The 72,089-nt window shown below is 42.5% G+C and overlaps 1 protein-coding gene across 1 annotated transcript; it reads left to right on the top strand.

Moving 5' to 3' along the window:
- The first annotated feature begins 48,340 nt into the window (after positions 1-48,340).
- LOC144785038 (olfactory receptor 1f45-like) lies at positions 48,341-54,116 on the top strand. Its single transcript, XM_078664159.1, has 2 exons — positions 48,341-48,352; positions 53,184-54,116. The coding sequence occupies exons 1-2, from the start codon at positions 48,341-48,343 to the stop codon at positions 54,114-54,116; spliced, it is 945 nt and encodes a 314-aa protein (XP_078520285.1).
- The last annotated feature ends 17,973 nt before the right edge of the window (positions 54,117-72,089 follow it).

Genomic DNA, 72,089 nt, shown 5'->3' with positions numbered 1-72,089 from the left:
AAGATAATAAAAGCAAGGGAAAGAATGTAAGAGATACATGCAAGATGGTAAAGGACTTCAGTGCAATAATACAAAACAGCATAAGTACAACAACACAAAACAGCAATGCTGCTGCATGCATTAGCCCCACTTATCCCGTTCCTAACACAAAAAAATAATATAACAAATCCAAACTGCCTACCATAAGTTACACTGCATTAAGATATGGAACATTTCCACAAACTATTAGCCCAATTAAAATTGCAATTAACTACATTGAAATGATATAGAACACTGTACTAATGACACCCAGTCTACACATATTTAAATGTAATAGGTGACATCCTTCAATATAAAACATACTTGTGCTGCACTGTCTCATTAGAAATCATTAAACCTTTTAGGCAACACCACAGGTCTTCCAGCACTAGTAGACACCCTTTCACCACTAAACTTATTTGTGCTAGCAATAGTAATGCGAGTAGTGACAGTCCTTCTTGTTAAAGTAGTTGAATTAGGCATCCAGTCAACAGTACCCAAATTATCCTTACAATATTCCTACACCCAGTCATTAGTATGAGGAGTGCTCCAACACATTTCTTTGTTGTGCTACCAATTCAAAACTTTGATCCACCTCAATATTTTTCTAAAATACCAAACTTTTTTGTTGCTCAACAAGGCAGATTTTGCATAAACATCTTCAATTTATAGGAGTTCTAGAAATTAGCTGCTCCACTTCTTGGTTTTGTAGCCCAATTTTACTGTCACCCAATCACTAGGTACTAAGTATACATTCTTAACTCCATTCTTCTCTGTTTTAATACTCTTTGTACAACTTCTGCATCTTTAGTAAAGCACTTTTCACCATGGAGTAAGACCATTTGCTGCACAGTTTCATCCAGGCGGTATTGGCTTCATAAAAAGTTCTCTCCCCCTTAAAATCCTTAATGGACTTTATCCCGTTAACTTTGGTGATATCCTGTAAGCCTAGAGCATACTTCCTAACTCTTCCTCCCAATCTTGACCTGTATTAATGGCTGCTTGCATACTGCCCATTATCACCCTGTTAAAGAGTTCTACAACTCTGTTTCCTGCAGGATGATACACTGGAGTCTTTTTCCCCTTGATTCCTTTCCTGGCTAAGAATTGTACATACTTTTTCAGTGTATATTTGGCCCATTGTCTCTAAGGATGGATCTAGGAATGCCTTCTCTTAAAAAGATTTTTTTCCAGGAAGTAAATTATCATAATGGCATAAACCATTTCGAATACTTCAACTTCTGGCCATTTGTAATAATGGTCAATGACAATAATTACATGTTTAGGTACCCCCCTTTCATCAAAAATGGGTCAAAAAATGTCTACACTTAAATCTTCTTATAGGTTCTCTGGACATTCAGATCACCAAGTAATCGTCAAAACACAGATTGCTATTTATCTGAGCTGGCACAAAACTGACAATTCCTCACAAATCTCTCCATGTCCACATCAATGCCACGCCACTAATAAGATGACTTGACTTTTCTTTTAATCTTAACTATAGCAAGATGTCCTTCATGGTTTATTTCTAATATTTTCTGCCACTACCCTTTAGGAGGTACCAACCTGTCACCCCTAAAAATGTAACCAGCATTGCTAAGGGAGAATTTATCCTTGATTTACCAGTTTTTTTTGCCTTCTTCATGTAGTTTGCTTTTGTCTGTCCAACCATTGGTAATAAACTGCTTTATCATCACCAGCATTTCATCTGTCTCATAACTTGCCACCAATTTGTCACCTAATAATGCCAAATTGCCTTCGTTGATCTTGGTGCACTGTATTTTCCCATCCAATGTTAACATGCTCACATAAAGGCAAAGGCTAATGGCTCAAATATTCTGCCACCTTATTCTTTTTCCAAACAACTACTCAACATAATATACAAATTTTAACAATCTTAGCATTATTCCTATAATGTGCGGCATAACGCTAACTACTCCATTAGATGTAACATCTTTCACAAGCGGTTTATGGTCAGTTTGCAGTTTGAATTTTGATCCCACAAATACTGCCTAAGGTTTTCCGTGGCCCATACTAATATCACCCAGAGTCCCCTGATCTATCCACCCAAGACTGAAGGGTCTTTTTCTACTGTGTATAGCTTCCCTTAAATTTAAATGTGACAGCTCCATACCAAACCATGGGGATCTTCTCATCCGTAAAAATAGCAGGGTGTACATCTGTAGGATTTAACTGGTCACCTAAAACCTTTGCAATCTTGTGCTCCCATACAGAGCGCTGCACAATAGTATAAGGCGACCCATAGTCTGCCACTGTCTGTATGTTTACCCCACCAATTGCCATGTTGCTCATTAGCCTCTACCTGGACATGGCCTTCACTTCCAGCATTGCATCCTCAATGCTTAGGATGCCTTTATTACTCAATGATTCATTCTCCCAATCCTGTTCTTCCTCATTATTACCCATTACACACTTTATAAGTCTTTTGTCCCTTTGCTTTTTCCTGCAGACGTTGGCAAAAAGGCCAATAATCTAGCAATATGCACATTTAAATTTCATGGCAAGAACATTTTTATCTATGGCCAGATGGCCTTTGTTGCCACATCTAAAACATATTGACCTGCCTGTCATTCATGTCAGGTTTACTCTTATCATTCTGCTTCCACACAATGCTTTTTCTACCCCTTCTCAATCGTCCTTTCATTCTCTTTCTCATTGGTTACTTTACACACAGATTCAACTCTGCCAGCATTTTTCAACACTGCTTTGGCACACCTTTTTGACAATTCAGCCTTTGTTACAAAGGCTATAATTTCATAAAGTGGCACATCACCACACACCCAGAATTTTTCTTGGATACCTGCGTTGTTAGAATGCATGATGATCTGGCTTCTTATAAGGTTGTCATGAAAGGCAACAAATTTACACAATATTGCTAACTTCTTGGGGCAGCCGCATAGTCTTTTACTGACTTGGTTGTTGACGGTTTCATGTGGGAAAAGGTATAACTGTGTATGGCTGCACACACTGTATGTTGGTAGTGGGCTTCCAAATCCTCAAGGGTGTCCTTAAACAAGTCTTTGCTTGCAGGAGGTCTTAGTTTTTGTCCATCTGGCTATAGACACGTAAGCCCTCATGACCAAGGCTAAGTAGCATTATATTTTTCTTCCTTTTGGATGTGCAAACTTCACCATTTTCCACCTCAATGGCGATATGTAATTAATACAATATTCCTTCCAGTCAGGCCATTTCATCTGGGGTTCACCAGCATGTGGAAGAAATGGCACGGGTGGAGTATGGCCAAACTGTAGCATACTCATATTCTATGCTTTATGTATCACCCAACAACTTTTACATATGAGCCAATCTTCCTTGATTCACAGAAACACCCTCTAAAAAGTCTACATGTCAATAGTGAGTACCACCACTGTACCTAAGATGTCCACGATAAGGAGATAGAGTTAATACAAAGTGAGCTGTAACTACAAAATGTGCGTTGCTATATGGGATAGAATATCAAATGTGTGCGTCTCATCACAGATGCACACTATACACAGCTGATACATGCTGTGCCTGTCACCGCAGATGCACACCACACACAGCATAAAAATTGCTAAGGAGTATGAATCATAGCACACCAAGCTTGCCAATCACTGAATAGCAGGTTTGATAAGGTGGACGAGTCAAAGCAGCCAGGCACAATACTTTGTTGCCATAAGGTGTGCAAATAACCCTTGACACATACCATATGCAGTCCCAATTTGCTAAGGTGTGCGAATCATCATAGACTCATTCAATACATTATTGCCACAAGTGCAAGTGCAAATGCACCCCACATCACTTACTTGCAGGCCTGGATGGGGTTCGCGGAGTTCCACTACACGGAACTCTGCGAAGTGACGAAAAAACTCCGCCATGATACGCAGTGTTCCACAATCGATGAAGTGCATTTGTTCACGCCATTTGGTATTGATAATCAGCACCGGGTGACTGTCCGGGCTGTAAAATCAGCATGAACAGCACCAAGCACAGAGCAAGAGTACACTATTTCTTTTCTGATGCTCGAGTAGATTTTCTAGTTGAGCTGCAGCCTTCTTAATGCGAAAGGAAGGTTTCTCAACACGAGCGGTCTCAACCATCTCCGAACGCCCGCGTTCAGAAATACAACCACCCACATTGAGAAATCTCACCAGGAGAAGAATTTTCCTCTCTCGCGCTCGCCAACATCAAACTCCACTCCACTGAGATTTTTGGAACTCCGCATGCTCCACGGAGTACAGAAAACTCCTCAAACTCTGCGAACAGAGCGCAGATTATCACTCAGGCCTACTAACTTGTATACCCCTAGTAGTTTGGACATATGCACCAATGTTCTGGTGTAGGCGTACGTGAATAGCACCCTTCTGCGCAGCGCCCCTCCTGTCGCCTGGTAGTGACACTATTGGCAACAAAATGACATCAGCGTATGATATGTTGTCATTACGATTGGTCCTCTCATGCAGACTCCAGCAGGCTTACACATAATCAAATGGTGTCAAACAGGTATGGACACTCACAACGCATGAGCACCTTGACGTCACAGCAAACCAGCACTCTCCTACATGCTCATACTCCCATGCGCCAACATCACAGTCGAACATACACACATACACCACTTCACCTCTACTTGACAGGCTCTTAGGGTGCGAGGCCTAGCGCGACCAGTTGCCAGCTACAATGCCCAAATGTTACCTGTAATACATCACAGCCCCTGTTGAGGCTGTCCCCGAGTGTATTCCTGTAGATTGCTTTATTAGTCAATAAAAACCATAAACATGTAAAATTCACAGATGAAGGCACAATAATAACCAAAAATTGGTAGACGAATAATCAATCATTTGCAATAAGTATGCAAGAGTGCTATTTGGCTGGTTCTAATGTTACCAGCATGTGTAAAATAGTGCCTAAACTGTGTAGAACTTTTTTCCCTATCCAGAAACTAAGGTCCAATAGCCCAAAGTCTATGTAGCATCACATGGCGACCTGCGCTAATACAGAAATGGCGGAGGCCTTTGCAATGTGCAAAATTATGCAGATAGAGCAGAAATACTAATATTTGACATGGGAAGCTGGCAGAAGCCAAGGCAATGTGCAAAACATGCCACAATGCTAACATTTGATCATAGGAACTGGGGGAGTAAAGTTGGGCTGATATCCAACCTGGCGGTGTAGGGAACCAACAAGGTTAGATTGGGCCTAGCAGCCCGCCATAATGTAAGTGGGTTTCAGGGGTTCTTATCATCAGAAGTGCTACTCCTTGGTAAAAACACCAGCCATTGGAATGAACACTGGTGGCCGTCTTCCTTAGGCACCATACCACCTCCCAAATCCCTAGTTAAAAATCTAGGAGTGTGGATGGATGCCTCACTTAACTATCAGACCCACACCAAAAAAGTCGCTGGCACGTGCATCGGGTTGCTGAGGAATCTCAGACACATACTAGGTTTTTTTGATACCAAAGTCCGCCAGCTTATCATCCAAGCAACCATCCTCTCGCGTTTGGACTACGCCAATGTTCTCCTCTTGGGCGCTAACAAAGGAGAGATAGCACGGCTTCAACGTGTACAAAACTCAGCGGCAAGAGCCCTGGTCGGCCTTCCTCGTAGATGTTCGGCCAGAGCTACTATCCGCAAACTACATTGGCTACCTGTTGACTCCAGAATTAGATTCAAAACCCTCATCATGACTTTTAAAATCCTTAAACTTGACAGTCCTGCACTGCTGCGACCGCTTCTCACCCCTTATGTTCCATCACGCAATCTGCGATCTTCTAACCAACATCTTTTATGCGTCCCTCGCACAAAACTCTGCCGCATGGGCGGCCGCTCCTTTAGGGTTTTGGGAGCCAAGCTATGGAACGATCTACCTCTTAATATTCGCTCTATAGAAAGCTTATCCACTTTCCGAAAAGCTATTAAAACCTACCTATTCCCCTCCCCTTAACTCCCTCACCTTTGCGCCTATAGGTTAGGGCTGTGACTTCTTCAGCGCCGGGACGCCTCATTGCTGGGGCAGCTGTTTTGCGCTTTACCAAATAAAGAATAGAATAGAATAGAATAGGGACCTTCTTAACTGTCCATCTTGACCCCTGCCTGAAGCACTGCACCTAACAACATATATGTAGGGGTTTCATCAAATGTGTTATCATTATACAAGCTGCAGTCGCCTAGAATGACTTGGGCCTGATTACGAGCTAAGGCGTTATGTATCCCCCCTTATAAATAACAATACCACAGGGTACATTATTTATTGGGTGTAATAACACCTATTATGAGGTCATAGGGAATAACATGCAGATTTTGCTCTTTGTAGGCAATTCCGCATGTGTACAGTAAATAGATACAGTATATGTTCTACTGTTAAATTTCTGTAGGTTTGACCTGCCAAAATTTAAGGAAGGTTGAGTTATATAATGGGTCTGATAATTATACTATGCGCTAAATAACTTCAAATTCGCAATTCTGACCCATGCGCAAATCTGAGTTTGCACATCAGCCAGAATATTACGAGGAACTCGTAATCATATCACAAGGAACTCATAAGCAGCAGCCTCCATCAGGGAGTTTGTAAAATCCCTCACCAGCCCTGGGGGTCTGTATAATAGAATGCATTCAATTGCAATAGATTCAGCAAGGCTCAATGTCAAGGCCATCTTGCAGGAATAGAATAACTAGTAATATTAAAGTTGTGCTAATAAATTCAGACAACTCCATCTCCTCATTTATAGGGACAGTTAGCATAGGCAATACAAACGCTTGACGGCGTAGCCTGCTCTTCTTTTGACATGGACCATTGTTGGATAACTTCCAGCTTGGAGTCTAGAATTGGGTCATGTAATTCTGCACAGTATTTTACTAAATAACATGCATTTAAAACGTTGCATTTGATAATAACCAGTTTGTTTACCTGGTGGTGAGTATTACCTGACATTCCTTGACATAAGATGCTTGCAGGCATGTAGCTTTAGGCAAGGCAGCTCATCAACGAGTTCCACAAGCTGGCTTGTTTGAATGGTCTTTGAATTGCAGGGAGTAGATATTCTTTCTGACCACTTTGAAGGTCTTGTTGTGAGTTTTGTGGCCCTGGGTCTGGTACATGAAGGCAATGATGCAAACAGGCATGCCTTTAGTTTGGCGCTTGCCATTAAACATTAAATGCCTGACAGGGTCTAAGAACAGAACTGCATGATTCAGAATATAAGACTAGCCCAAAGATGGCATAATAAATGGGAAAAAGCAGTATCAGCGAAAGGGCTCTGGAAATCAACCTCCCAAACCTAATCACCCAAGCAGTTAAAAAAGACTGAAGTTTTGCGCCACTTTGGGACATCTGGTAGTGCTTGACCAAGACAAAGTCAAAGTTTGAGAACAACCCCACAGGAGGCCTTGTCGTACACACTGAGTGGGAAGCCTCGGTCAAAATTTTACTTTCTCACATAGTTGTTTTTCTGGAGCTTTTTCCCACAATGCTGAGGAATATACCTCGTCAGGCTGGATTTGGTGCGGGTTCGTCGGCTTGACTTTCTGCGAGGCCCTGACCAAATCCTGGAGGTCTAGAGATCTGGAGCCTTTAGCAGGACACACCTAAACTCCAGGCCAGGTTGTGGTTGAAGACAGCGGGCTTTAATCTCGACGTCGAGTTGGTCATCTTATGGAGCTTTTTCCAAAAGTTGATTTAAACTTCTGGAACTTCTTCCTGAAGTTCCTCTTGGGGTTCAACGTGTCCAAAACACAAGTCTAAGGGTCTGGAATCTTCTAGATTGTCCTTGGGATGTCGGCTACGGATTCCCACAATACACCCAGCAAAATCCTTAAAAGTCCACTGGACGCACTCCAGGTTGGGGACTCTTGGTGGAGATGATGCAGGTGGGCTCTATTAACCTGTAGCTTGCAGGGAGTCCATTCCACGACTTTCAGGAACAGGCAAATTCCTTCTGGTGCTGAGTTCCATTGTGTGCAGCAGGTGCAGTCCTGGTTAGTGCAGTCCTCTTGGTGCAGGTTAAGAAGTCAGCAGGGCAGTTTTTCTTCTTGTCTCTTCAGGCAGCAGATCTGAGTAGCTATGCAGCTCACCCATATTTATCCATGGTTTCTGGGCATCAAACAAGGGGCTCCCCTGACCCATGGGATGCAGGGTGCCACTCAGGTGTATGACCACTCCTCCCAAAAAGCATAACTCTCTAAAAATCCAGCATGGAGGAATTTTCTCCAGAGGAGCTGGACCAGGCTAAGCCAACCTACTGATGTGTCTAATTTTCCTAAACACTCTCTTTCCAACCCTCACTCTCATCTAATTACAGAGGCTCCTGTATGGCTGAAAAAGCAGGATGTGGGGGTGAGCCTGTGCTGTCCTAAAGTGACATTCTCCCTTTGAAGACCGGTTTGACTACCCTTCACCCCCTTCTTGCCATCTGCTCTGCAGTGTTTACATCTGCTCCCACAGGAAACCTATTGTGTCCTCTGACAGGACACCTCACATCTCAGCAGGCAGCACTGGCACAGCGTGGGAGCAGGATGGCCAATCAGGAGAAAGCAACTGGAAAGCTTGATTTTGGCTCGCACAACAGAGAGTTTCATATCTCTTTTTCCTGTAATACTTATTACAGTGGCAAGTTATTGGATTATCTCAACTATTAATTTGATACCTTGAAGTATATTTTGTATGGCTCCCAACAATATCTATACTTCAATAAAATATTGCAATGTTAGCCTATGGAGCTATTCACTATAATGTGGAAAAACTAAATCAACACCTTTTCCATCACCAGGTCTAATAAAACATACTTTTAATGTCCCTGCTTGTACTTACAAGACACCCTAACCCTGGGCACCTAGGGGAGACTGTAGGGCTGACTTACATGTAAAAATAAGGTGGATTAATACTTTTGAAGTACCTTTAAATCCAAAGACGAATTTGAAAATAATTAAAATTTAAAAGCAGCCTGCAAGGTAGGATTGGATTTTAAAAAGAAAGCAGGCACCACAGTAGCTCAAGCTCCAGTCCAGGAAATCTACTGGGCCTCGAAACCTCCAAGCCCTAATATATACTAGGGACTTAAGGGTAGTTTGAGTTCCCCTTGTCTTATTATATACTAGGGACTTACAGGAGTCTTTCATTGCCGATTGTAATTATACCAAATGACCATGTACTTTTTACACGGAGCTCAGGCCCTTGGTCTGGTTAGCAGAGCCCTGAGCACAGCCAGAGTCAAATAACCAGCATTTAGTGGTCAAAATGGGTGGAAAAAGTGGGGGGACACAGCAAGCACGTCCTGATTTCTCACACAAGTGATCAGTTTATTTAGGTATTTGCCATTACGGCCATCAGGACAGCATCATCAGCGTATAGCAGGACTGGAATAGTTGTGGAACATCTTAAGTTACTTACATTACTGCCCACTTCTGCTCAGGGCAGGGAGCATATTTTAAAGTTCTAGTTTAATATGCAAAAATGAAACATGGTTTTCACTTCTCTGCTCTGTTTTTCTAGATGAAAACTAATAATCATAAATATATGTTCACAAAAACATGTTTATTTTTTGCATTCTCTAAGTAATTATATACAAATAGAATCGCTCTTCATGCTTCCACACATTCTATGCAAAACAACAATTGATGGACAGAATGCAGAACAATGTCATACATTCACCCCAGTACAGAGATCTGGGCCTAAACCCATCATTTTTTTGCACTCCACACCACCCCAGTTCAGACATGGCCATATGCAAATCAGCCTTGACCCTGTGCCTCATGGGAATAGTCCAGCTCGAACTGCCAAGCCATGTCTTTCCTGGACCGGAATCAAGCATCCTAGGACCGGTTTCTGGCTATCAGCCGTCTTCAGCCAGGATAGCTTGACTCCAGTGGTGTGGAGAGCATGGGACTCACGTCTGAGCATACCCATCCCACTCGGGGTGACAAATGCAAAACAACAGTTGATGGACAGAATGCAGAACAATGTCATACATTCACCCCAGTACAGAGATGTGGGCTTAAATCCGTCATTTTTTTGCACTCCACAACCACCCCAGTGTTTTGCTGTTCACCCTATGTGGGTAGGGTATTCCCAGACGTGGGTCCTGTGCTCACAAAGCCACTGGAGTCAAGCTATCCTGGCTGAAGACGGCTGATAGCCAGAAACCGGTCCTAGGATGCTTGATTCTGGTCCAGGGAAGACATGGCTTGGCAGTTCGGGCTGGACTGTTCCCACGAGGCACAGGGCCAAGACTGATTTGCATATGGCCATGTCTGAAATGGGGTGGCTTGGTGAGCAAAATAACAATGGATTAAACCCAGATCTGTGACTGGGGGTGAATGTTTTGCCATTGTGCAACATTCCGTCCATCATCTTGTGTGTTTTGCTGTCCACACATTCTATAGCATTGTTTTAAGTCTGACATGTATTAAAGTGATTCCAAAAGCATTTTGCAAAAAAATATCGAACTGCTCTTTTGGAGTATTTAACTTTGCACAAGGGATTCGTTTTTTTTTTATTTATTTATTTTTTAAAATATTTTTTATTGACAACACATTAGGATATTTTTTGCATACATTCGAAACATAAATCAAAACAAATAATGATAGCTGTCATCATTAAAGTACATTCAATAAATCCGAGTAGATAAATCTAATCACAGTCAAAGCTAGCATAATTGGTCATCTTTTATTCTTCATTTTTGTAAGCATAATCTTTTTCATATGAAAGAGCAATACACCAAGGATGTCATTCGTGTTTGGGAAAGGTGATGGTGTGACCATGTATTAAAAGGAATAAAGTACCCCCTGCCATCCATTATAAGGACATTGCAGGTCACCTGAGGGTTCCATGACCATGTAACGTTCCTTCTGCTTCATCCCTCTGAAAGGTCACAAAATGCCTTGGTACTTGCAGACATCCTTTATTCAATATAGCATGTGATATGAGGCATGCAATTGATATTGTGGTTATAAAGGGGTGCTCCAAGAAAAACTCTAGATCCCACACGCTGACAGCCCCTGATCGATTAAGACCCTGGTCACATAATTGGTGTATAATGATGCAAACCTCAACAAAAAATATACTTTAAGTGCATTTTATGGTCTAGTACTAAAATAATAAAATGTACAATGAAAAGGCATTCCGAACTGCAACCATGCTTAAGACCAATATGGCTTTTTTAAACAAAGGTTAGTTGATACTTTGAATAAATTAATTTCATGTTTACTTTATTTCCATGTTAGTATAATGTTTGTGCTCGCCAATAGTACTGGTAAGTTTCTAGCAATTATGTTTCATACTGAGATGGGAATACATAAACGAAAGCATTATTATTTGCTTTGAGGCTGATGCAATGTCAAAATGCCCCTGAGAGGCTCAGCCACTGGAGGCCAAACACCACAGTCTATAATAGTCTTGTTGGCTCTTCAATGGGCTTTACCTTCCTAATGCTGCAAACTGAACAGAAGTTGAAATGTGCTCCATCATTTGCATCGTTTGGCTGTGAAGTTCTTCAGTTTGTGGTTTGTAAAACTCTGACCATGGAGGTGTGTATCCTAAGATAACCCATTCTTTATTTTCATAGTAGTTTTAGCTGCAGAAGCACTGTTGAGCTGGTGCCATATAGTGCCACGCTGCAGAGCATGGATCAGTTGAAACCTACAAATGGTTGACAGCATAGCAAAGTAAACTAATTAATGATTTACCAGGGAATGTCTTATAATATGATAAAGTGTTCACTGTTACTGGAAAAATATTATATTTTCAGGAAAAAAATACAAAATTTGGAGGACAGTCTACTGCCTGAATGCCCTCAACCACAGAGACTTTATTATGGTGGAGGAAATGTAGAGCTTGATTAGATTGTGATGCATGGTAACACCTTCGCAGATGTGAGGGTATCCTGTCCACATTACAAGTGCATTACATCATATGGCACTTGTAATAAGGCGAATGCAACTTAGTTGTATTTCTGACAGAGTACCCTGCCCTTCAAATTCAAAATTGGGCCATTAGTCTACTGATTCTCTTCCAATCTATTCTGTTTTCATTACCTCGAAATAAGACAAAGAGTGGCCTCAGGGGAAGAGTATCTATGGGGTATCCTCTGGATTGGTTACTTATATCATGGTTTGTACAATATTATCTTTTAATGTAGTCTACATATCTCTAGCTCTGCTTGCAACTTTTGCAGATCAGACACCAAGTAGGACCTATATGTGTTAGGGCCACATTAACATAAAATTAACACAAATCCATTCAGAACATTTTCCTTAAGATGCCATTGTTCTACTCAGGTGACATTAACCTGCTAGTCATTTTTTTAACCTCCAGAAACCTTTGATTCACTAAAAAACTTGTAATGCAATATGTAAATCCCATTTTCAGAAACAATACATTTTATTATGATCTTAGACGGATATCTTTTTGTGAGTTCAAAGTATATAATTGGAATATAAAGATAATTTAGAAACAATGCAAAAAAAGAATGAATATATGGATAAATAGGCATATAATTGCAAGGCATAACCATATTAATATATACCTGTTACCAATTGGCGTTATGACCAGTGAAGTAAAATGATTTACAGAATAGTTTGAAAAAGTCTGTAAAGGATTATCATCCAAATGTCCAGTATCATATATATATATTCTTAATTATTTAAGGCATATTGATTTTTCTTAAAGTTTATGAAGTGCTGAACAATCACCTTTTCAATAATCCAAGCCTATCATGTGTGCACTGAAAGTAATTTGGCATGTTTACAGATGGACAGAATGTCTTTAATGGCGGAATGAATAAAATACATTCTTGGGGATATCTTTCTAGTTAACCAAATATGCTTAACAAAATATTGTCACTTTTAGCATGACTTTCCATGCGGCAATGTCAGATAACATTGTATGTACCTTATGCTAATTGGGCACATGTGTACCCCGAAAAAAGTGGTTTAGGACCAAGCATGATGCACTCTGCACTAAGATCCACTGAAATAATCTGACAATCAAAAGCTAAATAGACCACCTCTGTCTTCAATTCATTACTCTTGTGTAAGAAACATGAGCTAGGTGTGGTGGTGTTGCAATGCCATAGAACTATAGTTGTTTACCTGTTGTGCATGGACCCTTAAGGGTCTGCGACGCCTGCTCAGGGAGTCTGGGATGGTTTAGAAAATTAAATATTAGCAGATTCATTAATACATACAAAAGCAAAAATGAAAACTTTAAAATGTTCTGTAAGTGTGAAGGAATTCGAAATAGAAGGCTAAAATTATGTTGGTATGCTCATCTTGATTCGTGGGAGCCAGGCAAGTACAGCACAAAGAATCTAGGATAGACCATTGGTGTCCCTATTTCAAGCACAGGCACACTTCAACAAAAATAGAGCGTTTATTTGAAGCAAAAAGACAAAATGATATTCCAGAAACCAGTGTTTCATTTTGCGTTTTAGAACTAAAACCAAATTGTGAAATGCCCCAACCTTCAGATTAAAATTAAAATTTCGTTTTTTGCATTTTTTAGTGTGGATCAAATAAAATATTTGATACATTGTGTATTTGTTTGACTTGTTTCTGTATTTTCTGTGTGGTGTTTTAAAGTTCACATCATAGAAATAGCTTAAGTGGGAACTCTAACTGCAAGTATCATTCATTAGAGGTCCAGAGAATACAAAATTTTCCCAACCGCAGCCATTGAAAGTGGTTAGTGGTTTTTGAGCACTACACATATGTTAGTTAGTATGTCTGGTCACTAACAGTGAAATAATTAATGCTGAACCCACCTTGTTTCAGAAAAAGGTTGACTGCCAATCGCCCCTGGACAATGAAAGAGCAACATCACTTCTTGGCATCACATTGCACATTAACCAGGCTGAGACATCTTTCCCGTATATGGTGAATTACAGTTGTCCCAGCCTTTAGTGCGTTATTGCTTTTCAATGCTGTTGAACACGGCCTCTGCAGAGAGCCTGCACTTGTCTACATTTTTAGAGACATTATAAAACCTACGCTTGTTCTTGGATGCAAAATGTCTTTCTCTACGGCTGTCTACTTTTATGCATTTCGTTTCCCTTCGGTCTCTTTTTTGTGCAGAAAGCATTCTTCATGGCCCTGGTTTGATTTCTATTTTTGCTATAGACACGCTTTTCTGCAGAACCTAATTTCTAAGCTTTGCTTTGCATGTTTTGCTGCATATGGTGTGCCGTTGCTGGAGCATTTTGTCTGGAATTCACCTGGCAAGTGATTTGTGGTATCAGAGCAGTTTTTCTCATAATTTTCTTTTTTTTGTTTTTGTTGCGGTTTTATATAGTCCGAACTCGACCCGAGGGTATTGCGGCGCTTTACATGAACACCAGTTGCATTACACAAGGACAGATTCATTTTTGGTAGGCAGGAGGAAATGAAGTAATTTGCCCAGAATCACAGGATGTTGAGCCCAGGCTGAGCTAAGATCCTGGTTCCCCAGCTCCAAAGTCAGCAGCTCTGCCTTTTAAGACACATCCTCTCCTTGCAGTTCTGTAGAACACTGCTGTCACTAGGGTGGCCACGTGGGCCTGCTGCCTTCACCCAGTAAGACATGCAGAACAGAGGAGTGTTGGAGGAGGCAGGTAGTTGGCGTGTATGTGAACTGAAGAAATGGCCAGACTGGCCGTAGCGGGCACTGCGCGTTTCCCCAAGAGGCTGGAATGGTGAGGGCCGGTTTTTCAGCAACAGAGGCTGGTTTTGTTCCTGGGGGCCAGTTTTGCAGCAGTGCTGCAATGTAGGGCCCCTGTAACAAAAGCAGCAGTGCCCACTTACGCAAGCACCAACAAAACTGCCAGGGCTGTTTTGGGTTCCCAGTCCAGCCGTGACGGAAGAGCTGCTCTGATCATGCCACAGCATCCCAGATCAGACATTGTGGGACAAGAAGGGATGGGATGAGGTGTTGAGAAGCGCTTAAGCAGGTGAGTTTGAAGAACAAGTACGTTTGCGTGGGGATCTGGTAGTGCTTGAGTACTGGTGAGTGGATGTGGGTGCGAAGTGTATGTGTAGTGCTATTCACAAGGGTCCGATATATACTATCACAGTCTCACAAGACCTGCAGTTAGGCCGGGGCATAGAACGGGACCTCCCTGAAACAGGGCATATTTGGGGATGCTCCTGCCTGGAACGCCTTGACACAAGAATGAAAGCAAGAACATGAGAGTTCCAGTATTTGCAGTTCCATGTGAACGAGTTGAGGCAAGTAGTAACCCAATCTAGGTGGATGACGCATGATAAACTCATGAATGGACGGAAGTGCTCCTTTCATGAGGAATTGTGGCGCATGGCGAAAGAGTAATTCATAATACATTATGCCTAATTGAACAGAAGATAATCTGGCCTCATTGTCAAGGTGAGTTAAAGTGTGTGGTTTTCACCAGTGGTAGACAGTCACAAGGATGCTTCCTGAGTGTTCAATGGCTTACAAGACTGAGAGAGTGCAGGCAGCATCAGGAAGTCTGCCTGTGTCAGCCAGGAGCACAGTCTGTGATGCAGGCTCCATCTGGGATCGGTTGATGCTACTCCACGGTCTGCGTGGATCACACAGTTGGTGGCTGTTATATCTCAAGGTTGTGTGCATGTAGGTAATGTCTGTTGTCAAGATACCACAGTTCATCAGCGTCTGGAGTGGGAAGCAATTCCCTTCAGCACTGCCTCCTGTTGGAGGTCAATATTCATTTGTTTATTCTATGGTCGACACATCATTATTTTGTTTTAGTGCTGATTGCATAGAAAGCACAATTGTGGCCGGTCTGTTTGCACAAAAGAGCATGATGATAAGATGTCTCCATCGCATGAAAGATACAAGGTCACCTTTGCACAACATTAATAACAAAAGGAAAACACAACACACAGATGCCCATAGCTTAGCCCCATACATAACTATAGCATAATGAAAGTGATGTATAACCTTAAATGTGGCCCCTCCCAGCCATGCTGGTCCCAACACACTGTACAGTCCCCAACAATAGGATAACTCGAACAGTCCCTTGTTGTGCACTTTGGGTCTGACTCACACTGTAAAGAAGCATTTCTTTGGTAAGTGTTGATAGCATCTGGTGCTATAAGCATTCTCTCAATAATTGAGGATGAGTCAGAACATTCTTTACTTGTCAGTTTTGAACATTTATCAGTTTCATGTTCTGCTTAGTCACCACCCTTGTCTTGACGAATAAGCACTCTGACGTGTTTAATTGAAGTTGTCTGTCTCTTTAAATATGGTTACTTATGATTTTTTACATCACAAACGCTTTGATGTGCCCCTGCGTCATCATACACTGACTTTCCAAATTGTGTACTTTGATTGTGTGTGTTGTACGTCACATTACAATGAACCTGTTTTGCGTTGGACACTTGTGGAAGTCATCGCTTGAAACATGTACACCCTTATATACCCTCGGATGTTTTTTCCAGTGTATGTTTTATTCTCATTATATGCAAAAACATTTTGGAGACCTAGCAGCAAAGTTGCAGGCAGAAGTATTCCAGTGACGTCACTGCATGGTAGATTTGAGGAACATTTCTGTTTGGGTGGAAAAAAAGCTAAGGAGTCACAAAGATGACAAGCAAACAAGGTAAGACCATTCTGGGAACAGGGATTTTTACATCACATGAGAGTTAGAGTGGTGTGCCTTTTCAGTGGAGGTGCACATAGAAATAAGGTTCTGTGGTAGTTATGATGAGAGCATGCATTCAATGCTTGTCGGAAGAGACATCATCACGTAGTAAGAAGAACTCTTATTTGGTTGTTTCCAAGTGCTGTGTTCTGGTGCAATCTCAGCTTTACTGCCCTTATAAACCTGGGATTGTGTCAAAATCCATGGGTGGATGCATGGGACCGGGCAGGCTCCACCCAACCCCCTTCCCAACTCAAAGTAATGCAGGGCAACCATTTATTTATTTCTTTATTTTTTATATATAAAGTTTTATATAGCGCAAACTTGACCCAAGAGGGTAGCAGAGCGCTTTACATTTAGGATTGTTGCGTTAAAAGTTACATCAGTTTCAAGAGCATAGTAAGGTACAGTACACATAAACAATGTTGCAAGAGATCGTAGGAGGGAGGGAGGGGAGGAAGGAGTAATAGCGGGGAGAAGAGGAGGAACTGTGCCCAATGTATGGCTGGGAGGTGACGGTCAAGGGGGAAACCAGGGCCAATCTCCTCATTAGCAGTCTAGCAGCTCCATCGGGCATCAGCCATATTGCTCAGGTCTCTCCCATTTGCACACACTCCATTACTCTGGATTTTATAAGCCACACAGAATAATGCAAGGTGACTTTGTGTGGCTTAGTAAATCTCACTAAAGGGCTTGCGTTGCCTTGCGTCCAATTGTGTGATGCAAGGGCAAAGTAAGCTCTTTGTAAATCAGTGTCCTGGTCTCCACTGTAGCATTTTGCAGGCAGCAGCATGGCCGGCTCAAAGGGAGTCCCACACTTGCCGTACTCAATGTCCAAATCTGTCTTTCGCAACCAGCAGGCGATTAGGCAGGGGGGCCTTCTTCATGGTCCTCCATGAATGCTGTGGAAATATACTTTTCTCAAACTGCCAGATAGTTGATGACTGGGCTCTAGATGTCTTTGCGGTGGGATTTACTGGGCACGAGTTTCCAGTAGTGTTCAAGCTGTTTGTGGCAGTACACTATGATCTTTTGCCAGTCCAGTATCTGGGGGGGGTATCCTGCAGCCCCAGTGCATCCCAACCTAATGCTTAGCCAGTATGAGTAGCATGGCCGTAAGGTGCCTAAACCTGGCCTGCATGTCTTCAGATCAGCCTACGTGTTTAACCAATGGTGATCTCGGTATTCTATTGTGAGAAATATAGTAGGCAGTTTTGAATACAGATGACCAGTGCTCAGAGTACTCAGTGATACGTGGGCAGTCCCATGCTAAATGCATGTCATGGCATCCAGGGCACAACAGTGTGTGCAGCGGGTATTATTGCCCATACTGAACCTGAACCCAGGGGCTCATGGTGGGAAACACCCATGACATCGATGTAAATACATCGAGGTGCTATCGCACCGCGACTTTTACATCGCATTGCCGTTGGCATCGCAGCCTTTTAGTGCGCATGCTACAACGGCGCAATGGCATTAACATCGCATGCAATTACAACGCATTCGATGTTAAAAATCCATTACTACGCAAGAAAAATATATTTTATATACACAATGGGAACGGAAAATGGGATATCATTACAAGCGTGCTAAACGGAAACAGTTACAAAATGGGCTAACATAGATTTTAAATATAAAAAAACGGGATTCGGGCTAAACGGAAACAGTTACATGTCCTTTTACTAAAAACGGGCTAACATATATTATATTTTTATTACTGTATTACGGATAGATGCCAAACTTCAAAGTGCAGCACTACATTACCTTTTTAGGACTGTATTATGGATGGATGCATGGATAGGTGCTGAATGGATGCATGGATGGGTGTATGGATGGATGGATGGGTGCTTGAATGCATGACGGATGGATGGATGCATGGCGGATGGATGGATGCATGCATGGATGGATGCATGGATGGGTGGATGAATGGATGGCGGATGGATGGATGCATGATGGATGGATGCATGGATGGATGCATGGATGGGTGGATGAATGGATGGCGGAAGGATCGATGCATGGGTGTATGCATGGATGGGTGGATGACTGTATGGATGGATGCATGGATGTTCCTTCTGCTGCTCCCCCTGGTGCTGCTCTCCTAATTGTTTTTTACTAGTCCCTAACAACATTCCCTACCCAATCAACACCATTCAGGGGTGAGACAAAGCAGAAGGACACAAAAAACGATTGCAACAGAGGGCAGAAGGACACAAAAAACGAGGGATACGGAGGGCAGAAGGACACAAAAAACGAGGGATACAGAGGGCAGAAGGACACAAAAAACGAGGGATACAGAGGGCAGAAGGACACAAAAACGAGGGATACAGAGGGCAGAAGGACAAGGACACAAAATACGAGGGACACAAAGGGCAGAAGGACACAAAAAACGAGGGATACAGAGGGCAGAAGGACACAAAAACGAGGGAAACAAAGGGCAGAAGGACACAAAAACGATTGAAACAGAGGGCAGAAGGACAAAAAACGAGGGATACAAAGGGCAGGAGGGCACGAAAAAGAAGGGGAAAACGAGGGAGACAGAGGGCAGAAGGACCCAAAAAACGATTGAAACTGAGGGCAGAAGGACACAAAAAACGAGGGATACAAAGGGCAGAAGGACACAAAAAACGAGGGATACAAAGGGCAGAAGGACACAAAAAACGAGGGATACAAAGGGCAGAAGGACACAAAAAACGATTGAAAAACACTGATAATAAAAAAAAGAAGGAGGCAAAAAAACCACTGATAGGGGAAAGTATGATGATCTACAGGTTTGAGGATTCATGGGAAGAAAAAGGGGCAAGGGAGAGGCAACATGAAAAAAGAAAACGAGTAATGAAAGGAAAGGAAACAATACATTATTGACTATACGACAATAGTAGTGACGCCTCAAGCCAGCTCTTAATCCATCAATTTTATTATGATAACAACTTGGTTAGTTCTGGCTTTCCAAACTATTTAAAGGAGGTCACTTGGCCCTCTCATCGGTACGTCCTCACTAGGTTAAAATTAGGTATTGTACACGATCTGGTGGCCTTCCCCTGTATAAAAAAACATCCCTCTGTTTTCTGCCCATGTGATGGGAGGACGAAGCAAAGTACTGTGCACTTTCTGTTTATTTGCCCTCTGTACTTGTACTTTCGTGTTGCTTATCTTAAACCACTTTTTTTTTTAAATACTCTGTGAGGCTGCTATTTGCACTTGATGAACCTGATGTGTGTTTTCTTACAGCTGTATATATCCTGAAATCTGTGGCTGCTAGGAAAAGCATGGTCTTTTCTTTTAATTAACCAATGGTCTTTGCCCATGATTGATGTCCCCCTATTTTATTGTCATGTTAAACCTGTTGTGTTTTTACGTGTTTTTATGATTGTTTTTAATGATCGAATGAAGCTTTCAAACTGAAACTGAAACTGATTATACAACAATGACAAGAGAGAGATGTAGAGTCAGTTTCAAACTGAATAATAGACCAAGGAAGGGAAAGTAATGTGAATTGAAAAGGTTGGAAGGAAAAAGGAGTACAATTAAAAGAGCCACAAAAAAGGTAAAAAGAGTAGAAGCGAAGGACAGAGTTAAGCAGATAGAGTTAAGCAGATATGGTGGCTGCGGAAGGAAAGCGGTGACTAGTAAAGACAGAATTTAATTCAGAAGTGGGGAGACTTTGTTAGGCTCAAGAGAGAGTCAGAAGGAGAAGAAGAGAGGTATAAAAACAATAAAGAGGTACTCAAATGCGTTAGGACAAAAATTGAGGAGAAGGATGCAGTTTCAGAAAGCAAAATATCTAGGAACGCATGGAATGCTCTCAGTGGGTAAACTTGTCCATGCATTCGTGTCGTGCTTATTTTGATTTTGGTACCAATTATATTTGCAATGAACGTAACAGGATTGCAAATGTCAAATTACTTTACAGTTATTCTAGGCTAGAAAGAGGATATTTGTTGGAATATATGTTTTGTTTTTGTCTAACTGGTGAATCATGTCTTTTGTGTTACAGAATATGTTTTGAAATTTTTGTTCCTCCTTTGTAAATGTTTCTTTAAGCTAGCTGCTTTTTGCTGCAGTGGGATTATACGACTGCATGACATCAAACCTGAATCAAGTAACTAACCATGACCTATCTTAAATTAATTAATGTTTCTATTAACATCATCCTTTTCCTTTGTCATAGGGTACATTCCAAAACAATTGTAGGTGAAGTGACACTAAGAGCTTCAAGAAAATGTTTATTACAAGAACAAACCCATTGGCTGAAAATATTTTTACAGTGTGGCCTCAAACATCGCGTTGTCATGTCGCGCGATGTTAAATCGCCGATGTGACGTGCAATCCAATTACATTGCGGCATTTGCATTGCAACTACGTGCGATGAGATAATTCCAGGTGTGACGGCCTTTGCAATGAAATTGCCGCGATTGAAAGTGCCACGATAACATTGTGTGCGACGGATCGTCATACAACCCTCAGGGTTCGATTCCCGGTGCCGGCGGCAGATCAGCCCAGCACTATGTGATTCTGGTCGATAGCGTGCTTAATCTTCCTGAGGGCCCCCAGCTCCTTGACACCTTCGGGTAATTGTTTACAAATACTGGACATTTACATTTATTAGTCACAACCTGTCTTTGGGTGAAACAACATCTGTCTGAGAGCAACAGCACCACCATTGTTTCTCCATAGGAGAAGGATCTAGGTCTTTCAGTCATTGAGATCTTGACTTTGGGGGTGCAGGCAGGTGTGCTGTCTTGCATGGTGGTTGAGTCGAGTGATTGGCTTCCTAGGAAAGGAGGATCCCAGAAGCTCATCAAGAGGATCCAGAGATGCAGGAGCAGTGGGGAATGTGCTATGTAGTGCTTTGCAGGTGGCTTGAAGTCGGTGATACAGGAATATGCCTAAAGACATGCAACAGGTGTCTTACCACAGGGACTGTAGAATGATAAATGTGTCACCTGGGTAAAGGTCGCCCAGTGAGTTCACTCACAATTGGCTCATTTGGAGGCTGACTCCTCAGTCTATTGTAAGTGGGGTGCTTAGACAGACTATCAGAACCAAAAGTACAGTGGGACAAAATATTGTATCAAGAATATTGAGTACCAAAATATTGTGAATTTAAGTTTCTTTAGGTAAGTAAAGGTGTACTATATATAACTCCACATATGTGTACCATTACTATATATATATATCTACAAGGTATGTAAATGTGGAGTTAAGAATAGTAAATATGTACTTACCTATTTGCACAAACCCTCTGAATATTTTGGTCCTCGACAATTTTGACACAGTTTTCTGTCTACACAATATTTTTAGCTCTGATATTATGTCAGTGATTCGTAAGTGGCAATGCTGGGTTATAAAGTTCAGGGATGTTATCTACAAATAGGCAGTCTAGTTTTGCATGTTGTCTAGAGCAGCTTCAGGGACAAGCAGTGCATTTTGTTGTATCATTTGGAATGCCCTACTAGTGAACAAAGAATAGTGTTCAGTGGGCCTGGGTGGTATCAATAGTGCTCAAACTGCGCTTGGACGCAGTTGTAGTATACCACACAGAAAACTCCCTGTTGACATGGTAATGTGAGCCATGCTTATTAGATTGGCGCAGATACAGAGGAAGAAATACCTTATGAGTAAGACCAGTACTTTAACAAAGAGGTAGAGAAACTTGAGAGGACTACTATTTTGGCAATGCCAATGCTTCCAGCCATTGACACAGGCAATTTGGGCCAAATAGGCCCATGCTACTCGAGCCAATTACCCTGAAATATTTCTCATAGCAAATCTCATCTGGGTCCCTTCTTTTGCCCAGGTCTTTGACCTCTGTGTCAGACCATTTCAGCGGAAATTCAGGAGGGATTTTTTTTGTGATGATGTTGAGAAAGGGGAGGGCTGACTTAGACCAATTAATGGTTATTACTGTGAAGCAGCCTAATTTCATAAAATCTATAAATATCAAAGAGGCGTTGGATGCAGGGTCTTTGACATACAATGTAAGATCATCCACACACAAATTGACAAATAATCACCTGTTTGCATAATTTAGGGGCATATTACCAACAATTAGCGATAATTATCGCTATGTTGGTTTAGCGGCGATATTTTTATCGCCGAGCTGCGGCGATTTTTATCGCTTAGGAACCTTGCTATTATCAAGGTATTTCTCCTAAGCGATAAAAATCGGCCGAAATGCATGAATATCGCTGAAAAGTCAGCGATATTCATGCATTACTGAGCTAATGCTCTTAGCCATGTTATCCACCTCCCATTGGATAACATGGCTAAGAACTGCTCAGGGCAGGTGTTAGCTTTTGGAGATATTCACGCTTAGCGCGAATATCTCCAAAAGTTGGTAATAGGAGATAGCGATGTTAGCGACTGTTTCCAGTCGCAAACATCTTGGCACGCCCACTTTGCTGGTCATTAGTGATAAATATCACTTACATGCAATGCGGGGCCCAAGATGGTCGCTATCTCCTACTAGCTGTCGCTAACTGGTGTTAGCGACAGCTAGGTAATAGGGAGATAATTTTATCTCCGCTTTCTTGGCTTTTAAAGCCAAAAAAGCGGAGATAAACCCCCTTGATAATATGCCCCTTAGTCCTCTATCTGAGTAGTTTTGACACATATTAGATGCCAGGGCTTCCATGGCTATCATAAATAGGATTGGCAATTGGGGTCAGCCCTGTCTGGTTCCCATGGCAGTTGGAAGTGGTAGTTACTGCACCATTAAACCATGGCAAATGGTGGGTTGTTCATAGAGTAGCCTAATCCATTTAGGAAATCAGTGGGCCAGGGCAATCCTCTCCACTAACATGAAGAGGTATTTATATTCGAGTGTGTCAAACGCTTTAGTTGCATCTAAACAAATGGCAGAATCATTTACCTGCGGATTCAGAGTGTGCAGCAATGTGAATATGGTTTGCAAAATATGGTACTTAGGGCATTGTGGTATGACATTTAATTAATCAGGCTACAGAATGTCAGGCAGTAGTAGGATTCGTCTATTTGCGATCTGTTTGCTCAGTATCTTTTTATCGATGTTTATCATTGGCAGGGGCCCCTATGATTTGCAGCTTTCAGGCAAATTATCAGGTTTCAGTATGGTAACAATTGGGGGCTCCCAGAGAGAAGGGGGTAGGCTTCCCCCTTTTCCAGCCTCCTCATATACATTTACTTGGTGCAGTGCAAGGATTTGTGAATATTATTTATAGAAAAGGGCAGCCAGGCCATCTGAGCTTGGAGACTTCTTTAGTGTCATCAACAATGATGGGAGCGTCAAATTACTTCCTATAAGTATTGTCCAACCAAAGGAGTTCTATGGAGCTCAAGTGTTCTATAATGTGATCTGAGTCAGCGTGGGTCTTGGCCCAGTATAGATGTGTTCAGCAGGGGTTGTGTGATGGTGTCAGTGATAGTTTGGGTCTTGCCATTGCTATCTACAAGCTTAGGAAAGTGCGAACTGGCTTGGCCTTATGAAGGAGTCTAGCAAGAGTTTTCTCGCAGTCACGCTCTTCTAGGTACCCGAGGAGGAGGTTCTAGCCATTCCAACAGTTGCATCCCTTCTTCTCAGCATGAGATTGGGAAAACTTTCTGCAAGACGTTTTCTGCAAGGATGGTGGCTACTCGAGCATGCCGAAAGGCTGTGATAGTCTTAGTTATTGACACATGAAGATGGATGGATTGATGTTTAGCCTATCAGTGCTGCAAAAGCAACTTGGAGGCAGACCAGATCCAATTTACTACCTGTTTGCATTTCTAGGAGGTAAAATGTGTGAAGTAATTATCTCCACCTTTACTTTGTTTGAATAATGCCTCAAACTCTTTAAAGAGAATAATGATCTGGACCTCTGAAAGTTTTTGTTATAATTGCCCTAAACCTACTTAGATGAGATAGGGGACTGTCTCCATGTTCAATTAATATATTCAAAGTACTGACACAATCACCTGGCTAAATCAGTTTTGCACTCTGTCACATGCGGTGGGAGTGAGAGATGCTGATGGAGTTAAGGCTGGCTACTTTGAATGCTTAGCGGCAGATTTACAAGTACTGGTGCATCTCTGCATATTTACAGAGATACGCCAGTTCATTTGTGTGATGGAAAAATAGCCTTGGGCCACCATGGATGCGCCTCATTTACAATGCAGTGCACCATGGAGCAAGGAGGCATCTTTTGTCGGAAAGGCAACGCAATGCTGGAGTCATCTCGTAAGCATGACGCAACTCCAGCAATAGTCAGAAATTCCTATTCTGACCAAGTGGCATCACCCTTTATGCCTGCTTCAAGCGGGTGCATGGTTTTTATGCGGTAGCATCGTCAAAGTCAGTCAGTGAAATTCACTTTTACGAGGCTTCCTTGTGACGGAGCGCCCACCCTGTATACATTATACCTGACACAGGTATAATGTATCACAGGGCTTTTCAACGTTATACACCGCCCTAGAAGCGTCACATTGTAAATATGTCAGATTGTGGCACATTGTTTACGATGCCGTTGTGTCACGTCTGTGTAAAGTTGACGCAAGGGGCTTATAAATCTGCCCCTTAATGTCTTAAAAAATAGACGCAGCCAATGCAGAACTTAGTCATATACAAAGTGCTATTAGATTGGCAGGAGCTCGTGGCACAGTCTTCTATGTGGCTTAACCAAAAAGGATGCAGTAAATGTAACTTAAAGGGGCATTTGGCTATGGGTTGTACAGAACCGTTCTGCACAACATGTGGAAATCTTGGCCATGAATTAGAAGATTGTATGCCTAAGAAAACATGCGATCTTTGTGGCTCAGCTCAACATGAGTTTACAAACGTCCCCTCTTCCTACGCCTTTAAAATAAAACTGCATGGATGGAGGAACCCTCCCTCCCCACCAAAGAAGTGGGACGTCAAGGGTAGATTTTGAGGCAGAACTGAACTAAAAGAAATAATCAGACTTAGTTTGGATGAGGAACATCCTCTTAGTTTATCTCTATCTGATAAAAAGGTGCATATCATTCTGGAACAAGTAACCTCAGGGAAATAAACTTTGTTTTGTGGAAGGAGAACAAACAGGCATACTTAATAAGGCTGAGAGAACATTGAGCCCAATGAAGTAGCTTCATCAGGTGCTCCTGAAAAAACAATCATAGCTCCAACACCTGATGTGGATGTGTCTGTCCAATCAGAGCAAACACTTTCCAAAGCCACTAGGGGGGAGTATTGGAAAGCAGCAACCACAATATCCTCTAAGAACTCTTGTGCTGAGATACACCATAGATGCAAAGCCAAGGAACAGTCATCTTTTTCTGACTCTGTAATTGCTGGCATTGTCTTCGAGGTTGAAACAGCCATGGACATTTCAACCTCATTAACAGGAAGGAGAAAGAGGGTGATGATGCTGAAGAGACTGGATTTGAGAGCAATGACTCAAGAGACTTGTGTGCACAGGATAAAAAAGATAAACTTAAAGAGGGTAAAGAGAAAGATGCTTCCACCCCTGTGATAAAGAGAAAAGCCCAAAAAAAGAGATAGTTAATTGGACACTGATCAAATATGGCAATGTCTATATTATATGAATTAATGTTTCCTGATGCTTCTCTTGGGGAATATCAATGTTAGGTGTTTGCGCAATGATGCTAAATGTTCAGTGATTTTTAAGCTTTTGAAACAACAAAAAAACAGATGTAAGTTCTTTTTACAGGAATGTGCTATGCCAGAACTCTCAAAAGACAAAAAAGTACATGAAATGTGGACCTGTGACCCTTCAATCTGGTCAGGCTGTAATTCTGACAGGAATACAGTAATATGCATTTAATTTTTGGATACAATAAGTAGTGAAAACAGATGACTATACTTGGATGGTATATGACTTTGACATGAAATTTGCCTTAATAAGGTGTTTTGCCCTACCTCATTATCATGCACGAACAATCTTTTGAGTTAATCACCACTTCTCCTTTTATGCAACAGAAATGTTTTTGGAGAGGGATTTTAACTTTTTGCTGGATGACAGAAAGATTTGTTGGTATACCTTGATAGCAGTTCCAAATCATTGCAGAATATCATTGCAGATTTTCATTTACAGGTTCCTTACAAAGTGTTACACCTTAATAATCAAGGAGGTGGGGGGACATTAAGATTCCTATATGTTCTTTCTTTATTTTGTGAGGGAAATAGGGTCACCATTAATAGGCACAGAGGGACAGAGGATCTAGTATGGCTATTGTAGGGTGTCATCTGGTGTCCATAGAGCAAGTGATTCCCAATACATTCCACCAGGTTGTAGTAGCAGACAACTGGCAGAGCCACTACACCGTGGCTCTGATTCCCTGTGAATGAGAAGGGGTCTCAGGTCTTCTGAAAGTTGCTGTGAGCCAAGCCATGCCTTTTAGACTGTTTTTCTTGACTGGAGCTCAGGCCACTCCTGGATGTGTTGGTGTTGCTTGAGTGTGTCTGTGCGACCACCATGTCCATGGCTGACCAGCAGAGTAGTGGAGGAGATCTGGAGCCTAGAGAAATGGCTCAGTAAGCTACCAAGAGAAGGTCAGGGAGTTTGGGAAACCAGCCTCCGAATGTCCCATGGTGGATGGGGCACAGGAAGGGATCCACCCAAAATCCGATGGGGAAGACATTACCTCCCTTAGTGTCCTGCCAGAGATTGCTGGAGGGCAGTCAGAAGGGGGACCCACTAGGACAGAAGGAGGGCCCAAGACTGGATGGCATAAGGTGGCAAGATGAAGTAGAGGGCAGCTTGTGATACCTCTGGTAATCATCTCATATGCTGGGAGAATGAACTCCTGTATAGTAGCCTAAGGTACTTGTGCATGGTGCATCATGTTTCTTGGTAGTCCACAATTGCTACAGGTCCTTTCTCCTGGGGCTGGCTAATGAGATAACCCTGACATGACATCTGGAAAACTACAAGAAGTTTGTCAGTATTGTCTCTCACATCTATTGGCCCCAGATGGCGTCAGATGAGGGTCTCCTCAGATGCATTTTGTAGGACTTGCCTAGCTTGCTAGGCCAGTGGGAAGACAGGAGAAAAATTAATCTGAAAGCCCCCTTGAATCACTTACCTGTCATGGGTGCCCCCTTTGAAAGGGTTGGCTCAAACACTGTAGGGCCCATGTGCCCGACACAGCCTTGGCAACAGTTTTATCCTCGTCTTGGTGGACCATGCCACTAGATACTCAGAGGCCATGCCTCTGAGGACTGTAACTGCACCTGCAGTGGCTAGGACTTTGATGGGGATTTTCACCTGTATTGCTTCCCTAAAGTAGTTGTGTCTGACAGGGGCATCAACTTCATGTCGGCAGACATGAAGTCAATGTGGGAGGAGTGTTGAGTAACCTACATGTTCTCCACACCCTACCATCCACAAAAAAATGGGCTTGTTGAAAGATTGAAAAATGGCATGACTATGGGTCTACTGAGCCCAAGAGGTGTAAGTTACACGTCTTCTTGCCATGCGTGCCTTTTGCCTACAGGGAGGTGCCACAGAAGGGTGTCAGATTCGGCCCCTTTGACATTCTCTATGGACACCTTGTTAGGGGACCTCTCAGTCTGGTCAAGAAGGAGTGGAAACAAGAACCCCAGAATCCCACCCTCACCAGCGATGTGGTTACCTACGTGCTAGTTATCATGAACCAGATGGCCAAGTTCTGGACGAAAGTTTCTGAGAACTTGGAAGCAAGCCAGGAAGTTATGAAGCAGTGGTATGACCAAATGGCTACCCAGGCAGAATTTCAACCTGTGTAGAAGGTGGGGGTAATGGAAATAGTGGAGCCCTTGCTCCCCAAGACCGTTGGACCGGGTTTTATGAGGTAGATTAGAGTAAGGGGAAGTGAAATACCTGGTGGATATCAAGACCACAAAACACCCTCTGGGGTGCTCCATATCAGCTACCTCAAACCAAACTATGAGAGGTCCGGGGTTACCATGCTGCTGGTGACAGATGATGGAGAGAAGGAGGAGGGTGATCCTCTCCCTGACCTCTTGTCATCAAAAGAAAAAGCTGGGTCAGTTGAGGGAGTTAAACTCTCCCCTTTAACCTCTTCCCTACCCTGACCCCAGACCAGCAGAGGGACTGTCACCAGTTATTGGGACAGTTTGCCTCTCTGTTTTTCCTCACTCCTGGGCTTACACATCTATTTTTCCATGACATTGACACCGTAGACAGCCCCCCCCCTTTCACAGAGAAAATATACAGGATGTCTGATAAATTGAAGGCCTGCATAAAAGAGGCGGTCTCTAAGGGATTAGAACTAGTGGTGAATGAGCACTTAAGCATTCCCTGGTCTAGCCCAGTGGTGCCGGTACCAAATGTTGCCCCACCAGGTGCTATACCAGAACTCCAGTTCTGCGTGGGTTACAGGGGATTAAACTCAGTCACTTAGACTGATGCTCATCCCATTCCCAGAGCTGATAAGCTCATTGACTAGTTAGCTTGCCAAGTTCCTGAGTAGTAGTAGGGTCTGGCAGAATGCTCTTACTGAAGGGGCGAAAGAGAGGTGAGCCTTCTCCACATCATAGGGTAACTGTTAACCTTTAGTTTAAAGTGCTTGCTTGCCTTTGGGCTAAACATGCCCCTACCACCTTCCAGTGGCTGGTGAACCAAGTCTTGGCTGACATGGAGGCCTTCAGTGCTGCTTAGTTGGATAACATAGCTGTCTTCAGTAGCAGCTAGGAGAACCACCCGCAGGAAGTGCTTCAGGCCCTGCAATGGACAAGCTTCACTACCAAGGCCAGGAAGTGCCAGATAGGGCAGGGTTCTGTGGTGTACTTGGGAAATCTCATTGGCAGAAGTAAGGTGCTGCCCCTCCATGCCAAGATAGAAACAAATCCAGCCTACAAGCTCCCAAAATTCAGACTAAGGTGAGGTCCTCTCTGGACCTTGCAGGATATTACATGAGGTTTGTCAATGGGTATGACACCAGTGTAGCCCCTTGAATGAGCTGACATCTAAGAATCAGCCCAAGAAGGTGACTTGGACGTAGGTTTGCCAGAAAGTCTTTGACTCCCCCAACAGGTCATGTGCACACCCCTGTGATCAAAGTCACTGACTTTCAAAAGAGTTCATGGTCCAAAGCCCCTGTGATCAAAGCCCCTGACTTTCAAAAGAGTTCATAGTCCAAACCAATGCCTCAAAGCATGGAACAGGACAGTTCCATCACAGCTCAATGAGGAGGGCCTAGACCAATCAGCATCAATCATCTCTAGGAGGCTAGGGAACGGAAGTGGAGTGCTATTGAAAGAGAAGCCTTTGCTGTAGTCTGGGCACTGAAGAAGGTTAGACCATACTTGTTTGTGACTCACTTTTGGGGTTCAGACAGACCATAGGCCCATCAGGTGGCTAATGCAAAGGAGGGGTGGGGATCCAAATCATTGAGCTGTTCCATCTTCCTACAGGGAATTGAGTTTACGGTGGAACACCGTCCTGGGACTCCAATGCTGATGGTCTATTCAGTTTCTTCTACCGTAGTAATGGAAACTCCCATGAGGTTGGGTAATTCTTCTCAATTCCGGCTGGGAGAGACACATGCTAGACCAGTCAGCCTTGGGGTGGTCTTCCCCCAAATGTTTTGTCAGCTTACTTTCATTTTTAGAGCTGAAACTCATTTTATTGGACTTAGGATTTTGTGCAGGTAGAAACTGCTAACAAGTGCTATAGTGTATCTCTCACTACTATGAAAATGGGTTGATTGGCTTACACCTGATTACCATATTTACTTTACTTACAAGTCTTTTGTAGAGTGGTTTAACATATACCCAGGGCCTGTAAATTAAATGCTACTGATTAGTTGTGTGTTTTGCTGTGCACCCTATGTGGGAAGGGTATTCCCAGACATGGGCCCCTTGCTCACTAAGCCACTGGAGTCAAGCTATCCTGGCTGAAGATGGCTGATAGCCAGAAACCGGTCCTAGGATGCTTGATTCCGGTCCAGGAAAGACATGGCTTGGCAGTTCGGGTTGGACTGTTCCCATGAAGCACAGGGTCAAGACTGATTTGCATATGGCCATGTCTGAACTGGGGTGGCTTGGTGAGCAAAATAACAATGGATGAAACCCAGATCTGTGACTGGGGTTGAATGTTTTGCCATTGTGCAACATTCCGTCCATCATCTTGTGTGTTTTGCTGTTCACCCTATGTGGGAAGGGTATGCCCAGATGTGGGTCCCTTGCTCACTAAGCCACTGGAGTCACGCTATCCTGGCTGAAGATGGCTGATAGCCTGAACCCGGGCCTAGGATGCTTGGTTCCGGTCCAGGAAAGACATGGCTTGGCAGTTCGGGATGGACTGTTCCCATGAGGCACAGGGTCAAGACTGATTTGCATATGGCCATGTCTGAACTGGGGTGGCTTGGTGAGCAAAATAATGATGGATCAAACCCAGATCTGTGACTGGGGGTGAATGTTTTGCCATTATGCAATTCCGTCCCTCATCTTTTGTGTTTTGCTGTTCACCCTAGGTGGGAAGGGTAAGCCCAGATGTGGATCCCTTGCTCACTAAACCACTGGAGTCACGCTATCCTGGCTGAAAATGGCTGATAGCCTGAACCCGGTCCTAGGATGCATGGTTCCGGTCCAGGAAAGACATGGCTTGGCAGTTCGGGATGGACTGTTCCCATGAGGCACAGGGTCAAGACTGATTTGCATATGGCCATGTCTGAACTGGGGTGGCTTTGGTGAGCAAATTAACGATGGATTAAACCCAGATCTGTGACTGGGGGTGAATGTTTTGCCATTGTGCAACATTCCGTCCATCATCTTGTGTGTTTTGTTGTTCACCCTATGTAGGAAGGGTATGCCCAGACGTGGGTCCCTTGCTCACTAAGCAACTTGAGTCAAGCTATTGTGGCTGAAGACGGCTGATAGCCAGAACCCGATCCTTGGATGCTTGATTCCGGTCCAGGAAAGACATGGCTTGGCAGTTCGGCTGGTCTGTTCCCATGAGGCACAGGGTCAAGACTGATTTGCATATAGCCATGTCTGAACTGGGGTGGCTTGATGAGCAAAATAATGATGGATTAAACCCAGATCTGTGACTGACGGTGAATGTTTTGCCATTGTGCAACATTCCGTCCATCATCTTGTGTGTTTTGCTGTTAATCCTATGTGGGAAGGGGATGCCCAGACGTGGGTCCCTTACTCACTAAGCCACTGGAGTCAGGATATCCTGGCTGAAAACGGCCGATAGCCAGAAACCGGTCCTAGGATGCTTGATACCGGTCCAGGAAAGACATGGCTTGGCAGTTCGGCATAGACAGTTCCCATGAGGCACAGGGTCAAGACTGATTTGCATATGGCCACGTCTGGACTGGGGTGACTTGGTGAGCAAAATAACGATGGATTAAACCCAGATCTGTGACTGGGGGTGAATGTTTTGCCATTGTGCAACATTCCGTCCATCATCTTGTGTGTTTTGATGTTCACCCTATGTGGGAAGGGTATGCCCAGACCTGGGTCCCTTGCTCACTAAGCCACTGGAATCAAGCTATCCTGGCTGAAGACGGCTGATAGCCAGAAACCGGTCCTAGGATGCTTGATTCCGGTCCAGGAAAGACATGGATTGGCAGTTCGGGCTGGACTGTTCCCATGAGGCACAGTGTCAAGACTGATTTGCATATGGCCATGTCTGAACTGGGGTGGCTTGGTGAGCACAATAATGATGTATCAAACCCAGATCTGTGACTGGGGGTGAATGTTTTGACATTGTGCAACATTCCGTCGATCATCTTGTGTGTTTTGCTGTTCACCCTATGTGGGAAGGGTATGCCCTGACGTGGGTCCCTTGCTCACTAAGCCACTGGAGTCAAGCTATTGTAATGTGGCTGAAGACGACTGATAGCCAGAAACTGGTCTGAGGATGCTTGATTCTGGTCCAGGAAAGACATGGCTTGGCAGTTCGGGCTGGACTGTTCCCATCAGGCACAGGGTAAAGACTGACTTGCATATAGCCATGTCTGAACTGGGGTGGCTTGATGAGCAAAATAACGATGGATTAAACCAAGATCTGTGACTGAGGGTGAATGTTTTGCCATTGTGCAACATTCTGTCCATCATCTTGTGTGTTTTGCTGTTCATCTATGTGGGAAGGGGATGATCAGACGTGGGTCCCTTGCTCACTAAGCCACTGGAGTCAGGATATCCTGGCTGAAGACGGCTGATAGCCAGAAACCGGTCCTAGGATGCTTGATACCGGTCCAGGAAAGACATGGCTTGGCAGTTCGGGCTGGACTGTTCCCTTGAGGCACAGGGTCAAGACTGATTTGCATATGGCCATGTCTGAACTGGGATGGCTTGGTGAGCAAAATAACGAGTGTTAAACCTATGGTTTTTTCAGTGAATTTCAAAGGTTTTTTTAAATGCTAATTCCTAACTATAACGTTTGTGAAACCTATGGTTTTTTCAGTGAATATATATATATATATATATATATATATATATTCACTGAAAAACCATAGGTTACACACACGTTATAGTTAAAAATGAGCATTTAAAAAACCTTAGAAATTCGCTCAAAAACCATAGGTTTCACACATGTTATGGTTAGCTGGACATTTCACTCATACAAAACCATTGAAATTCCCCGTTATAGTTAACTATAACTTGCATGCCGGCAATGCACTGCTGATGAGGTCACATATTACATCACTCATGACATGGTCAGTGACATCACTCATGACATCACTGATTACATCTCAAATGACATCACTGATGACATCATCCAGTCAATATGTATATCTAAAGGTCGATGGAAGAATAAATGTGTAAATAAGTGTCTAAATGGATTTTTTGGGGGGAAAATGATTGTATAACTGAATTATTAAGTGTATCTTAGTGAATACATGTATTAGCGAGTAATGTTTAATATATGTAAATATCTGTATCAGTGTCTCACTTTGTGGCCGATTCCGATCCTGGAAAAACGCTGTACAAATTGTGGTATGGAGCGTTTTCCCCATACAACTCGTACTTGTAAGGACGCCCCTACAACCTAGGAAGTACGATCCGTACAAATAGACGCACTCCATACAAATTGTAAAAAAGACCATACAACTCGTATATACAAGCGATTCCAATTCGGATTGCTCTGTACGGGACGTTCCCATGTATTCCCATCAGCAGTTTACAACCCAGCAAGTACGATTCGTACAAACGGCACTCCGCACGGCTCTTTTTTTACAAGAGCCAAAAAGTGCCGGAAAAACCTTGTACGCCCTGAAAACATTACGGGACAGACCCCCCCCCATGTACGCGTCATACACCCCATGAATACAGGGGTACTGTGCGTATGAGCGGTGCGTACGGATGACACGGAAAGTGGGGTACGGTGCGTACATACGCGATGAAGGGGTACTGGTCTTGTACGCACTGTACAAGCACCGTACCCCAAAATCGCGTATGTACGCACCGTACCCCAAAATCGCGTATGTACGCACTGTACCCTAAAATCGCGTACGTACGGTGCGTACATGCGCGATGTTGGGGTACGCACCATACACACGCCTCACATGTGAGGGGACCCCTCTACGCCTCATACCCCTATATGACCCGTGGCCCGGTATGAGTCGTACCCCCAGAACGAGTCATACCAGGGTATGAGGCATCTAGGGGTTCGCTTCGTTGGCCGGTACGAGTCATTCCCCGTATACAGGCCATTTTCCATACAAATCATATGCTGACAACCCGGTACGAATCGTACTTGACGGGTTGGACAGCCTTTTTACAAATTGTATGGTCTTTTTTACAAGTCCGTGTCGTACAGCTTTTCCCGATCCGATTTGTAAGGATCGGGCCGATTTGTATGTATTTTTCCCATACGAATCGTACTACACGGGTTGGAAGGGACTTTTACAATTTGTATGGAAAAAAATACAAATCCTATTTGTATGGAAAATAAAAATCTAGGATCAGAATCGGCCCCAAAGTGTATAAGTGGCTGCATGGGTTGGTGACTAGCTACATGAGTGTCGATATGGGTTATTAGTTGGTATTTAGAGTATCAGTATGAGTGTCTGTGTGGTTTGGTGGGGGTATTACTTACCGCATAGATGCATGAATGGGTGACTCACTGTTTGTATGTGTTTTGAAGACAGCATGTGTGCAGAACTGTATGGGTGGATGAGTGTGTGTATGGGTGTGTTAGTGAGTGAAACACTGTCTCAATAGTATCTTTATGAGTAACTACATATGTTTTAAACTAGTATATGTGAGTATTTATGTATATAAGTGATGTATATAAGTGAGTATATGTGAGAGCGAGAGATTGTAAGAGATCCTGTATAAATAAGTATGTGTTTCTATAACTGATTGTTTAAGAGAGTAAGTATGTGTACGATTCTGTAGAAGTAAGTGTATTGGTCGGTGTATAGCTGTATATTTAAATAAAAGGATGTTTGAGTTTGTGTGTGAGTAACTCTATAGATGAGTGTCGGTGTGTAATAAGATGTATAGGTGTATGAGTACATATGTTGAGTGAGTGCATGTATGAGTGCCTATATAGAACTGTTAGTGAAAGACTGGATGTGTATGTAGATTTTAGAATTACTGAATAGGTTGTTCTAACTGGAATTGGTATTTCCATTTTTTTTGAAAATTTTAGTTTCTATTTTTGAATGTGTGTATCAAGGGTTATATTACGCTATTACGCTGAGAGGAGGTCTGTCACTCTTTTACAAGGATGATGTCATCAGTGATGTCATTTGAGATGTCATCAGTGATGTCATGAGTGAAGTCACTGACCATGTCATGAGTGATGTAATATGTGACATCATCAGCAGTGCATTGCGGGCACGCAAGTTATAGTTAACTATAACGGGGGAATTTCAATGGTTTTGTGGGAGTGAAATGTCCATCTAACTATAACATGTGTGAAACCTATGGTTTTTCAGTGAATTTCTAAGGATTTTTAAATGCTAATTTTTAACTATTACGTGTGTGAAACCTATTGTTTTTTCAGTGAATTTCTAAGGTTTTTTAAATGCTAATTTTTAACTATAACACGGGTGAAATCTATGGTTTTTTCAGTGAATTTCTAAGGTTTTATAAATGCTGATTTTTAACTATAACGTGGCTGAAACCTATGATCTTTTCAGTGAATTTCAAAGGTTTTGTAAATGATCATTTTTAAATGTATTAATTGTAATATTTTGTTATACTGTTTTACTACATTATTTGAAAATTTATTTTTAAATATTTTATTTTTTAAATTACATTACATATTTTTTATATACATTGAAAATAAATGTTTTTAAAAATATTGAAATTGTAATATTTTTATTTTTTTTATATTTTTTTAATTTATATATATTTTATATAGCAGGCAATGATATCCTATGGAAGAAAATTCAAGTTACTGCTAAGTACAGTTAAATTTACTTTTCAGGAACAGTAGTGAGCTGAAAGATGCATCACTGAGGTCTCTCCTGAAAACAGGTGAGTAAATCGGAATTCGTAGTTCGGCTGATTTTAGAGGAAGTTTTTTAAAGTTCCAAAACTCCACACTTAGAAAAATTTCCAAGTGAAACTAGTCAATGTTAGCCTATGGAAGGAAATTCAAGTTACTGTAAGTAGGGTTACAATTACTTTTCAGGATCAGTAGTGGGCTGAAAGATGCAGCAATGAGGTCTCTCCTGATAACTGGTGAGTAAATCGGAATTCGTAGTTCGGCTGATTTTAGAGGAATTTTTTAAAGTTCCAAAACACCACACTTGGAAAAATTTCCAAGGAAAACCAGTCAATGTTAGCCTATGGAAGGAAATTCAAGTTACTGTAAGTATGGTTAGAATTACTTTTCAGGATCAGTAGTGCGCTCAAAGATGCAGTACTGACAGCTCTTGTGATAACAGGTGAGTAAATCGGAATTCGTAGTTCGGCTGATTTTACAGGAATATTTTGCTCAATAGTGAAGTAGGGGGCGGGGCCTGAGGTAACATGCTTGCAAACACACCCTGTGGCGCGTTTTAGGTTGGGGAATTAATTCCTCTTCAATTCTGAGGTCCCGTGTGAGCCAACTAGCCCAGGGGGCTCCCTTGCAGAGACGTGTAAAGAGGCCACATCCCTTTTTACACCGCTCTGCAACGCAACCCGCTGGCACTTTTTCAGAGGGGGAAATAATTCCCCTTGCATACTGGGGGTCCCTGGGGGCCAACTAGTCCACCAGAAACCTCCAGTATGCACCAGGGGGGTGCGATGCAGAGAGGTGTAATGAGGCCCAGCCCCTTTTTACACCTCTCTGCAACGCAGCCCCCTGGTGCTTTTTCAGAAGGGGAACTAATTCCCCTTGAATACTGGGGGTCCCTGGGGGTCAATTAGCCCACCAGCAACATCCATTATGCGCCAGGGGGCTCCGTTGCAGAGAGGTGTAAAAAGGGGTGTGGCCTCTTTACACGTCTCTGCAAGGGAGCCCCCTGGCCCATACTGGAGGCTCCTGGTGGGCTAGTTGGCCCCTAGGGACCCCCAGTATGCGAGGGGAATTTCTTCCCCCTCTGAAAACGCGCTAGGGGGTGCATTTGCAGAAAGGTGTAGGGAGGGAGCATGGCCTCCGCCCGATCTCGTTTTTTTTTTACTTTTAAGAAGGGGGGCTGTGTAGCCCCCTTCTTTTTCTTTTTTTTTGGGCCCTGGGGACCCATCCCCAGGGCCTGCCCCCAATTTTTTTAATGTTTTTTAAAAAAAATCAGGAAAGGGGCTGCGTGGCCCCCCTCCCGAGACCAATTCCGACCCCGGGGACCCCATCCCCCGGTGGAAGGCCAACTTTATTTTATTTTTATTTTTGGGAGGGGGGCTGTATAGCCATCCTCCTTTGCCCCTTAAGGCCCCGGGGACCCCATCCCCCGGGCCGGCCTTTTATTTATTTATTTATAATTTGGGGGAGGGGGGCCGCGTGGCCCCCCTCCCGGGCCACTTCTGGCCCCAGGGACCCCATCCCCCGGAGCCTGGCCTTCCTCGTTGGGGGCCGTGGGGGGGGTCCCCGAGCCCTTCACGGTCCCTGCCGGCTCCGCGCATCCTGCGGGAGCCGGCATTGCTTTTCTGCATGTGGAGCAGCTAACATGCTGCTCCCCATACAGAAAAGCAATCGGCTTAGATTTTTGAAAGAAACCTGCTCTCTCTTTCAAAAATCAAAGCAGTTTGCTGTGGTAGGGTGGGAGCCGCGAGCAGTGTCCTGGAGGTAGGCTCCCCGGGACACTGCAGGAGCCGGCCCTGGGGGGTGGCGGTCCCCATGGCCATTGAGGGCTCTAGGAGGGGGCCGCGCGGCCCCCCTCCTAACATCTAAGAAGTCCCAGGGTGTGGTGGTCCCCGGGGCTGAGGGGTCCATCACGGACCCCCCTATTTTGCATATTAGTGCCCCGGGGAGGTGGCGGTCCCCGGGGCGTGTGGGGGGGCTTGAGCCCCCCACACAGGTTGTTTTTGTTTTTAAAAACAAAGCGCCGGGGGGTGGCGGTCCCATGTGCCACCGCTAGGATAATGACTTTGCCCCAGGGGTGGCGGTCCCCGGGGCAGTTTTGGGGGGATTGGGCCCCACACTTTTTTAAAAATATGCCCCTGGGATTTGGTCCCCCCGGGGGCTACTTTTAAAAAAAGCAACCCAGGTTTTTTTTCTTTCACGGGGTATGCGTACGTATGCGTACCCCGCGATTTAAAAAAAATATTAATAGTTTTTTTGGGGCCTTGGGGGTCCTTGTGGGACCCCCTGAGCAGGCCTAGGGGGTCAGGGTGTGTCTACCCTGCCCCCTTTGCGTGTTTTGCACGTTTGTTTTCAGCTTTCTTGTGCCTCGGTTCTACCGAGGCACAAGATGGCTGCCAACGCTTCCTGGTTTGGAGTGTTGACAACCTATTAACATTCAGCTTTTGCTCGGGAAGGTACAGAGTACAGTAAGCTTACAGTAAGCTTACAGTAAGCTCCTATAGATATACTTATGATTTTACTTATGATTTTCTCAGGAACTACTGAACGGATTTACACCATTCAACAAAAAGGGTCATCTGCAAAGCAAACTCTACCTTTTTACCAAATTTGGTGTAATTCTGTTCAACCGTTCGGGCTGTAGCCTTGGCTAAAAGTCCTATGGAAAATTGCATCGGGAAACCACGTTTTGGGTCCCCCCTTTTTTCTCGGCCCCCGCTTCATGAATCACCCCTTAACTTTCAGGGAAGGAGCAGAGCGGAGCAGGCCATTTTCTTGGAGGAATTCGTGAAGATTCATCCACCGGCGCCAAAGTTATTCCAAATAGAATGTTGCGGATTTCCTATGGAAACTACGTTTTAACTATAACTACCAACTGGCGACCGCCAGTAGGTAATATATATATATATACATATATATATATATATTTCTCAAAATCCACTGGAGCACATATATTGAGACCTACAAAAGGCACATCGGGCTACCAGTCCCTACAATTTTGCCAAGTTTCATGGAAATCCATTCAGCCGTTCGAGCTAAAAGTGAGTCCAACCGCCCTATGGAAATGAAGGAAATGAATGGGTAATTTGTAATTAGCAAATAGCTAATCGCAAACTAGGAATGGTAAAGAATCGCTATTTATTCCTTAAAGTTCGCTATTTAGGAAATGCAAAAAACTTTGATGATACATATGGCGGTTCATCTCTAACAAGATAAGAAGCATAGGGATACATTTATGATGACTGGCGCATCACCAGGGATGTGTTAGTCATTCTGTGCCGCTGTTCCGTCACCTATGGTGTGCTGCATTTACAATGCGGCGCATCATGGGGCAAAAACAGCACAGATGCGTGATGTATCTGTGCCGTAAAGGTGGCGCATTGCTGGAGTTGTATCGCAAGTGTGATGAAGCTCCAGCAAGGGTCGGGGGTGCCCCTGTCGCAGGGTTTCTGTTCTCACACAGAACTGTGGACAGAGGATTGGAACCTCGGCGAATTAGGGTGTCCCAAAACTCACGTTAGTAATCAAAAACTCCTTAGCAAGCTAGGTACAGTGTCACATTGGATATAACAAACTCTCAATGTTTAGACAATCCAGAATATGAACTTATAGTACCTCAGGATACGTGGAACTCATGAACAGTCGGTCGTTATATATTTCTTAGAAACCAGAACATGGAGTTAAGAAGAACACATGTGTATTTGAAATGTTTATTTACTAATGCCGTCTTCTCAGGCGTAGTATCTTAGATAATAGAAGTACACATATTATCAGTAGCAAAATTACCAGCATAGTTACTAGTACATAAAAAGCGAATGGTGACAGTATGTTAACATGCTGTAAATGAATAAGAGTTAGCAACACTTATAAGCAGCCGCGGGCCGTGGAGGGAGTTACGGTGGGGCAGGGAGGCGGGGAGAGGGAGGGGCAAGGTAGAGAGGGCTCCACCCTGCTTCTCCCCCTCCCCGCCTCCCTGCCTCACCGTAACTCCCTCCACGGCCCGCGGCTGCTTATATCTCACCCTCCCTAATACACATATTATATTATTTGCTAAGAAGGTCTCTTTGTGTTGGTTTAGGGCGTGCCCATACTTTAGTGTCTTAGATTTGAAGGAATCACATCAGCATACACCAGCTCTCTCTTCATGTGAACCGCATCAACTGTTGTGTATGTGTGTTCGGCAAAGCAATATAAAACCCGCCTCATGCCCAGAATTGGCAGAAGTTGCACTTATGTTATGAGTATGAAGTCGTGGAGATCAGACCTCATAACAATTCTGTATCGTGTTGTTCTTGAAACTTTAGCACTCGCTGTACAGATATAGTTTAACAAGCAAAGCAGATAGTAGAACAATAACATATTATTCTCATGTAAACCACGATGAACTACTAGGTGGAAAGCTAAAGCAACAACTAAGTGTCGTGTGCAGAAGTTGCAAAAAAGGAAAAATGGCGTTTAAACCGGTAATGAGCCCATGCTAACTTAACACGGTGTAAAGATATCCAGGACCTAGATGACACCTCCCCATGATCCGGAAACGAACTGAATAAGATAATAGAAGTGCCATCTCATGAGAGCAGATTGCAAGTTTATATGTGGACGGTCCGCAAGGTAAAGCATTAAAAACTAGGAAAATTTAATGCTAAAGAAAAATAAAACAGCCAAGTACTTTATCGAGTCTTAAGCCAATAGGCAAGGTAAATAATAAAAACTTGACAAATAAGTCAATGAATTGTCAATGAAATGCTAGTACTCAGCATATCAAACATGAAAAAGGTCTATGACATAACTGTGTATGCAAAATAAGCTGCAACAGCCTCCAATAGGAAGTCACCGTCTTCATCCGAAAACAGTTCAGCCATCCAATTTAAAAGCGGAAAAGAACATACGTGCTCTCCCAGCACCGGATCCTCTATCACCATCAGAGGACAGCTCGGTGGGTTTTCAAGAAAGCTCTGTTCCAAGAAAGACTGTGCTGCCGCCAGTAAATTCCAGGGACCAAGTAGTCCATGCATCAATGCCACAGCCATAATCCTTTCGCCAGGACAAACCAACTCGTGAGTAATGATAGGAGTCATCAGCTGATTAAAGTCGACGTCAGGAGAAACCGGTCCGCAGAGACACAAATCAATGGCCCAATCGAAATCACAGGTCAGGCAGTGAAATACAGGCTGGACACAGGTGAAGTAGGAGAATCGAAAAGATAATCCATATGCCGTGCTTAATATCGCCAACGGCATTGTGCCATAATATTCTAGCATGCGATTGCGGAACAGTGTCAGCAGCTGCAGGGTGGGAGGTTGCATAGGAGGGACATCCATATTTAAAAATGTAAAAAAGCACAAGAGCGTCCGCTGGTAATGCAAGTAAAAATGCCAATCCACGAACCGGAGTCGAGAAAATAGAATGAAAGGAAGGAGGGATGACTCCAAAGATTTTCTCAAATGAAGTCACGAGACCACTGGTAACAACTTTAAAAAAGTGCGCCAGGGTCTTTGTGGAGGATGCGTTAAAGATAGGCGGAACCATCTTGCTGAAATTGAAAGGCAAATCTGAATTAAAAGTATTCCTTTTATCGTAACAGTAAGTGAACGGGTTATTTGCTGCAGAAATGTTCTATTTCCTCCCACACATGAACATAGGGAGTTTTCAATCTGGCCACAAATACCAACCTTGGGACAGATTTCAACGGCATGGCAAGAATAAGAGCTCTTTTGTCTCAGAGAGAGGTGGCCTTGAGTTCGGCCCGTGAAACTTTCGTGCTTCACATAGCGAACACCCGTACAGAGGTGCAGACCCTTTTCAATTAACTCAGAACAATCTTCATTATTGAGCATCAAATAACTACCATTTTCCAACAACTTGAACGTGGGGATGATAGCAGGAACTGGCGTGCCTTGCAACACGCAAGCCATATTTGGTCGGTGTTTGTTGCATGAACCGTGTAACTGTATGTGCCTACACATTAGTGAATGATCTGGCGTCTCAGTGCATTCCTCTCCATTCAGATAAACTTCTTGATCATCTTTGAAACATCTGTATGTGTATGGAAGCGACCAGACCTCATGAAGAAAAGCACTACCTAAAGGTTCATAACGACCTATTGGTATATATTTCATACAATTTGAAAACTTATATAAAGCAAAAGGCAGCGTTATTGAACCGTGGATAAGGCACGTTGCCAAAAAACCCGCAATCCTCTGCTGATGATGTCACTGAGCATGTCATGAATGATGTAATATGTGACATCATCAGCAGTGGATTACGGGTAATAGTATCTCTAGTTTACTCCCCTATAGCTGTCTTTCTTTTAACATAAGTGTCTGTTTCCTTCCCTTATACTTACTGTTTTTGGTTCGCTTCTAGTTCGCGTACCGGCGAGCGAACTGGGAAGCGAACTAAGAGAAATAGAGGTTGGCACAGTTCCAAATATTGTACCAATTTTTTAATAACGGGGAGGTAGTTCTGAAAAGAACTTTTTTTTTTATTGTTTTTGTTGTTTTATATTTTTTTTATTATTTTTCGGAACATTTTTTTACTTTTTTTGAATTTTTCTGAAGTTTTATATTTTTTTGGGTTTTTCTTGGAGGGGGCAATGAAAACGATTCATTGTAAAGGGCTCAACAGGAGCAACAAAACAAAAAAAGAAGTATTTATTATTTTGGGCGTTTCGTACAAACTTGCATATGATAGTCAATAGCTCTGTTGATCAGAGTGATGCTTTTTTCTCCGTAGGAAATGAATCCATCGCAAAATACGCAGGTGTGTTTTACTTCACCAAATTTCATTTGTATATTTGGCACCATCTCCCTGCCCTCTGGTCCCGTTACTTCCGGTACAACAGATCTTCTGGCCATAATAGGGAGATTATCTAGGTCGTTCCGAAACTGTGCAGCACTGTAGTTGTTAGGATGCCACCTAGTCATATGGCGATGCATTGTGTAGTTTCCGAAACTGTATTTTTTCTCGGTTCCTCTGGACAGTCTATCTTGACATATAAGGCAAGTTACGTATCTTGCATTTACTTTTTTCTGACCTTTGGGAATTTTAAAAAATTGCCAAATGAAGTTTTCTTTCCGGTGAGACGTCCTGGGCTGCTCAGGCAAAAACTGCCTCTCTTCGTGCTCGTCGTCCTGTTCCTCTTCTTCTTCTTCTTGTTGAATTATAACTTGAGCAGGTGGTCCACTCTTCCTTGGATGTGGTGGAGGTGGTGGGGAAGCACCAGCTGAAGCTACTAAAGAAGCCATTGCTCAGTGATCACAAAGGGTCTTTCTCTCACAATGATGAAAGTCAGAGTGAGGAAAGAAGGAGGGATTTTCATCATTTGGGAAAAACAAGAGTTCTCAACCAATCAAAAGTGTTCATTTTAGATTATATGACCTAGTCTTACATCATTAGGAAACCAAAAGTGAAATGAACCAATGAAAAGTGTTATTACCAAGTCACATGACTTGCTGTGTTTACGTTAAGCGCTTTGCAGGGCCTCCCGGTTTGCTTCCAGAAACCTGCGCTTTGCGACTCGCTTCGCGTACCAGTTCGCTAACGTAGCACGTCATATGACGTATCACGCGACAACGTGAAACGTCATGCGGACGGGAGGCGTCACAATGTTGTTTTCTAACGCGGCACTTGCGGTAAAGAAACGTTTACCGGCTCGCGGTCTATTTCGCGGCATCAAGGTCAGCTAACGGGAAGCTTCCCGATTCGCGAAGCGGGAACGAAGAAAAAAAAATATTAAAAAAAAAAATTATTCATAAACATATAAAATATATTTTTGGATTTAAAGAAGAATACATTTTACAGCTACAGATATTAGCTGTTAAAAAACCAATGAAATTCACAGAAAAAAACATAGGTTATAGACCATATATAGTTAGGAATTAGCATTTACAAAACCTTGAAAATTCACTGAAAAAACCACAGGTTATAGACCATATATAGTTAGGAATTAGCATTTAGAAAACCTTATTTTACTCACACAAAACCATTGAAATTCCATATATAGTTAGTTGCACTAACTATATATCGTGCACCCGCAATCCACTGCTGATGATGTCACATATTACATCATTCATGACATGGTCAGTGACATCACTGATGACATCACTGATGACATCTCAAATGACATCACTGATGACATCACTGATGACATCTCATTTGACATCAATGACCACATCACTGATGATATCATTCATGTGACAATACAATGCATCTCCTCACATTTTAATATAACCTCTGTTTCACCCAGTGTTAAAAAGAGAGTATAATTTTTGAAACCATTGACACACCAATACTAGTTACTACATACGCACTCACTGATTGCTACGTCTACACACACCTTCACTCATTCACCCATACAATCATTCATACATACAATCACTCATCTTTACAACACTATCATATGCACTCATACACCTATACAGACACTCACAGTCTGCCACTCATCCATGGAGTTACTCACACACCTAGTCAGTCCTGTAAAGAATCAATGACACTTCCATTTTCTTGTCTATACAGTTAAACATAGAGCACCTTACATTTTCAAACATATACTAACACATACTTACCTTCTTATACAATCATTGATACAAGTACAGATTGATCTGCACAGAGTCACACACCTCCCAGCTAGCCACACACACACTCAGTCTCCCATACAAATACTTGGGCAATCAATCAATAACCCATATAGTTACTCATATAGCTACTGATCAACACATGCAGCAGTTTACAGAACAACAGACATAATGATGCACAAATTAAGACAGTTTAGTCACTAACCCATGCAGTCAGTGAGACACATTTAATCACTCACTCATACAGTCAGTCATGCACCTACTAAATCCTTCGTCCAGACACTTACACATCCACTCATTCTTCAATATGTAAGACATATTTAAACTTTATAGAAACAAAAAATCACTGGATGTTGTTATCAGTGATGTCATCAGTGATGTCATTTGAGATGTCATCAGTGATGTCACTGACCATGTCATGAATGATGTAATATGTGACATCATCAGCAGTGGATTGCGGGTGCACGATATATAGTTAGTGCAACTAACTATATATGGAATTTCAATGGTTTTGTGTGAGTAAAATAAGGTTTTCTAAATGCTAATTCCTAACTATATATGGTCTATAACCTGTGGTTTTTTCAGTGAATTTTCAAGGTTTTGTAAATGCTAATTCCTAACTATATATGGTCTATAACCTATGGTTTTTTCTGTGAATATATATATATATATAAACACCAAGTTTGCCTGCAAAGGAAGGAGCCCACAAGCAAGGTGAAATCACGGCTTTTTATTCCTGTTGGGAGCAGCAGTGAAATGGATGCAAATTTCCAGCAACAAGCATCAAAGTCCAGCCTGACGCGTTTCGTAGCCTTACTTCATCAGAGGCTTGGGCTTGTACTCCGAGGCAAGCATTTTTATCAGGCAGCAACATACTTCCCGCCTCAGTGGGCATTGCCAATCAGATGGCCTTGTGCTCTTGGTAGTCACCTGTCCTACTCGAGTGAGTAGCCTGCCCCCAGGCACCTAGATAATGTCACAATAAAACCCGAGTGGGGTGTGCTGTTATGCTTCTCAATTCAAAGCTGTCCATAGTCTGCCAACAAGTGCCCCATTGCTGGACTTTGATGCTTGTTGCTGGAAATTTGCATCCATTTCACTGCTGCTCCCAACAGGAATAAAAAGCCGTGATTTCACCTTGCTTGTGGGCTCCTTTCTTTGCAGGCAAACTTGGTGTTTATGTTTGAGCGGTGAGCCTGAGCCGCGGAAGGAGGCCCTGGGGCTTGCTGGCCCCCCATGGAGACGCCTAAAAACGCCACCGGTATGGAAGCAATGGGGCACTTGTTGGCAGACTATGGACAGCTTTGAATTGAGAAGCATAACAGCACACCCCACTCGGGTTTTATTGTGACATTATCTAGGTGCTTGGGGGCAGGCTACATACTCGAGTAGGACAGGTGACTACCAAGACCACAAGGCCATCTGATTGGCAACGCCCACTGAGGCGGGAAGTATGTTGCTGCCTGATAAAAATGCTTGCCTCGGAGTACACGCCCAAGCCTCTGATGAAGTAAGGCTACGAAACGCGTCAGGCTGGACTTTGATGCTTGTTGCTGGAAATTTGCATCCATTTCACTGCTGCTCCCAACAGGAATAAAAAGCCGTGATTTCACCTTGCTTGTGGGCTCCTTCCTTTGCAGGCAAACTTGGTGTTTATATATATATATATATATATATATCAGGTAAGCCCCAGTGAGGAAAAGCCAACAGCAGCGTATCATTCTCGATTCTTTAATGGTAAAAGCTTACAGGTGGGCAAATCGTCATCTCTGTACATCATTGTTCATTTCACCCTGCCAGACGCGTTTCGGGAACAAGCAGTTCCCTTCTTCAATGGCAAAAAGTTTGTGTTGGACACCAGAAACGCCATTTTGATGCACTTTTATTTCCCTGGATGCCTCAGTGGGCGGGGCTGCTCACGCTGCCTTATGGTCCTGGTAGTGCAGGAAATATCATGAAACTCGAGTGAGTCCGTTTCGGTGTGCAAACTGTTTCTACAATTAAAACCCAAGTGGGGTGATGTCACAGCATGCTCCATTGTCCACTCACATCACGAGCTTTTACCTCGAATGTTGCTCCCGTGCCCACTTGGGTTTTAATTGTAGAAACAGTTTGCACACCGAAACATACATATTATATATACGTATATATGCACAAACCAAGTCTCCCTGGGCAGGGAAATGATACAGGAACACAGTTGCATTTCTCAATCCCAAATCCCTTATTTATTTTTAACAAGACGGGTTTCGGCTTCAATGCCTTTAGCAATTGCTGCACAATAAATGAAACATACATGGCTGGCTAATGCCTTTAAAATATCCAAAGAACGCTCCAATTAGTGGGTGGCCGGGAGGCAGATAGAGAACTATGCCGTCTATGTCAAATACCATATTTTGGCCACCATCTTGGGTGTAATGTTTCAATGTTTAGTATATCGCCATACAGGCATCATTGATGTATGCATATTGACATGTTGCCATCAAATCAATCTAAAACCCTTAATGGGTGGTAACACAAAGAGCCAGCACTGTACCATTATTCCACCATTCGACTGGCTTAATACAGAAGTTTTTTCAATAACCATCACGCTCGATATGAGCCGCTGCCTCATCACTCTCAGGAGCAGGTATTCAACATAGTCTCTTGCTGTTCCTCAGGCACTAAGCGCTCAATCCCGCTAATCCTAATCAGCTATGATCGTGCAGTATCAAATAATATTTCCACATTTTGAAAGGTGTCTCTCACCTCAGTAGCAAATTAAATTGTAATCCATGACCCCCGTAGGTCGTTCATCTAAACTTGGAGTTTCGGGCACACTGGCAAACACACCAGCTCATCTGAAATCACATCCATGACTCCCATGCAGCATTCCTTCAAAGTGTGGTGGTTCTGGCAGTAATCTCCATGTAGTTTGTTTCAAAAGGTCCATCATGAAACTGCTGCACTATAGTTGGGTGGGTTCTCCGTTCATAAGGATGGACTCTCGCTATATGCACACAAAATGTCTCCATGGGGCAGGGAAATAATACGGAAACAGGGGTGCATTTCTCAATCCAAAATCCATTGATTCTTTTTAGCAAGACGTGTTAAGGCTCCAACGCCTTTATCAATTGATGCTCAATAAATGAAACATACATGGTTGGATAATGCATTTAAAATATCCAAAGAACGCTCCTATTGGCGAGTGGAAGGGAAGCAGAGAGAGAACTATGCAATGTAGGTCAAGTACCATATTTTGGCCGCCATCTTGAGTGTAATGTCTTAATGTTTAGTACATCACCAAACCGGCTTCATTGATGTATAAATATTGACATTTTGCATCAAATCAATGTAAAACCCTTGATGGGTGGTAACATAAAGAGCCAGTAGTGTACCATAATTCTACTATTCCACTGGCTTAATACAGAGGTTTTCTCAGTAGCCATCATGCTCTAAAGGAGCCGCTGCCCCATCACTCTCAGGAGCAGATATTCAACATAGTCTCTTGCTGTTCCTTAGGCACTACACCCTCAATCCCCCTAGTCCTAATCAGCTATACCTATGCAGTGTCAAATAATACTTCCACATTTTGAAAGGCTCCCCTCACATCATCCGCAAATCAAATTGTAATCCATGACCCCCATAGGTTGTTGATCCAAATACAGATGTTTTGCACACTCCTGAGCACCCCACTCATCTGAAATCACATCCATAACTCCCATGCATCGTGGTTATACCTGATTAGGACTAGCGGGATTGAGCGATTAGTGCCTGAGGAACAGGAAGAGACTATGTTGGGGGAGGTCCAGGTTAATTTAAAAAAAGAGATGTAATCATTGCTGAGATTGGGCACGTGTTCTCCCAGGAGATTATCTAGGATAATAAGTATTTTGTCTGTGTCCATTCAGGCAATGTTGTCGGCTCCTATACCAAACATTAGAAGCCTGAAAGTTTAGCATCTTTGCAGAGGCCTCTGTTGCTCAGCCGTAGTTTCCCTTTCTACAAAGGCAAGAGAGGAGTTGGACTAGTGTATCTTTCAGATTGAGAGAGGCCTGGAAGGGAAAGTCTATTTTTGACCAGGCCAAGGTATCATGTTTGAGTCAGACACCAAAAAAGTTTGCTGTGTACATGATGCTGGAACATAGTCAAATGAGACAAGTGGTCGCTCAACGATGCTCACTATCATATAAATTAGTTAGAGCTACTTGAATGTTTTTTTGCTGTAAAAAGCTTGGCTCAAGATCAAATAAACTGTTGACATAATGTCAGCTGTCAGATATATAAACAAGTTAGGAGGTGTAAGGTCCAAAGGTTAAGTAGATTTGATCAATGGGGTATTCACATTTATGCCTGCAGAACAAGAGTGATTGGTGTCTGGTTCAATGGTTTTTAAGAAACAATATTTGTCTGTGGGGTCCATTTTAAGTGGAACTGTCTGTCCTATATTTGAGCTATTAAGGTTCCTATTCTTTCAGCAGAGGTGGTAGATTCATTCCAGAAAGAAAGGGGGCGTTTTAGGATTATGAAATCTCTTCCTTACAGTGATTCACAGAACAGTGATACATGCCAGGTGGGATTCAGTATCACTGGTTTTCATGATTTCCTTTTGGACAGGTCAGGTGGGAAACCTCCCTTATAGTGTGTGACTGCAGGGGTTCCTGAGCCGTTCCTCCTTTGGGACCAGATGACCCAAGATTATAGTAAGAGGATGTGAGCTATTTTCACAGGATGTGTGATATGTGAGTGCAGTGTCACACCCACACCACATGAAAGTAATGCATGCATTTAATGCTTGCATGTTATGAGTGGGATATTTTTCCTAAATGTTCAGTCAAGAAATTTGGTAAGTATAATTGTAACATTAATGTCTTGTAGGTAGCTAGGGACCAAATATCATAGTGTGACATCAAAGGTCAGACCACTTATCAGTGGCATGCACATTGCTTATATGCTACAAGAGGATCCTGAGCCCCATCCTGGCAAATGCTATGGACTCTTTTGATCCAACAGGCAGAATCATGTTGATGGTTTGAGTGGTGACGGGGTACTAGTTCCTTTTTTCTCCACACTGTATTTTTAAAACCAAGTGGTACCCCACCCAGTATGAAAATCACATTGGTGTGCCACATTGGTTTTTAATTTTTTTCTATTTAACAGTTCCATACTTAGTTAGAAGTGCCTTCCTCACTTCAGGGCGTAGGCCCGCTCTCCATCAAAACAGGTTTTTGGAGAGCAAGGGGAGTCCTATGATGAAACATGACACCTGGTGGTATGTTAGGACATCCTGTAACATGTGTGTGTGTGTATATCTAGTAGATTGCTGAAGTAACATGAGCATAGTGCAAAATGCGCAAGATTAAAATCCCAAAGGTTTTCACTCAGTGGCTTTTTTGTGTGTAACAGTTTGTGACTAGAATATAGCTCATCCTTGAAGCCCCTTGGTCTCTGGTTCCGTATGTGGATAGTCTCCAGGGTTTATGTGTTTTTATTTTCAGGTGTGGTACTTGCCACTTCTGGAACTCTGTAGATTTCCCCAGAGCTCTTCTTGATTTGTCCTCTTAGTCTTAGACCCTCAAGAGTGTCCTCATGGCTTTGTCCTTCAGAGCTATTTTCAGCTCAGGGTTTGGGAAACATCTGGTCATCCTGGCATGTACTGCGACTTTTGCAGAAAGCATTGACAGTTATCAAAGATTCCTGGTCTCCTCCAGCTCATCCATATATAAGTAGATTTGAGTGGTCTAGGTTGGCTGACAAGTGGCTTAAGAGATTCATCCCATAGCTCTATGTCTTGCATTGGTGTCCTTATTTCTTTCAGAGAAGGCCCATGAGGCATTAGATGGTTGCAAGTCTGTGATTTCTGCTGATCTTAGCTTGGGTAAAGGAGAACCAGTGGGTAAACATTTTCATGTTTTGCAGAGCTTTAAAATTAATCCAGCTCAAGGCTCATCCAAATCCTAAACATTGTGCTTTTGTAGGAAGGAAATGCCGTATTGTAATCTTTCATGATAAAGAATTTCTCTTCTTGGAGCATTTATCCACAAGATTACAGACAGTCTTGTGTAGGGTATTGTTCTCTACAAAAATGGGCCATGAAGCCCTTATATTTTGTTAGCTAAGAAAGAACATTAAATGCATAATGACTTCAGGTCTGATTTAAAGTTGGGTTGACAGCTTGTGTGTCACCCATTTTCTGAGTCATCAAGGCAGTATAGGAATATTGCATTTCTCATTGATGTGGGACAGGTTTTTCCACCAATGGAGTAGTATCCAATACAGTGGGTTGATCATTGTTGAGGACACATCTAGGAGTATGTTATGTCTTATGGAATTTTCAGAACTACATGGGGGCACTAGAAATGTACACCCAAGATATCGCTACATTATCAGTGAATGTCCACATGTATAAACATCTTTAGCATTGACTTCTCGTTCTTGCCTCAAGTGAGTGCGTTGGTTATGGGGTTTACAGGTAGGTGCTCATCCTACACAGAATCTGTGTGCTCCTCCAAACCAGTCACCAGGTAAAAGTTACTAGAGATATGGTCTTGCTGCTCACAGGTATTTGCAATACCATCTATACTAAGCTCCCAAATCACTCCATCACTGGGCTACTAAGACTAAAAAACAGGTACCAGAATGTGCATTTGCACACATAATCGCACCACACCAGCTCTAAAAGTACTAAACAGGCTCCTGGTGGAACCAAGGATCAAGTGCAAGGTCCTGTGCATGGTCCACAAAACCATGCATAATACCTTGCAACAAATGAACTATGGTTTATTGCACCCTGCTGCATACCAATCAGAAATTTTCACTCTGTTACTGCACAGGTGCTAAGTCGACCCTTATTTAAATAGCTGGACCACAGAGGTAGATAATTCGTAATCCTAGGCAATAACATTTGGAACTCTCTAAACCTGCACCTGACAAGAGTTGGATGCAATGAATGCATCAGCCAATATCTCTCATTTGTAGTAGATCCTCACATCCCATCACTTACCAGACACATACTTATATCTAAGACACTGAGTACTTTGAAGAACATAAGCAGGTAAGGAAGCGACACACAATCACAAACTAAAGAAATGCATAAAATTCTCCCTAAAACGCTAGAGGTTGTTTCCTCCATACTTGATGTGACAATCCACCACCTTGGAACAGATATCTTTCTCAGCAGTAACTCCAGCAGAAATTGGGCCAATCAGACATGCTAGAGCGGGCGGGTGCTCAGCCGTCATTTCTGGTGGAGTTAACTAAACAAATTGGTGAGGACTGTTGGGACTGCAAGAGTTTCCACTGTCAGGACATACCCCATCAACTGAATGTAAATCAGATAGATAAGATACTGAATGTATGACGGGTAATCCATCATTTTGCCTAAGAATTCTCCATCACTAGAGATTACTCTGATGGCGACATAAAACTTCATACATATATCAGATTATTTTTTTATCACTCTGCTGAAAATCGTGCCTTTAGTAGGTGTAGATGTGCCAAATAGCATTTGTTTTAAATCCATTTCTTTTTGTCTAGTGTGTCAGAAAATTTATCATTTTTCTTTAGCCCTCTGTTGGTGCAGAGTAAAACTCTTAGTAAATGAAAAATAAAAGGGAGAGGAGTGCAAAGGGCCCTGTGTACTTGGTAACCGCTTCTATACATCCCTGCCCTTTAGGAAGTCCTGTACTCTAAGGGGCACATTAGGATGCCATCCCATCGTACAAAGGGACCGCCCGCCATAAGGGCGGGGGTCCCGTGGCTGCCATTAGGATGTGCCCGCCACAGTGGTGGGCACATTCTGCATTCCTATCATTGTGGCGGGCGGTGCACTCCGCACCGCCCGCCACAATGCCAGGGAGGCATTTTGTGCACTTCCGTGCACAACATGGCAGGCACCGCGCAGTGCCTGCCATGTTGTGCATGGAACTTCAGGGGGGTACCATAGGTACCCCCCATGTGCACCCCCCACCCCCTAGGAGTCCCGGGGGGCCTGCAATGGGCTCCCCAAGCAGACTTTGCATGCCTTTCCGTGGTGGCAATGCCGCCACGGAAAGGCATTTCAAATCCCTCATCCCACATCCTAATATGGCTGGCGGTGTCTTTCAGACACCGCCACCATATAGAACCCTTTTCCGCTCGGTCGACATGTCGACCGGGTGGAAAAGCGCGCTGACCCCCCAGGCATTGTAATATGGTGGGGGGTCATTTCTGCATGTCATCCGCCCGCCATCCTAATGGGGCCCTAAGTGTCAAGAGTAACTGGAGAGTGCGTCAGTACCAAATGCTACTCAGGATGAAGGGTAGTAAGTATTTTATTACTGTCCATCGGACAGGGCTTTATTTAGCATTTCCACCATTTCAGAACACCTGGCTGAAGAGAAAACATCACCTGGCGAGGCAGATCAGTCTAAACTTTGCCCCTGCAAGGTTTAGAAATTTCCTGTGGCGTTATTAAGGGTAGTTGCTCACCTTTACACAATTATATCTGAAAAGATTTATGCTTTATGTTCAAGAATTTAACAAGGTTGTTGTACGTTTATCCAAATATTTAGACAAAATAATTTAAAACAATGACAGTTTTGGTGTCAAATGTATCAGATATTAATTTTTTCCTATTACCAGCTTCCAGATACACAGGTGGCCCTGAAGAATTGGACATTTACGAAAGAATTCATCCTTCTAGGACTCTCGGACCAGCCAAGGACACAATTGTGGCTCTTTGTGATATTTCTGACAATGTATGTTACCACTCTTCTAGGAAACACAACCATCATCTCGATCATTCGATCAGAATGTCGGTTGCACACTCCCATGTATTTCTTTCTTAGTAACTTTTCATTTGTTGACATTTGTCTCACATCTGTAACTGTTCCAAAACTCCTGGCCAACATTCTTTCCGAGAAGAAGAGCATTCATTTCAGCGGGTGTGTGGCCCAGCTCTACTTCTTTCTTTTGATTGGTAACATGGAGAGTTTCCTCCTGGGTGTGATGGCTTATGATAGGTATGTGGCCATTTGTAACCCTCTCCACTACACCACTGTGATGAGCAGGCAAGTCTGCCTTGTGTTAGTTATAGTGTCATGGGTCATCTCTGCATTTCATTCTCTGATATACAGTGTCATGGCCTCCAGGTTGTCCTTCTGCAAGTCCAATATCCTACACCACTTCTTCTGTGACATTCCACCACTGCTGAAGCTCTCTTGCTCGGACACATCAATATATGAGCTCATTATTTTCACAGAAGGCTCCATTGTTGTTATGGGCCCATTCATCTTGATTGCCATCTCTTATGCCCTGATAGTCTTTACTCTGCTGAAAGTGCCTTCTGAACAGGGAAGATGGAAAGCCTTCTCAACTTGCTTCTCCCATCTAGTTGTAGTTACCCTCTTCTATGGCACAGATATCTTCATGTATTTTCGGCCATCTTCAAGTTACTCCCTGGATTATGACCGTGTGGTCAGTGTTATGTACACTATTGTGGCACCAATGTTGAACCCCTTCATATACAGCTTGAGAAACAAAGATGTAAAGGATGCCCTAAAGAAAGTACTCTGTAGGTCAAAGAAGTAAAAATGCAATAAAGCATCCTTTGGATTACAGAGAGGACTGCTCAATTTCCAAAACACAACCTTGGTTGGATACATAAGCTCTCTTTAGGGGCAGAAATATTCTGCCATTTTTCATTTGCCTCCGAATAGTGCAGTTTGCGATAGTCTGCCGTATGGCAAACAGAATCTGCTGCAAACATGGGAAGGTTTGCGCATGGAAACATTTCCCTCATTCGTTAGGGAGTGTCCAGGAGTGACCCTAAACCACTGGCTTGTGATAACTACAAAGATGGCACCTCACCCACTGCTCAACATCACATTTCTTGGACCTGGGGGAAATCAGAAGAGGAACTGGACCTACTGTTTGACAAATGTGGCGGCCTGAAGAACGGGAGGTGTTCACACTTGTACTTCGGACTAAGAAGTGGACAACTAGCAACTGGAAGTGGACTGGACTCTTCTAGACTTAGTCCTGGTCCTTAAGTGTTGCCCCTGAGGTCCCGGGAGTCTTTGAAGTGACTAAGAGGAGCTGCCCCAGAAACTTACAAAGTTGGGACTAAGAGAGTGTTTGAACTTCCAAGTCCTCCCGAGTGTAAGCAGCAAATTGTGTATTTCTTCTGCTCTGAGCTTTTTATAGATTTCAGTGGGCCCTCATCCAGTGGCTATCCAACTTAGAGAGGACCTCAGCAGATGAATCCTGTAAAATAGCCTACGTGTTGGATTATGATGTCCATTTTAGATATTAAATAAGAAGGTAAAATCTTTGACTGGGAAGAATCCGCTTGATGTATCCAACCCACGCTCCATGGCAGTCAGCCTGAAAGTGCATCTACATTGCAGTCTGGCACTTTAATTTGTTTAATATTTATTACAAAGTGTTTTAGTATCCAGAATGTTCAACTTTATTCAGTAATATGCATATTTGTTTTAAAAAAGAGAGTTAATGCTCCGTGGCTCACCTAATTCCCGAGCAACTATTCATCATTTTACAGATGAGGCTTTGGCAAAATGTAGATAATTTTGTCATACAATACCGAAAACTATTCATATAGGGGCATATTATGATTGTGGAATTTCCGCATCCTCCGGGCCGGCGGAAGCCACCGCCGGCCCGGAGGATGCGGAAAAACCACAGCGGACCCACCAAAGACCCACCGCCACATTAGGATGGCTGGTGGGTCCTGGTTTCCGTCCGCCGCTTTTCCGCCGCGGTTGGCTTACAACCGCGGCGGAAAAGCTCTAATATGGTGGTGGTGTCTCTCAGACACCGTCCGCCATATTAGGATTGCTGCCAAGATATGCTTTTCAGCGGCGGGTTTACCACCGTTGACAAGCATACGGATCTTCACTGCAGGGGCCCGTTGCGGGCCCAATAGGTGAAGGGGGGGTGGGGGTGCACATGGGGGGTACCTATGGTACCCACTGTATTTGTATGCAGAAAGCGGCAGGCACCGCGCGGTGCCTGCCACTTTCTACATACAAATGCAATGTGTGCATTTTTAACATTGCTGCGGGTGCAGCTTGAAGCTGCACCCGCCGCAATGTTAAAAATAGAGGATGTGACCGCCAGGGTGGCGTTCACATCCTAATAGCACAGGAGGGAACGCCGCAGCCCATGTGGACGTTCCCTCATCCTCGGTGATCGCGGACGGACTCAAGTCCGTCCGCGATCATAATCGGCCCCTAGTTTCTAAAATCAAAATGTGTAAGACCAACAACGACATGTAAAGGAGCAAGTAAGATCACTGCAATCCAATAAGTGACAGCATGTAAATCTAATATTAAGTTTATTTTTCTTTCAGTTTATGTGTTTTCTCCAGGATCTATTAGAAACTAGATTACCAAAGTAATGAGGACAGTTGTAGTTTCTGCACTAGTGTGCAGGGGCTGCTCCCACAATGTTTTTCCCACGGGCCAATGAATGCTGAAGTCCTTTATGATAATGTTAGGCCTCTCATGTCCATTGTCAAAGAAAATCGCCAGTTTTACAGCAGTCCATCTTCAATGTTTACATTTAAGTGAACATGGACTGCCCACTGCAGTGGGTGCATTTTGGCACAGTGGTTGGTTGACAGTGACTTTTAAACTTCCATAAAGACCTCTGCAACATGTACTTTATTTACGATGCTGAAGATTGTGCTTAACAATTAAGTTTCATGCAGAAATACATCACTACCCTTTATACTAACAAAAAATGAAGGACGGTTTGAATAATTATATTTGGGGGAGAAGTGGCGGCATACTTTTCATTCATATTCTACATTTGTTCATGGGTATTTTAAAACTAATACTGCACTAAAGGAATTTGAGTAAATGGCGCACAGTTTACAAATGGTTCAACAGTAGTTATATGTAATTAAAATGTAAAGAAATCATCTATGCATCAACCAATAATTGTGACAAAGTGGCATGAATCATTGCACAGTGTTTCTATTCAATGTACAGCATGGACTAATTTGTAGGACCTTGAGGAAGAATGTAAATGCGATTAGAGATAGATTATGGGTCTTTGGTGGCTCACTTGCAGTATATTTTGGACTTTCTGAATAGGCACAAGGGATGGGGGATTGGAGGGAGATATCTAGTACAGTAGATGAATGGTTCAGTAAGTGATGATGGCTTTTGCTTGAAACAGCCTTTACAATGACACCGCAACCCCACATGCCTTTATCACACCAGGCTTTGCCAGGCATGTGACACTACCACGCAAGTCTTTCCCACGCAAAATTTTACAACGAATATGCCTTTACCGCGCATACCATTGCAAATAATGTCATTGTAAGGCATGAATGGTAAAGACATATTCATTATTAACGATTTACAGGTAAGTATTAATTGTTTTAAGTATTAAGTGTTTTTTTACACTTACAGATATATCTGTCAATGGAAACCACTAAGTCCCCCACCTCTTTTGACGGCGAACGCGCGGTGGGGTAGCGAACCCCAAATTACTCCAACACTCTCTTCTCTGGGAGTAACGTAAAAGAAGAGACGGGCTGTGGCTCAATTCCTCTCAGAGTGATTGATTTATTAAAGCATCACTTTTATTGAGAAAGTGATGAATTAAAAAAAAAGAAAGCATCACAGACGCCTGACACGTTTCAGAGCTCATAGCTCCTTGGTCATGGGTCAGTTACGTTTCCACAAACAGTTCGTAAATATTTGTGATTTCCCCCACCAACAATAAAAGTAACACTACATGGGAATTTTTGGAGTTGCCCACGGTGGCAATCCTATAATATTGTAATTCATGCTTTACACTAATAAAGTATTTCCTCACACTTTTAGTTGAGCATTTTAACACATGCTGTTACAATGAATTGGGGTTGAACAGTACATCCATAAACACATTATTATTCGTCATTATGACAATGTTGAAGGTTGAATGCACATTTGTATATCACTTTTCTCCTTGCACAGATGGCTAATATTAAAGCCATAAGCTATCAGATATTCACAGGTTTCTGCTTGTACCTCATATTACAAAGGTATTGGTGCATCACAATTCTGCCCAAATGGGCTAAGACACTCATTAAAAAAACAAGTTCAATGGCATTTAAACCAGTTGTGCATATGCAAAATAATGCCATACTTCAATATTGTCATCATTACAATTAATAATGTCTTTATGTACGTACTATTCAATCCAAATTTATTGTAGCAGCATGTGTTAAAAATGTTCAACAAGATCTACCTTTCTACCAAATTTGGTGTAATTAAATCCAGCGGTTTCGGCTGTAGGTTCAACTACGCATCCTATAGAAATTACAATGGAATATTGCACTTTTTTAAACTCCCTTTTTTCAGCCCCCCTTAATGGATCACCCCAAAACTTTCCATGCACAACACAGCTTACTTTCTAGTCACTTTTTTGGGAAACTTTTGTATAGATCTGTCAACCGGTGCCAAAGATATAGGCAAAATAAACAAGAGAAATGCCCAACATCCTCGTGTCTTGGTAATGCAATTAATGTAACATAACCAAATATAGATTAATCAAACCTGGTCAGGTACTTTTATTTATACCCATATGAATTGTTAATATTTAATGTTTATGTCATTTGGATGTAAGTTTCTACGTATGTTTTTTGTTAAAAGTGTTTATTTGTTTGGTTATGTGATGTCATAAATGTACATACCTTTTTTTGCCTAAAAAAACACACACTTTCTAAAAAAGTAAATTATTGAGTGATGGGTATAAATAAAAGTACCTGACCAGGTTTGATTAATCTATATTTGGTCATGTTACATTAATTGCATTACCAAGACACGAGGATGTTGGGCATTTCTCTTGTTTATTTAGCATAAAACGTTCCAGCCCCCTCCTCAGTCCCACTTAGGACCTAACTCCTTTTTTTGTGCCAAAGATATAGGCAAGGCAAAAAATGCTTTTCCTATGGAAACTAGGTCCTAACTATAACTACCTATTGGCGTCAGACATATATATATGTGAATACAGTTCCCAATACACTGATCCTCCTTTAACTCCTCAGGCTCAAAGCAGGAGATGGCACAGATCTGGTATGTTTCAAACATTCTTTATTTTTCCTTTTACAAAAACGAAAGTGCTCAATGCTAACAAACCGGGCAACACCTTTCGGCAAAAACCTTCTACTGGGCCATCCGTGACATTCGTGATCTCACTGACCATGTCATGAGTGATCTAATATGTGAGGTCATAAGCCGTGCATTGAGGGGGCATCATTTATAGTTAGCTCAGGTAACTATAGCTTAGGTAACTATAACTGCTGAATTTCACTGGTTTTGTGTGTGAAATTGGAGCATAACTATAAAGTCCCTGTAACCTTTGTTATTTCAGTGAATTTCAAAGACTTCTTAATTCTATTTCCTAACTATAATTCCCCTTTAACCTTTGTTTTAAAAAAAGAAATTGGTGCTTTCTAACTAGTAGTCGCATTTGCAGTGGTGGAGAAAGGGAGCGGGCCTCCAACCACCTCTCAGGAATCCTGCTATGTAGGACTTATAGGAGGTAGCAGGAGGGCTTCTGAGCCTCCAAGAACCCTCAGCAACCAAGAGGATTACATCTCTCTACCAGCAATGTGCAAGGAGGTGCGTTTGCTGAGTGGTGGAGAAAGGGGTCGTGGCCTCCAAATCAGCATTTCCGCTGTGTGGGACTAACTGCAGGTAACATATGGGCTTGTTGGATCCCCAATGTCACTCTAGAGCCAAGAGGACTTCATCCCCCAACCAGTAGTGCCCCAGGCTGTGTGTTTGCAGAGGGGTGGGGAAAGGGGGCTTGGTCTCTGGAGTCCTCTCAGCATTCACATTCTGTAGGACTTCCTAGAGGTAACTGGGGGGCTTGTTGGCCCTCAAGTACCCTCTGAAACCAAGGGAACTCCATCATGCAACCAGCAGTGTGCCAGGAGACATGTTTGCAGAGTGGTGAAGAACGAGGCGTGGCCACTGACAACCTCAAGGCAATCCAGCTGCATGGGACTTTCTGGAGGTAACAGGAGGGGTTCTTGGCCTCCAAGGACCCTCTGCAGCCAAAGGGACTACATCCCCTAACCAGTTGTGCACCAAGAGATGCATATGTGGAGTGGTGCAGATAGGGGACTGGTCCTCTGGTGACTTGCGATCCATTTTGTTTTCATAATGGGAGGTGGGCTGTCTAACCCCCCTTCCCTGTGCCTATTTTGACCCCGGGTACCCCATCCACTGAGGGCCAGGCTGTTTTGAATGGGGGAGGAGGGCCGAGCGTCCCCCTCCCTGTATTTGTATTTTATAAAGTGCAACATTCATGCCAAGGGACATCACGGCGCTAGGATAAATAGAAAAACTGTTTAGAGTGGGATGTGGTACATACTAGGTACATCGGATTTATAGCCCAAAATCCAAAGGTGTCAGTAGTTTAGTCAAATTTCAGCCACAGGGATCCAATACTCTGGGGCCCAGCCCTTTTTTACATTTTAATTTAAAGGAGGAGGGATGTGCCCCCCCCCCCAATCCAAATTGTGCCCCAGGTACCCAATCCCCGAGCCCGGCCATTTAAAGTGCGTGCCTCCAGGCCAACAACTCACACTGGAAATGGGGGGAATCTCAAGGCCCCTGCATTCTTTGCCGGCTCCCTGTATCCTGCGTGGAGCGTCATTGCTTTTGGAAAGAGGGAGCTGCTGAAAATGCAGCTCTCTCTGTCCATAAGCAATTCAGGTCTGCTTCTAATTATTGAGGGCAGTTTCAATTCACCCGCTTGCTAGAGCAAACACAATAGAAGTGGAGAAGAGTTTGCTATGGCTTGGCAGGAGCGGTGTAGCTCCTGCCAAGCCGTAGCAAACAACTCTGTCCCAGAGGGTGGCGGTCCACCAGGGCCATTTTTGGCTGAAGGAGGGGGACCGCATGGCCCTCAATTTTTTTTAAAAGAATTTTCCAAAGGGAGGTGGTGGTCCCCGGGGCTGGAGGGTGTCCCTGCGGCCTCCACATTAACAGAGGTTAATGCCCGGGAAGTTAAAAGCCTCTAGAGCTGCGGGGGGAAGTCCATGTGTCCCTAGCATTTTTTATTGTAAAGCCCCATGGAGGTGGCAGCCCATGGGGCTGGAAGGGGGTCCAAAGGCCCCCTATTCATTATGTAAATAAGCACCATGGAGGTGGTTGGTCCCTGGGGTGTGCTGTTTGGGCACCTTCCCCATAAATCATAGCAAAAACCCTGGTTAGGTGGTGGTCCCTGGATTTAAATAAACCCTAAGAGGGGGGCCCCTCTCGTCCCCCTCCTTTATTGTTAACATGTCCCAGTACTTGGCCCACTCAGGGCTTCATATAAAAGACGCAGGGGAGCCTGTGATCCTTTTTTAAAATGTTTGCCATGGATTTACAAATAAACCTGCAAATTTGAGGCAAAATCTTTAAAAAATGCTTTTAAACCCCTGTGGGGTCCCTGTGGGGTCCCCACCATATCTGGGGGTGAGGGGGGAGGGGTCAGGGTATTCCTACCCTGTTGCCTTTTCTTTCTTTTATACTTTTTTGTGGGACTCAGCATCAGGCCGAGGCCCAAGAAGACTGCCAACACTTCCTGGTTGAAGTGTTGGTATCAATCAAATTTTAGTAGATTCCGCGAGTCCACTGCAAGGACTCACGTTCCCAGATATCTATATTTTTTAAAGTTACATTTCTTTAAAACTACAGAAAGCATTTACACCAAACCACAAAATGCATGTTTTTTGTACCAACATCTAGCTTTCTGGCAGATTTTATGTAATTCCGTTCAGCGGTTCAGGCTGTAGTCGTGTTCACATTTTTTAAAAATCCCCATTGACATTACATGGGAAAGTGCGTTTTGGGACCCCCGTTTGACTGATCCCCCCTCGAAACTTTCTAAATGGCAGCGTAATCAAAAAGGGCAGTTTTGTGAAAGTTTTGTGAAGATCCGTCAAGCTCCGCTAAAGTTATTGGCAAAACAGAAATCGCTTTTCCTATGTAAACCTTGGTCCTAACTATACCTAGTAAGTTTTATATATATATATGTATATATTTAGTGAAAAAAACAAAGGTCACAGGGGTTATGGTTAGGCTGACATTTCACTCATACAACGCCAGAGAAATTCAGCAGCTATAGTTAGCTGAGGTAACTATAGCACACGCCCGCAATGCACTGCTTACGACCTCACATATTACATCACTCATGACATGGTCAGTGACATCACTGATGACATCTCAAATTACAAGTAAACATTAGCATATAAAACAATTTGTTCATCACTATTAATATTTGTATTTATTAATATTTACTAATATTCCTAAACTTTGAAACATAAAATAAAAAAATAATGATGCAAAGATAAAAAAATTAAATTAAAAAAACATTAACCAATTTTTTTTATCAGATATAATTTTTCCCTCATTAAAATAAATATATTTTAGAAAATATATTCCAAACAAGAGTACCTATACTAATAATAAACATTATAAAAATTACATTGTAAAAATGTTTATAATATGTTTCATAAATAAACCCAAAACAATTAAATAATGGATAAAAGATAATTATATACATCATAAATAACACATTTTTATTATATGTTCATAATTTGATAAGACAACATTTCAAAAGCTTTTAAAATAAATCTAAATATAAAAATGCAAAAAATTTGAAAACAGTTTTTTCTGATGACATTAGAATGTATAATATAATTTTTTATATCAACACAATCATTTAGATTACATTTAAATTAAAATATCCACTTCTAAAAAAGTTCCCCACACTTAAACCCTAAAAGCCTAACATCTGACTACTAAAAAAATATGTACATTATTTTTAAACATGTATACAACTAAAATACTAATTTCAAACTGTGCATACTTAAAACATAATCTAATAAACTCACAAATAAAAATAATTACCTGCCTAACTGAAGTGTAAGTGGATATATTTTAGCACCAACCCTATGTAGCCAACTCTCCGTAGTTTGGATTTAAAATATATTCTAGTAGTTAAATCATAGCCTCCAGCAAATATGCAAGTGTTGTTTAGGGAGAGTAAATCTTACATGGTGAGACTGCTTGGATATCTTCCAAAGTGTGTGTATTTTCCATTAAAACTTCTATGGGGGATGACATAAATGAGAAAATGAAAACAGAAATGATGCTTCCTGATGGTAAATGTACATGTACATTGGGCCCAAAGTGTGACATTTTGCACATATTAGTGGATTGCTCAAAAAGTTTTATATGGAGCAATGAGTTGCAGGATGAAAACCATAATGGGGTTGGGATATCTATTTTTATAGAAGAAGTTTAAAAAGGACAATTTTTAATAGAAATGTTTAAAACTATTTATCTTTTTATTTAATGGGTGTAATGAAGTGGCGTGATTATGATTTATACATTGTGTAATGAAATGTACGGAAAATTAACTTTTTTTTTCTCTTTTCAAATAAGAATATCTGTTTTATTGATAACTGTTGACGAAATTAGTCATGATATTAGAGTGTATATAAAATGTTATGTTTTTATGCTGTTAAAAGACCTGTGATCTAAATAAATGTTATTAAGACTGACTGACTAGTTTCTACCCTTACTGAAGCAACAGGAAGCAGGGAAGAGTGAATTTGTTTGGTTTAGTGGAAGCCAAGGCTCTGTAATAATAATCTCTAGCCCACAAAGGGATTTCAACTCTTTAATATTGAAGGATAATTATAGAAGAACCTCCAAACAATGCAATACAATGTCTTCATCGTTGTAGTCTGTCTGTTTACTTATTATCTCTGCAGAAACTACTAGTGTGGCTTAGTGGACTAATGTATCCACTGCTGGGACCCATGTTCGACCTCATGGTCACAGGTTCAAATCCTGGTAAGTCTCCTCAGCCTTTCATCCTTCTGGGCTCAATAAAATGAGTACCATTGAGTTCGGTAACAATAAACATCTGTTATACAGCACCTTGAGACCCTTGGGTGACAGGTGTGCTTTACAAATACAAGTGTTATGTTATGAAGTGGGTATGTCACCATTTTGATAGCCCTGCTGTCTGCTTTGTGCATCATCAATTGCTTTCAATGTCAGTGTAAGCAGGGCATCAATGTTTAGGAGAGTGTTTGTGCATCCCTGGACCACAGCCATAATATGTTAGAGCAGCCCCACACCCCACATAGAGCACAGCACCCCTTACAGTTGTTCCCTCCATGATCAGAGCTTCACATTCCTGCATGCCCTTCTTGGGATGCACTTACTTTCAAGTGTTTAGTGGACAAAAGAAGTAAAGTTCTGTTATGCCCTTGTGAAGCTCCAATGTTTGGCCAAGTTTTTAAAAATAGCTCATAAATGAGAGTGCAGCACCTTTCATGGTTCTGATTTCCTTTTCCAAATCTTCACCATCTCAGGCTTTAACCAAGTGTGGAATTAGTAGGCCGTAGTCTGCAGACATCTTTTGTGTTATTAGTCCATTACTATTTTAATTGAATATCAATAGCCATTTACGTTTGCTTTTGCTCCTCTTTTTTTTTGTACTCTATTAAATTTCTCCACCTAAAACTTGCAAATGAAATAAATACATATTAAACTATATCCCAAGAGTATGATTACGATTTAGTTAACTTTGCAATATGTATCTTCTTAGGACCAGCACCTGAACTAAGATTAAATTGATCACACAATAAAAACAAGTAACAGAAAGAAATTAGGAGTAAACTCTACCAATATATTATCATATTGACAAATCATCTGCACAATACCTAACTGTAACTATGTACCTGTCAATGTGAAAAACTAAAATGTGGCCTGATTAATGGATTTCTAAACACTCTTTAAAAACAGTGGTTTGCTTCCTGGAGAAATATTCCCCTTTTAAGGGTTCTTTGCCTTTTCAACAACATGGATTTTTTTCTTTTAGTCCAGGGTGATCATCAAAGTGTGGAAGAAATATAAATAACACAACTCGAGGGTCCTCAGCAGTAAGCTATGTTACTTGGCTCTTGCATGGAGAAAAACACTCATGTTAGCTTTATCCTCACATAGATCTACTTGTGACCGTTTTAAGGATCTCTGACCATTCATCTGTGTATCTCAAATAAGGACCAACAAGAAACACTTTATCTGTTGATTTCTTCATATATGGATGCATCATCCAGCAGGGCCTGGAAGGCTCTTTCACCATCTTGATCAGTTCTTGTGTCTCCTCGTTAGCCACCATGTCTCTCTCTGGGTTCATCATCCAATGTACTGTGTGCGATGCTTATTCTCATTGCTGTCTTTATACTTTTTCAAATGCTTTGTTTTACTATGGTTGTTGTCAATCCCCTTTGCTCTAAATCTGTGATCCACATTGTTTGTGCTCACTTGTAACCCACAAACCTGTTATCCTCTATTTGCATATCTATTTCTTCCCTCCACTGACTCATCTCCAGTTTCTTTACCTTTGTATGTTTTCTGCTTCTCCCCTTATTAATTTTCTTTTATTGTGTTCGCTATTCTTCCTTTTCTACTTTTGATTTTCTGTATTGGTTACTACACTCTCTACTGCATGATTCAATGTATTCTGCTCCCTCCACTGTTCACTAATTCCCTCATGCTTTATCCAGTCTTCTAACTATCATCCATGAGCAATCTTTCTATATTTTCTAATTACTCAACGCTGATCAAACTGAAATCTTCGCCTCCTAATTTGGGCATTCCTCCCTTTCCTGTCATCATTGTGTGCAGTCTTGGTTTCAAGATTAATTAAGATTTCCCCTCTTCCCCAAGTAAATATTGCAGCCGATGAATGTGTGAACCCATTTGAGTCATGAGGAACACACTACTTATTTTGCCTTTTCAAACACAACACTGATAGTGAATGCAATGACCTCTTCAAGAACAGACTAATGTAATCCTTTATCCCCTCCCATGCTCGTGACAGAACAGCTCTGTCACGAGCCTCAGGTGGGCTGTGCTGGTGACGGAGCGATTGATTGATGGATAGGTAAGTCAGATGCAAGAGAAGTTTTCTGATTCTTTATATGGAAGGGTGGATGTGCAGTCAGATAAGTGGATGCACTAAAGAACTGTGGATGCAATAGCAGAAGTTGAATCTAGGAAAGAAATGAAAGGGAGTAGCTTTTAATTTAGTTCTGTGCAGTTTGCAAATTGTTAAAATTATGAAGAACAAAAGTAATAATTGATTGAGTACAAAAACATCTAAAATTTGGGTGAAGGAATGATAAGAAAGGAATGATATGGCATATGAAGGCACAAGGGGAACAGAAGTGAAGTATTAAATGTTTTTCAAGAATACGTAGTAGATGAATAGATGCAGTGAACTTCCCAGTGGTTATTTGAATTGGATGTTGTGTTTGTTAATTGTGTCCATGTCATGTATTTGTCAGTGAAAGCGACCATAAAGGCAGATTTTGCAAAATGTCCAGATGTGGTTATCCACCTAGCTGTCCAATGCACACCTTATGCAATGTCTATGTATTAGACCTGTCAGCCTTAAGGTGGTCTTTACCAAACTATTTTCTTCACTCTTCCTATTTTGCAGAATTTGTTTTTGTTGACCTTATTACTTTGTGCACTTTGCCACTGCTAAGCAGTGCTGAAGTGCGTGTGCTCACTCCCTTAAGCATCGTATGGTTGGCCTATTTAATTTACGTATAACTCCCTAGTAAAGTGGTATACCATCTACCCAGGGATAGCAAATTAAATGCTACTAGTGGGCCCGCAGTACTTATTGTGCCACCCACTTAAGTAGCCGCTTAAAACATGTCTCAAGCTTGCCATTGCATCCTGTGAGTAGTTCTAAAATACCATTTCAACTTGGAAAAATAACTCCCTTGACAAGCCTTAAATCACTTTTATTACACATAAGTCACCCCTAAGGTAGGCCCTAAACAATTCAAAAGGCAGGGTGCATCGTAATTAAAATATGTACTTATGAGGTTTACATGTCCTTGTAATGAAAAACTTCCAAAATAATTTTTTACTATTGTGAGGTCTACCTCTTCCATAGGATAACATTATGTTATCTTATCACATTTAATAAGTGCTAATGCTTGAGTGGAAGCAGGTAGGAAAGTCAGATTTAGTGTCTGAAGAATTGTAATTTAAAATCCTCTTTAATGGTCAAGCCAGATTTCAAGTCACAATATTGAAAATGCCAATCTTAGAAACTTAGAATTTTCCTGTCCTAACTATTTGGTCCCTGCAGCCTGTCCTGGGGTCACATGACTAGATGTGAGTGGCATTTGACCTTTGTATAGTCCTCCCAAACAGCCACATAATAGATAGATTAGGTATCTCAGGGAGGATGTGGTCGCGGATTTGGGCAGAGTCCCACTTGCAAGACAACAGGGTGTGCCCTCCCTTAACACAAATAATTTCAGGGCAGGGGGGCAGGCAATCCTAAGAACGTTTGACAAGGGAACTTCTAGAAATGTTTCCTACTTCAAAGGAGGCACAAGGTATAAAAATATCACCCTCATACCCACTCTTCAGATCAGTTCTGGACCTGTAGAAGACTCAGAAGAAGGCCTGGTCTACTGCTCTGCTGTGATCCTGAAGGTGCTCTCCCAGACCAGCTGCGGTCACATTAGAACTGATGCAGCACAATGCATCCCTGAAAAAGCGCATAGCACTGTCTCATCGAAACTGACAGCGCAAAACAGCCGCGAAGCAAGCCTGCAATGCAGCCTGCACAGCTCATCAGAACTGCTGCTGCACGGCAAATTCTCGTTGTGGATCTAGCAGCTTCACGTTGGGGCCAATAGAGTGCAACACAGCTTCAACACAAGCCCACATTGCAGCCCTCACAGCTCCTTGTAATTACTGTTGTGCGATGCAACCTCGACAGACCTTGCAGAGCTTCTCTGGACCATCTCCACATGGCGCAACAATCCACAACCAGGATTTAAAGTACATATCTCAGGGGAACTAACTTGTGTTTGTACCTAGCCTGCACTCCTTTGTGATCAGCCTGATGTTTTGAGGTAGTGCTGGTCCTGTGCTACCAAACAACCATAGTTATTGCTTTGTGCTTTTAATCACTCTTTTTTACCTAAATCTTTAAAATTGCATAGATCTGGTTCTAAAGATTGGATTTTTGTCCTTTTGGTGTCAACAATGTTTCTTCTTTTGTGTTTTCACTTTATTGCTGTTTGTGTTCTGCATAAGTACTTTTCACATTGCCTCTTGGTTATGCTTGGTAAACAGTCATTACAACGCATGACATTGCAACACATATGACTTTACCACGCATGCCTTTACAACGAATTTCATTGTAAAGACATGAATTGTAAAGGGTTACGTGTTTTACATGTAAGTATATGGAAAGTATAGGGTTTAGGGTGGGTTTGGGTTTTGGGGTAATTTTAGGGTTCAGGATGGGTATGGGTTTTGGGGTGCCAAAGGTAATTTTTGGGTTCAGGGTTGATATGGGTGCTAAGGGTAAAATAAGGGTTCAGGGTGGGTATGGGTGTTGGGGTACTAAGGGTAATTTTAGGGTTCAGGGTGGGTATGGGTTTTGGCGTGCCAAGGGGAAATGTAAGAATCAGGGTGGGTATGGGTTTAGGGTGCTAAGGGTAATTTTAGGCTTCAGGATAGGTTTGGGTATTGGGGTGCCAAGGGTAATTTTAGGGTTTAGGGCGGGTTTGGGTTTTGGGGTGCCAAGGGTAATTTTAGGGTCCTGGGCGGGTATGGGTTGTTGGGGTGTAGGGGTAATTTTAGGGTCCAGGGTGGGATTGGGTTTTGGGGCACCCAGGGTAATTTAAGGGTTCAGGGTAGGTATGGGTTTTGGGGTGCCAAGGGTAAATTTAGGGTTCGGGGTGGGCATGGGTTTTAGGGTGCCAAGGGTAATTTAAAGTTTTAGGGTGGGTATGGGTTTTGGGGTGCCAAGGGTAATTTTAGGGTTAAGGGTGTGTACGGGTTTTGGGGTAGGTAGAGTATTTTTAGGGTTCAGGGTGGGTATGGGTTAAGTGGTGGCAAGGGTAATTTTGGAATTTACGGGGTATGGGTATTGGGGTGGAAAGAGTATTTTTAGGGTTTTAGGGGTATTTAAAATGTATATATATATATATATATATATTTATATTAAATATATATAGATTTTAACCTACCTTATTCACTTTTACCAAGTGTATGCCCTTGCGTTGTAAAGGCATGATGGTTAAGGAATATTCATGGTAAAAATATGCATTGTGATGATAGGTCATGGTAAATGTATTTGAGAAGTAATACCCATGTTGTAATGGCATGTGTGATATAAGTACGCGATGTAACGTGTAACATGTCCTATTCATTATGCTTGACTGCTTTTGTGGGATAATCACAGGTCAACTTAGGGGCTTTAGTGGAACACCCTAGTAGGATAGTGGCTGTTGCTACAATCAGTGGCTCACGTCACACAGAGAAGCACAATAAATCATTGAAGTATAAAAATAAATGTGGAGGAAATGCTACATAAGACAGTGAGGGTTACAAGTCATAGGAATCAGATATCGTCCATATTTGTAGACATTATATTCACCTTAGAACACAGCTCAAGATATGTTAACCCTGTAGGATATTTAAAAATGCATCCTCTTTTTGCCAAGTTAAGTGAACTAGACCAGATTTACTGTAACATGTGTCCTTGTTGCCAATTTCTTTTAGCAGATATTTGTTAAAACTACATTTATAAGTTGACTGCCAGACTTCTATTTCCAAGCTCTGCCCCTCGAGCCTCCACTCCACTTTCCTCTGCAACACATTGACACCGTAAAGTGTTGCAAACTCCAGCTCTGGCCAGAAGCAGAAAATGCTGAGCTGATTCTGGGGCTCAAATCTTGTTCGCCAGTTCACATGTCAACTGCTGATAAAATGTGGAATGGACAGAACAGTAAAAGATATGTGCATCCAAGACTGAGTTGCATGGTGTGAGAAATTGGGCTATTGGTTGCAAGGGGTGAAACCCTATTAAAGCAACAGCCACAGACCCTGTCAGGATGCAACACTAAAGTCACTAAATTAACCTGTGCTTAGTCCTCTGGTAGCTTGGCACAAATGCAGTCAGGCTTAACTTAGAGGCATTGCGTAAAGTATTCATGCAGCACACAAACAGTAATAAAGTGAGTAAACAACACAAGAAAATTTCGAAACCAATTTTGGAAAAATATGGAACATGTAATATATTAATTGACACCAAAACAACAAAACACTAATCAGTAGAACTGAAGAAATGCAATTCCAAAGATTTAGGTAAAAATAATGCTTAAAATCATAAGGCACCATCTGTAGTTATATGGTCGCACTGGGATGGAACAAAGCCACAAGTTTAAGCCGACCACAATGATTTGAGGGCTGAACACCGGCACTAGGTTAGGCCTACTGAGAATTGAACATTATGTCCTCAATGCAGAGTCCTGCATGATGGACAAAGAGTGAAGGTAGACTACAACTGCTACCAGCTGCATGTCTCCTTTTATGCACCATACACTCACCAGGAGAAGAGGGACTCTTTTGCTAATTAGTAATTCACAGAGAGACATCTGTTAAGGCTGAAATGCCCTTCTCTCTATAGCCTGTGATGATGAAGGATTCTAGAAGTGAATGAGCTCCCCTCTCAGAGAAAAAGAGAAAAGGAAAGCAAAGGATAGAAGCTATTTTGGGTAGTTTTCCAATTAAAGATTAAAACAAGCACATAAATAATGCAACTGAAGTATGACCTGGATGTCAATTTTTGCACAAAAAATGTGTTTTTCCAAAAACTAACACTTGACATACTAAAGGCCATTTTTATACTGTTTACATCTTACTTGAGGTAAGAATTTTGATAATTCTACAGGATGTGTAGCCTTTAGTGTAGGAAGCCTTCGCTGTCTTCTGCATTCACCAACTAGTTGCTGAAAATAATGCATCTCATAAAATGGAAATACTCTCTCGGAGGTGGAGCTGTGCACTTAGTAGCCAGTGGTATGACTATCGGACAATAATACGCTTTTGCAATCACTGACGGCTGTTGGTCCAAAAAAACCCAAATAGGTATGGGCACTGACCCAAAGCCCACCATCTATCATTATCTACATTGAAATGCTACAATTGCCAGTGATGAGATACCTGCATGGGTATCCGGCATCTGGGGGAGATGAAGTGCACACTGAGTATGTGGCACAGCACCCCTCCCCACCCCTTACCTGAACAGGTTTAGGTTGCAATTAGTTTATTAGTCAATAAAAACCATATACATTGATTAACACATACAGAACAGATCATATGAAAAATTATCAACTGAGTAAAAACACTCTTTTGCTTAAACAAGGGTCCTTGATACCAAGTTTGCTGGTCTATAACAAAGGTTTCAGCATAAAGTGCTGAGAGCGCCAAAATGAAAACTAGTATAAGCCTAAGCAATGTGCACATTATGCACATTTTGCGCAGAAGGTGCTGGAATTTAGCATGGGGGAATGGATAGACTAAGGTCAAACTGGTACTCAACCTACCCTATAACATAAACATCAACTTAAAACATGCTAAACAGATCATATAATTTGGTAAGATCTAGATTGGAGTTTATCGGTTATATGAAAGCACTCTGTCTTATTTAAACAGTGGTCATTGAGACAATAGTTGCTGGGCCTACAGAAGAGAAAGTGCAAGGAGCGCCAACATTTGGGGGCCAGAAAGCCTCATCCAGACAGTTTGAATTTCCTCGACCGCATTGGAGCCCTTCTGATGACTCGGTCAGTTTCCATTTCGACAGCCCGATTACGATGTGCGCGGTCAGAGTGGAAACTGTTTGGTTATTTCGACTCGGTTCCGACTGGGCCCCAGCGTATCTGTGTCATTCGGAACTGCATCGTACACCCCTATAGACAGCGATTCAGTCTTCAGGATTACGTTGGCGGTTTCTGACAGGCTGTCTGTGACGGCTCTTTCAGACACTAACAAGGCTTTTGAAAGTGACTTTGGGGTCCCCTAGCAGGGCCCCCTCCATCCTGTGGCCTCTGGTTGGAGGCCGAGGGGGTACCTAAGGGACACCCCTGTAAAACCATGCACTGTGTGGCAGGCACAATGGAGTACCCGCAACAGGGTGCTGGGTTTTACACACAGACCCCATTTCCCCATAGGAGCCTGTGTTAAGGCTGGTTGCCGTGCAGAACACAAGCTCCCATAGGGAACATTGGGAACAGTGTTCGGTCGCATCATAATCGGGCAGGCGGAACCACCGACGTGAAGTGGTCGATTCCGAGTCAGTAGCAGTCGGAGGCTTTCGGACCGACATCGCAATCAGGCCCTAAATGTCTATAACTGGCAAAAGCCTAAACCATGCGAAAATTTGCACTGGAGTTGCTGATATTCAGCCTGTAGAATTTATAGACTCATGTGAAACTGGTACTCAACCTGACGGGATAGGAAAACAATAAAATACTTCATGGTCCCTAGCAGCCAGCCATAGTATAGCGACATATGCCCAATGGGCACATTTGCGGAACGCTGCTGATAGCCAGATAGAGTAATGTCAAACTAATGCTCCACACGACTGGATAGGAAGCAGCAAGGATTCATAGACCCTAGTGGCCTGTCATAATAAAAAAAA

The sequence above is a fragment of the Lissotriton helveticus genome, chromosome 10 (genome assembly GCF_964261635.1).
Source record: "Lissotriton helveticus chromosome 10, aLisHel1.1, whole genome shotgun sequence".
Classification (NCBI taxonomy): Eukaryota; Metazoa; Chordata; class Amphibia; order Caudata; family Salamandridae; genus Lissotriton; species Lissotriton helveticus.
This window is presented reverse-complemented; position numbering and strand designations above follow the sequence as displayed.